The 64,430-nt window shown below is 44.2% G+C and overlaps 4 protein-coding genes across 18 annotated transcripts; 2 read left to right on the plus strand and 2 right to left on the minus strand.

The window, feature by feature from the left end:
* Positions 1-10,895: 10,895 nt before the first annotated feature.
* Positions 10,896-17,999, minus strand: znf217 (zinc finger protein 217). 5 transcript variants are annotated; one of them, XM_028410835.1, is made up of 5 exons: positions 17,896-17,999; positions 13,720-15,028; positions 13,502-13,609; positions 12,089-13,414; positions 10,896-11,799 (listed from the first exon to the last, which is right to left on the minus strand). In XM_028410835.1, exons 1-5 carry the CDS (start codon positions 17,956-17,958, stop codon positions 11,687-11,689), a joined length of 2,919 nt encoding a protein of 972 aa, XP_028266636.1. In that variant the 5' UTR covers positions 17,959-17,999; the 3' UTR covers positions 10,896-11,686. The 5 variants fall into 5 exon arrangements, with proteins under 5 accessions (XP_028266636.1, XP_028266639.1, XP_028266638.1 ...); XM_028410838.1 differs by lacking the exon at positions 17,896-17,999 and adding an exon at positions 17,389-17,470 and having other exon boundaries at positions 11,659-11,799; XM_028410837.1 differs by lacking the exon at positions 17,896-17,999 and adding an exon at positions 17,208-17,309 and having other exon boundaries at positions 11,659-11,799.
* A 5,640-nt stretch (positions 18,000-23,639) lies between these two features.
* On the minus strand, positions 23,640-34,965 carry bcas1 (brain enriched myelin associated protein 1). 11 transcript variants are annotated; one of them, XM_028410328.1, is made up of 16 exons: positions 34,889-34,965; positions 34,744-34,800; positions 34,557-34,650; positions 33,803-34,155; positions 29,887-30,063; positions 29,116-29,169; positions 28,894-28,932; positions 28,553-28,768; positions 26,936-26,995; positions 26,817-26,858; positions 26,642-26,707; positions 26,384-26,422; positions 25,507-25,629; positions 25,338-25,418; positions 24,863-25,099; positions 23,640-24,406 (listed from the first exon to the last, which is right to left on the minus strand). In XM_028410328.1, the coding sequence occupies exons 2-16, from the start codon at positions 34,780-34,782 to the stop codon at positions 24,326-24,328; spliced, it is 1,701 nt and encodes a 566-aa protein (XP_028266129.1). In that variant the 5' UTR covers positions 34,783-34,800; positions 34,889-34,965; the 3' UTR covers positions 23,640-24,325. The 11 variants fall into 11 exon arrangements, with proteins under 11 accessions (XP_028266129.1, XP_028266127.1, XP_028266126.1 ...); XM_028410326.1 differs by having other exon boundaries at positions 25,507-25,626; positions 33,773-34,155; XM_028410325.1 differs by having other exon boundaries at positions 33,773-34,155.
* Positions 34,966-36,342: 1,377 nt separating this feature from the next.
* pfdn4 (prefoldin subunit 4) lies at positions 36,343-38,430 on the plus strand. The gene is made up of 4 exons (XM_028410153.1): positions 36,343-36,418; positions 36,848-36,955; positions 37,352-37,492; positions 38,102-38,430. Exons 1-4 carry the CDS (start codon positions 36,392-36,394, stop codon positions 38,231-38,233), a joined length of 408 nt encoding a protein of 135 aa, XP_028265954.1. The 5' UTR covers positions 36,343-36,391; the 3' UTR covers positions 38,234-38,430.
* Positions 38,431-56,690: 18,260 nt separating this feature from the next.
* On the plus strand, positions 56,691-58,818 carry LOC114438431 (N-acetyltransferase family 8 member 3). Its single transcript, XM_028409772.1, has 2 exons — positions 56,691-56,709; positions 58,076-58,818. The coding sequence occupies exons 1-2, from the start codon at positions 56,691-56,693 to the stop codon at positions 58,816-58,818; spliced, it is 762 nt and encodes a 253-aa protein (XP_028265573.1).
* Positions 58,819-64,430: the final 5,612 nt, after the last annotated feature.

The raw sequence follows: 64,430 nt of genomic DNA on the forward strand, positions 1-64,430 counted from the left end.
TCATTAATAGGTTATATGTGATATGCGATTAGATTAGATTAGATTAGATTAGATTAGATTAGATCATTATTACTAGATTACTAGGTTAGATAAAATTTGATTAAATTTGATAATCCCATATAAACACAGAGCCATCCACGTCTGGTTTAGAGCAGAACAAAGCCCTTCTCTACCTTTGCTCCTTTTTTTATCCTTCCACCAGTACATGTGCCCCTTTTTGTACACCAGGCAGCTCCGTGCCCCCTCTGAGCTCCCACTGGCCCCAGACACAAGCTGCAGCTTTGGCTTATGAATGTTCAAACTGAAGGCACTCTGATTTGCATGGCTGAACATGGCGAGGCAGGGAAACAGGTCAAAGGGACTCCAGACACGAGCTTTTAGAGGGATGAGGCCGTGCCGAGCTGCACGGAGGTGACGCGCTCATTGCACTGATGTGACCTTACACACAGTGGAGAGCTGCAGGGTTCTGCTGGGATCACACCTAACAGATATCCCACTGTAAACATCACGGGGCCTGTGCTGCGAAGGCGTGCGATTATTCATCAAAGTTATTTATTAACGTTCATTAACACTGAGTCATTTTCAAAGACAAACCTTCAGCCGGCAGTAATAGCCGTGTCATCAAGCTCTCTTCCATTTTTGCAGTGGAGCGGTTTTATCATTGCACTTATCTCTGTCAGGATGCAAATGTAGCAGACGATTGATTGGAGTGACCACAGAGGAAGACTACGCAATGCACAAAAACTAGTGACAGGACAAGGGGACATTCAGAAGGTGGTGCTCGCTCCGACTCCTCTCCGGCTTTATAGCTGAGCCAATCAATGGCAAACCAGTGTCTATTGTCTGTTCTGTGCTCAGGCCACTGCCCTCCTGCAGCACCCCCCATTACAGAAATGTTTCTTCCCATCAGTGCCTTTACTTATCACTTCCCGGGTGACATTGAACTTCCTATGCCCCGGCCGCCGAGACACATCTCTGAACTCACACAATTACTCTTCATCCCCACTAACAATTTAGTAATGAAGTATTGATTTCCAGATTCCTCTCTTATGGATGATATTAGATTTTGTTTGATAAACTGTGCCTGGGCCCTCTAATCTGCACTGTCCCTTTTCCCACTGTCTGTAAAACAAAGTGCCACTGGAGAGATAATGACCAGGGAACATCGATGAACTCATTTCATCAATTTGTAACACTTGACAATGAAAAAGGGCAGGCATTTTTCAAGCAGCAATGTCAAAGTTTATTGCTCTGGGTACGGTCTTATTGGAAGCCAGACATCTTGAGCAGCATTCGGTTCTAATTTATGGGCCCCAGCGTGCCAGTTACTTTTAAAGGAAATGTTTGGATACTGGGAGGATATTAGTGTTGCACCTGGGTTGTCTGATTCCCGGGGCCACCGGGGATTCATGTGTCATGTTAGAAAACACAAAAACAGCAGAGGAGAGGCTCGGGCTGCAGCTACTCTGCGATGCAAGAAAATGCTGCTCAGGACATAAATCATGCTGAGACGTTACATGCAAGTCACACGTGCATGGATGCAGCTAGGGCCACGTAAATGCCTGAATTCTAATGCTCCTCCTTAAACTGTGTTCTCAGAATATTAAACGCACCATTACTAAGAAAAACAAATAGGTGCAGAGCTACAGGTTTAATCTTTGTTCGGCAGAGCTGTGCGGGTAGAAACACTCAGTGCAGCCTTTATCTGAATGTGTTTGTTTTTAGCCTTTAATGATCGGAAATAAATTATATATGATGTGTTGATGATCCTGGGTTTGGTCTGGTGAGGCTTTATCAAACACTACCTAAACATTATTTTATTATTTTATAGGTACTTTAACCCTCGGCCTTCTGGCCGCTTCTGAATGCTTTTGATTTTGTCTTAATATACCACATTCAAATGTTTCCCATACATGTTTGGTATCTTTATTTTCAGCACAACCTCACCTATATGATCGGATCATTATTTTGTAACTTTAACCTACTCTGTCAACATATTGGGCCCAAAAACAAACACAGCCAATCTAAAAAAAATACTCTGACAATAAAAAAAAATCACAAAAATGCTCAATCAACTGTAAAGTAAACATAGGTCGCAGATATGAACAAAGAAAAGTCAAATTTGGTAAAAAAAAAATATTTACCATATGACATGATATGTATTGTAATTGTTTGTTAAAAATGTGATGTGATCCGATCAGGGACCTTTGTTAGTTAAAGCTGAGCTCATGTGGTTGTAACAAACACGCACAGCACAGTGGTGGCCTTTGTTTCTTTTTTATAGATAGACAACCTGAACTCTTACTAATATAGAAAAAGTCCAAACCAAGATATTAGCACGTCTAAACCATGGCAAATATAAGATCAGCAGGTTAGCATTGCCATTGTGAGAATGCTAAGGTTAGCCTCATGGGCGTTAGCTGCAGCTGCGGCTTTTTGAAACACTCCACTGGTCATCGATGTCGATAAATATGTTAGAGTCTAAGTCTCACCTGTGTTTATTTAGATGTTTCCTGGTAGGTTTATGTCCTAAACATCAGCAGGTCAAACATGTTTTTTTACGTGGAGGTACATGGTGCCTGTCTGTGTGCTCAGCAGCTCCTGGCATTGTTTTCTTTACTCTGCTCCCGTGCAGACAATCTATCTGGTGCAAAGTCAAACCACTTATTTCCTCTCATTCATCCTGTTAGAATGAGAGACCCGAGGAAGAACAGCCAATTTAGACTGAAAATCCCAGTTCAGCTCAGGGTAATCTGATTTCTCTGCTCCCCAGAAATCTACATGTATAGTGCTTATCAACTGGATTACTGGCAGGTAGGAAGAATAACCCAATTTGAGGTTACTTGTTTCTCTGTGTGTAGTATTCAGTGTCACATCGCATTAGAGGACGAGGGCTATTGCTTTGCGGAGTGCATGCGTAACTTCCTCGCTCCTCCTTCCTCCAGATCTGACTCCTCATTCATTCACATGCTTGGTTTTTTATGTAAATGTACTTCAATCAGATAATGGCTTTAAGAGACAGATTAGAAAAAAGGTTTTGTTTTGGGAAGCAGAATGTTTTCTCGTCCTGTCGCAGGATTGTTTGTGAGTTTATTGGAGTGGTGAAAAGATCAAGAGGGCACAGACTGTACGTATGATCCCAGCATGCACAATAAGAGACCTTTCATCCTCCCAAAAATGCTGATTGATAAGTTTTTGGCCCAAGGTAGAGCGGGAGGAATTACAGAGCTCTGAATTTATCTCTGTGAGGTTTAAGTCTGTGACTCTGTAAGGTCATTGAAGATTCAGCACGTCTACCAGCATAGTAACTTTTGCACGTGTCAAGAGACAGACTGCCATTTCTGAGCAGATTGTAACTATGGGTGAGACCAGAGACCAGTCTAAACACTGGAAGCATCAGTGGGGTCTGCATTAAGGTGATAGCATCTGACTCAAATCAACATCAGCAGGAGGAGGAACACTGCAGACACAGTCCACCATTATCTACTCCCCTGATTTGTTCCTTCTGGTCACCATTGTTGTTGTTGCACCTTCTGCAGGTGCCTGAATCATGTTTGGTTATTGGGGACTCTCCATTGATCGTAGGCCTGAGTGTGACTGGTTGTTTGTCTTTTCGTGTCCCTGCGATAGACTGGTACCCTTTGTAGGGGGTACCCCACCTCGTGCCCAATGACAGCTGGGTAAGACTCTAGCCCCCTGTGTCCCTGTAGAACAGGACACTAAGCACTTTCTGGACCAGAGCCTCAGCCTCTGCCCATTGGACCACGTTGAAGCTAAAATATGTCCCTTACTGGCGCTGCCATGTTGGCAGCTAGAGCTAGAGTCTGCTCTTAAAGCCGCATCACACCTCCACCTCCTGTGTTGATCACATCCTCCCCAGGTTTTTGTAGCTTTCTGCTTCCTGTCTGACTCAAACACAGATCATCATGACAAGAACCAGCTATGTTTAGCTTTGTTTGAAGAGTACTTTTAGTTTGTAGCTTGGTCTGTGTCCCATCCACTTAACATGACTGCATCCAGCCACCAGGGGGCAATAGAAAGATGTTTTGGCCTCACTGTTGGGGGTGTTATGGCGTCCATTTTATACACCTTATATTCTGGACATCTTCAGAAAGGATCACTCCATGATTAAATGTAGGAAGAGACCATGCTTCTACTATAGGCCACAAACTTATCAATCACCCCTCGTATTATGGGTTGTGGTAACGGATGACCACTGTCCATGATCCCTCGTCACCACAGAGGTCAGTCTCCCTCCAAGGTGATTATTGATAAACGATGACACGCCGATGTAGACACAGGAGACATTATTCTCTGGGGCCAATCAGCGCTCGGTTCTGCAGACCCTCCTTAATGTATAAATACAGTGGTGGGACACTATTCCCCCACCTATCGAGTGACTATAAAAGAAACGGAGTGGAAACCATCAGGGATGCAGGGAGCCATGTCAGTTTCCTTTAGACACAGTCATCCTAATATCTTTTAAAGGAAACAATCATCTTTCCTGATGAGCCAAAATGTCCTACAGCAGCCAAGGTCAAGTACACCGAGGACACACACACACACACACGCTCAGAGACACACGGCAAATGCATCATGTGTTCAACTGTGCATTGTGTCCTGTAGTGTTTTACAGAGAACTCTCCGATCTGAAGGGGCTGAATGGTTTTAAAGGACAAAAAACATGTTGATGTAGCCTAAAAAGGCAAATATGATTTTAATTATCTGACTCTGGAGAAGTACATAGGAACATTTAAACATCTATATAAATAAAACCATGTGAGAAAATCTGACCAGTCAGCTTGATCACATTATTGTTGAGACATCAGCTGAGCAAACAAATGTTAGAAATATCTGACATAGTGTAAATCAGTGTTGTATAGAGCAGAATCAGAGTACTTCAACACAACTAAAGTGATTTATTAACTTTATAAACATGTATAAATATTTTTTATTAATGTACATGTGGTTTTTAAACCAGCATGAAGCGTCCATAAATGGTTTATTGACAGATATTTACAGTACATAACAACACATCATACAATGCATGTTCCATTGTGGTAAACAGTGTTTAAATGAGAAGTAACTATTGTTATTGCACGACTTAAAGGTTAGGTGTGTGTGTTTGGAGTGGAGGTACTGATCGAGTGCACTCTTGTTTTTTTTTTGTTTTTTTTGTTTTAATTTGCTTTTTAATAAAATTTAAATTTAAAATGTTAATTTTATTTTTATTATTTATTTACCGGTATGTGTTTGTTTTAACTCCATTTTATTTGATAATACTATTATTTTATTTTTTTTTATTTTATTTTATTAAATGAAACCTCTTTCACATACAGAATAATTCTTTTGGTGAGATTTTAATATTTTCCATACATGATGGTGACTATATATTGTCCTATGTGACATCCTGTATATTTCTCGGACTGTATCTTGTTGATGAAACCCGGGGACTCAGAGAGAAAACAAAAAAAAAACAGTTGCTTAGGGGTGCCATGTCCCACCAATCACTCTCCCCTTCTAAAGGGGCTCCAATGGCACCTGAGGGGGAATCTCATGGCTGTCATCCCAGAAAGCCTGCCGCACTGATGCCTGCTTACCATCTGCTCCCCATATGAGCAAAAACAGGCAATTGTCTCAGAGCAGGCACCTCAATCACACTGTCATTGAACTAATATACTTTAACATGTTTTCAGGCAGCTTTGGACGACATCTTGGTAGAATCTGCAATGCTGGAAGCCCCTATTTGGCTTGTGGAGATCAGTAAATGATGTGTGCATGTGTGTGTGTGTGTGTGTGTAGGGCGAGTGTGTGAGTTGAAATGTATATCATAGCCCTGCTCTGTCTCAGCATGGACTTGGCATCTGACAGTGAAAAAGGCAGAACAGTGGGACCCTGTCAGTGTTACACTTCCTGTAAATAACCCCTCCATGCCTTTGGTTTTATCATTCCCTGCAAATGATTCCCGGCCCCTCTAGAGTGGAGGAGAAATAGCATTATTTTATGGCATAGAAAAAGAGAGAGATAAAAAAAAGAGGAGCCGGGGAGAGAAAAAGGGAGATGGGGCTAAAAAAGGTCCTTCAGGGAACATGGTGTAAATGAAGTTCCAGGAATGACACAGGCGAGCAATGAGGCGTGGATGGAAAATATACGCTGCACATCATCGGATAGAGATGCCAGTGGAAATGGCTTCATTGAAGTGTCAGCCCTCATCCATCAATCAATCATCCGCAAGAAACAATAACGCTGTGGCGATGGGGCAGCTTTTATGGGGCTTACTCATGGGTATCGGAAACAGCACTTAAGTGTAGTTCTGACACTGAGAGAAAAACAGAGGAGAGGAGCTCGGCTTATTCCACATGCAGGTAGAGCAGATAAGGGGGGGGTGGACTAAGTATACAGCAGCCCCCGTGGCAGTGATTGTGGGGCTTGGACAGTTTTTATCTCCACAGCAGTGTTGGGTCTCTTCCTGTACGTCCACCTTATCTCGTTTAGACTTAACAATACATCTACTGTACGCATTTTGAGATTAAAAAGGCCCAGTGCTGCAGAAACGTGCATCATAGTACAATAATTTCACAATAAAGGCTTAGAAAACGCCCACGGTTTGACAAATGTGCACATCTGTCTGACATAATCTAGCCACGAGGCTGACATACAAAGATATAAAGGGTGCTTAAAGTCTGTGAATGTGGGCAGACTTTGAATCCATGTTCAGTGTCGGACTGACGTCGTTACATTTAGACCCTAAAACTGCAGAATTGTGCCAACTGCAAAAAGCTTATCAACACATTTTACATGTTCTGTATGTTTGTGAGCACAGGGGGGCGCCAGACATGTAAACAGCAAGCGGCAACCTTCAGGGCTCAAAGTTGAAGCCCATGTGGAAGTGTCAAAACTTGTAATTCACGCCGCAACCACTGGGGGCTGGCCCCAAAAGCGAGTAATTTCCCATAGACTCCCATGTTAAAATGGCCGACTTCACAGCAGAAAAAAACATGTTTACGGCCTGGTACAAAAAAACACTCTGGTCTCAGATGATAGGTTCTCTTCTAGTGTCAATTGTAGGGGGGGTGAATTTTTTTACAACTCACTCGTTTCAATGGTATTCTGACTTAAAATTATGCATAATTATGGGCGTTGCCGCTTGAGTGACAGACAGTTGACGTATCACAGCGTGAGTTTCCTGCTTCCACGATCGCCCGCCCCCCTAAACCCCGCTCGTGCTCCCCCTTTTTGTCCATATTTGGAGTTTTGGCGGACGTGGCGCTGCCAACATGGTGGCGGTCATCAACGTCCTGGATCCTCCCACCGAGCCTCAGAACGGCTCTTCAGAAACAAACGGGTGACGTCACGGAAGCTCTGTCCATAGTTTTTACTGTCAGTGGTAAACAGCCATCATTGCAGGTCTTTTGGTTCCCAGGTGATCACAGAGCTTCATTCATGCTGTCATCACCAAACCTAGCATGCACCCCCGTAGTGACATCAATCGTTCAGTCCACCTTTAATGCAGGTTTTGGGTCATGTCCTGTTGTCGTGTGTGAATAGTGCTGCTTTTAAGACACAGTTAAAAGTCAGAATTTGTACCTTCTAGACTCCCCGCTGCACACATTTTCAGGTGACATAAGGTAGAAGGTGTCACATAGGTCGTTCACACAGAGTGAGCATGTTCTACAGTAATAGTCGATACTGTCATGCTACATAACGCTAAGCGTTTGTCGTGTAAAGTGTACGGCATGGCTGTGTGTGATGTCAGTGTTCTGTTCTGTTTCCAGGGATGCTAAGTGCTACTTGCTAGGTTTAGTATTGTTTCCTGTTCTGTGTTTCACTGATCTGATTGGCTGAGGGTAGATAGTGACTGACAGAGGGGTCATCCAATCAACTGCCATGTTGGTCCAGGGTTATCCGAGATGTTTCCAGCATATCAGGCCTTATCTTGACCAATCCTGTCAATCATCAAATATTTCTGTAAAAAAACAAAGCATGTCGCCATGTTGGCCTCATCATAGTCTGCCCACACGCCCAGTACAGTCAAACAGAGTGGAGCGCTGCGATGTTGGTTTTTTAACATGGAGGTCGTGACTCTCTTCTGGAGCCCCTAGAGGCTGTGGGGGGGACTGCTGCATGCGCTTCATGTCTCAGCCCTTTATAATGCTGGTAAATCATCAGCTGTAAGATCACACATACATTCAATAGCTGAGCAGATTCATCACTGTGTTTACTTCTAAAAAAAAAAGAACGCTGAAAATAGAACAGCGCATTCTTCCAGGCTGGATGTTCAACATAAAAATAAACCAAAACTGCTAAATGGTCCAACAGTCGCTTTTGCTGTACGTGAGCCTTTTGATTTCCCCGACCCGGGTCTCTTGATGGCTTCCCTGCAACATGAAACATGACACGTCATCCATTATTCTGTACATGTGCCTTGCTATCCCAGCCTGCTCCATATGGCCCCTGTTCTCTGTAGACACCCAAATCCCTTTCCTCAGGCCAGGGGCTGTTTTTGTGGGAACCGTTACATCGCTCCTCTTCCTCAGAGGAATGGGGTGACGATGATGAGCAATCACAGCCAGAGCAGACTCCCAGCCTCCGATTTCTGACAGGATATTCAACAACTGACCGTATATCCGCTTTTGTTGGCCCAATTGCTAATTCATGCAAGTTGACAATCTGGAGGCAACAATTATGAGTGATGATGAAAGGACTGAAAATAAGAGGAGAGAGAGGAAGGAGATGTGAAGCTGCACCTTCAGTCACATGTACCGTACAGATGAATGGATGGCAACGCAACCATAAAATGCCATTTGTGTATGGATTTGGGCTCTAAAATGGCTGCTGTGGGGGATGGAGAGATGATAAGGAGCCTTGGAGACCTCAGGTGTATTTGTATGAATCATGGGTATTTTCCTGCACATCACTGAAACTTCCTTTCTGCTGCAAGGAAACAAAAAGAATTTGGAGGTCCTTAGAGCCAGACGAAAGGAAGGATGAAGAACACGTAGGTGATGTGGTTGATGAATGCAGCCTGATGCATGTTTTCAATGTTTCTTTAGGGCCTCAGATTGCACACAAACATCCCAGAACAGGAAGTAAACAGAGAGGGGAAACTCGGTGTGTATCTTTGCCTGTTAAAGTGTCTTCTGACATGATAACCCTCGCAGCATTCTGGACACGGGGACGCAGCGTAACGGGACGGATGTCATAAGCTGTTGTCGACTTGCGTTCTGTGCCATGCGTTTGCACTAAGTTTGCCACAGTGTGAGGGGGAATGTGAGGGTGATGCTAAGTGAAATGCTCATTTTGCGTTTGTGATTACCAAGGCCCATGGGCGATATGCACTAATGTGAGCTAATGCAATAGATTACACAGTGCTGGCCCAGGGGAACAGACAGCAAACAGATGTGGTCTACTCAAAAAAAGAGGAGGGGGAGGAAGAGCAGGAGGAGGGAGAGGGGGGAAAATCAAAGTTTAAAATGTTGAATGTGCTGATTGTCGCTTGTAATTTGTTGTTTACAGAATGCACAGCCAGGATGTGTCCTGTCAGGCTTCTCCTTCAGCAGCGTGTCGGAGGATTTTATTTTTAAAGGTAAAAATAAAATCCTCATCCGAGCCAAACGTTTAATAGTGTAACAGTAGTACAGTGTATAGTATAGTGTATAATAGTGCAAGCATGTTGTGTAAATTGTTTTGTCTGTGTACTTTTTCTATACAAGTATGCTCATACGGCCCTGTGTGTATGGCAGTGTGTAGTTGTGTAATAATTCCATTCTGACCACAGTACCAGAGCTACGGAGGGACAAACAGATTCTGCTCAGCCTGTAATCTTGACTTTGTAAATACTGCTCTCTAGTGGTCAGTCTGAGTCATTGGCACACACTATACATAATATTATTCATATAGTCATGTCATATGTTTCTGCTTCCCTGTCCAGCTGTTTAAGCATTTTGAAGCGCGTGATGAAGAGTGATGAGGTCAAGACAGACCTGTTCTTCCACACTAAACTCATTCATATTTGTTTTTTATTAGTTATCATCTAACTCATTTCATTATTTGCCCTAAAGCTGCAACAATTAGTGAGTAGGTAGGTTTGGAACTTGGTTTGGTTTGTCTATAAAAATCAAGAATAAACTGATTGATTATTCATGGACAATCAATCAATCATCAGCTGCAGATCAAGTAGACTTAAAACAGACAAGCTGCACATGTACAGAACACTGAAGTAGCCCTGTCCTGTGGTTTGTGCTTTATTGCATTGCAAGAAAAGAAAGTAAACATATATGTATTTATTATTTTTGACTGCTTTATTTTCACTCGTCACTTCATTCGTCTTTAGTTAAATTCACGTTTACACAGCCAGCAGCAATATTTAGCATTACAAGAATGAGTTAGCTTGGACATTTGTTCAGTTTTTAATGAACATTTTGAGTCAGATTGTTTGAAGATGTGCAGCTTGTGATGAATGGGTCCAATATTTAGTTCGTTTTCAGGTGTCCTCGTCCATATACTTTTGGTCACTTTGTGTAAGTACGTTAAAAAACCTCAAACACATTTGGTCTGTTTTCTTCTTGTAGTTAATGGTGACACTAGTCCATGTTTGTGTTGCATGTAAGAGACATGAAGAGACCAACACTGCTGATTTGTTCTCACTTTATTATTGAAATGTGTCGTGCAACTCTCAAATCAATATTTGTACATTTTACCTAAGTGTACACATCAACGTGAACAAAAAAAACTGAAATAACTTAACTCGGCCTTTTCAAAGTGGCAAAAAAAACACTGAATTACACATTAGCAGGTAAACACTTGTTGTTCACAGTTAATTTAACCCTCTGTAGCTGCTTCTGTGTTTCTCTCCAAACATGCAGTCGTGATTTAAAAAAAAAAAAGGCCACCGGATGACCAGCACTGAGCGCTGCCACTCTGAAACCCAATAACACACTTTCAAGACTGCGTAGAAGAACGCACACTCCTGAAAAGTGACTAGATGTGCAGTGATGGATGAACGCGGCTGCGACATAAAAACTGAATCCGTCCTGTGTTTCAAACTGGCCGTGTAAAGAAGTAGTTACACCAACAGGCCCACAGCCACAGGCTCAGCTGCTTCACAAAAAAATAAGTGTGCCGTGCACAACATGAGGTAGAACACACACAAAAGGACTGTTACTGTGGCCTGTATGTAAACGGCTGGGGCTGAAGCTGTCGACAGAAAAACATCCTCCAGCGCTTTGGGGGAAAGGAAAAAGAAAGGAGCCGTGTGTGATCCCTGCCTGGACAGAGTGGCAGCGAGTCACATCGCTTCTTAGGTTTCTAGCTTTTTTATGTACTGAGAGATAAACAGATACATTTATGCATCTTACTGTTATAGTCGAGCTTTAGTGTGGCTGAAACTGAGCAGTGCACCAGTGGAGAGAGATGATGGAAAATAAACATGTAGAGTGAAGTCCTGAGCAGCCCTGAACACAAACCTCCTGCTAACATTAAATTAGGGAAGTACAAACCATCTCTCTCATTAAATCTGTACATTAAACTATTTTAAGGAAACAAGATAGCAGCACAGTTTAAATCTAGAAAATTAGGGTTTTTTTAGTTAAATGTATTTTAACCATTCTGGTGGAAAGAGAGACCCTCTGTTTGTTCTTCTAAACTTTGACCTTGTTGCTTTGTTTGTTTGTTTTGTTTTTCAGCTTTAGGAACTTTTGTCACTGGTCCCGTAGCGTTGACCGGGGAACGGGCCTGAGGCGTCTCTCCTCTGCAGGTTGGGAAGGCTGGGTAAGTGTTGGTACAGCACAGTCCGGCCGCCTGAGGAAACATCCGCCACATTAACTCTGCACACTATTTCAAATTAAATTAACAAAAACAAAACACCTCAAACACTCTGTGGACTCCACACATTAAGAAACTTAGACCGTCAGACACGCCATCTTGGCTGTATAGCAGAGGGATCACTAACCAATAATTAAACATGTGAGTAATATGATTGTTGCAGCAGCTTGTGTTAGCTCCCTAAATCAGCCACTTTAAATGTTTCTATAACTAACACCACCACGCAGATGCACCGTGTAGCTGAAGCAGCCATCTTGCTACATACCTGCTCTTGGGGTGGCCAGCCCTCCCGGGCTGCCGTTTGCAGGTGTGCTGTGATAGAGAGAGGCCAAGTCGTTGGGTGTGTAGGAGCGCAGCAGGTTCATCATCCCCCACTCAGAGTCTAAACCTCCTCCGATGGATGTAGGTGTCGTCTTCGCAGGAAACAAGGCCTCAGAGGCCGTGGACGGACCTGACCCCGGTGTTGTTGTTGTTTTCACGCTCCTCCCTGGGATAAGCAGCCTGCTGGATGTACTCCCTGGTGGTCCTCCTCTGAAGCCGGGCCTCTCAGCAGTCTCAGCCTCCCTGTGCGTAGCTACGGGGAATTTTAATCTCTTGCTGGAAGGTTCGCCGAAATCAATCTGAGGGAGGCTCCCGAATCGGGTCGACAGGCACAGTCTGGCTGCATCTGTGTGCCAAATGGCACCGCCTCTTGCCGTGTAACTCCTCTCGCTGATACCGGCTCTGTCAGGAGGGGTGGTTCTGTCCACCACAAACTTGCTGCCCGTGGTGGTTTTCTTCATCACCTCTGTGTACCTGGAGCTTTCCTGACTGGGATGTGAATCAGGTGTTTGTCTGAAACGCAGGTTCTCTTGGACAGCGTCAGGAGACTGCTTCAGACTTTGAGGGGGGTTAACAGGCGTCTTGTCTTGTGCGGGTGGTTGAGGGGGTGGGGACTTGGTTCGACGAGGGTGGCGCCTGTCAGTCATCTGGAGCGGGGGGACATCTTTCCCTTGGAGCGCGGGGGGGCAGCCTGTGTAACGTTTGTGTTTGACGTTGCCTCCAGAGCTGCTCTTTCTGCTGCTGTCTGACTTGTCTTTATGAGTCAGCTTTTTGTGCATGGTCAGCACCTCTGGGTACATGGTTTTATACGCACAAAATGAACAGGCAATTGGAATTAATGCGTTCCTGGGTTCTGCACTGGCAGGGATGGAGACGGACACTTTTAAGGACAGATTTAATGGGGCCTCAGAGTTCTCGTCCTTCACCTCCTCCCTCTCCTTCTTCAGGTCAACAGGTTCGGGGCACTTTATGAGCACATCATCCGTTGCAGAGCGAGCAGATGTGGCAATTAACTTCTCAAGTTTGATGCCTGCACTATCAAATGTGTCCTCTGGGGATCCACTGGCTGCAGGAACCCAGAGTTTGGAGCCATTTGGAGCTGGATCCTCGTCATCCATTACATGTTTCGTGTCATCAGGAGATGGCGCTGATGGTCTGCTCTGGATCTCGATGTAGGGTTTGTCCTTGTGACGCCGGTCCAGGTGGTATTTCAGCGAGGTCTTCTGGGCAGCAGCATAGTCACAATAAGCACACTTGAATGGTTTCTCACCTGGAAAAAGAAATGTGGAAATTTACACCATGAGTCATGCTGATGGTAATCCTGCACAGACTGAGATTATGTGTCATCTGAGTGTACCTGTGTGAGTCCTCAGATGAACCGTGAGGTAATAGCTTGATCTGAATGATTTGCCACAGAAACTGCACTGTTTGGACCTGACTTTTGATCGATAGAAACCATCGTCACCTTTGAAAATAGACACAAACACACAAATAAATACAGCAGAATCACAGCAGGCACATGTAACTACACCTCCCACCACCAGAGGGAGCACTCGAGTGCTTTGTAAGATTTACCTGAAGCCAAGGTTTCCTCAAAGGCCTCCTCTGAGCCTTCCTCTGCCTGCTCCACGGAGCCCGTCCTGGACAGCTTCCCATCAACAGATGAAGTTGGACTCTCTTCGCCCCCTCTGTCCCGCTTGTGGACCCTGGAATGGAGCACTAACTGGTGGTAAGTCCTGAAGGTCCTCTGACACTCCTCACATGTGGTTGGCCTTTCCTTGTCCTTATCTTTCTGCATTAGAGACCTTCGCTGCGGGGCAGGACTCTCTGCAGCAGCCTTAGTCGTAACTTTGTCTCCTTGGCCTTCAGACCAAATCGCATTCAGCTCCTCCTTATCGGAGCTGCAGTCTTCGTTGTCTGTGCTGGCTTCCTGGCCGACATCTTTAGCAGTATTCGGGCCGACTGCTATCTTGCCCTTTGTAGCCAGTTGCCAGGCCTGATATGTGTTGTAGGGATCTAGCTGTGGGATCCATTTTGATGATCTCACATGTTGCAAACTGTTTCCTGTGGAGCAAGGTGTGAGGTTTAGACAGTGAAGAAATGCTTCCTGTTTGGCAAGGGATTCAGAGACATCCACCTTCTCCTTGTCTCTGTCCACCTCTCGGTTATGTGCTTTACTGTGTTCAGCCAAACTGTCGTGGTCTGGGAAGAAAAAGCCACACACCATGCACATTTTGTAGGCCGTGACTACAGGCTCGGAGGCAGCTTCCTGGACAACGTCGTTGATTGTGGCCGGGGCCTCCAGGTCCTGCTGGGCCTTGCTCTTTGCTCCTGGTTTAACATGCATCTTCATGTGGTTCTTGAGAAACCATGGCTCTCTAAAGCGCCTTCCACAAACATTGCAGCAGTACGTGAAGTAGTCCTTGTGTTTCCTCAAGTGGGTCTCCAGGTCGCTGGCGTCCTGCGCTATGTGTCCGCACACGATACAGCTGTGGACCTCCTCTTTTTCAACAGGGAGGCTGTTGGGTTTGGGTCGGGGTCTCTCTCCTGGAATCCTGAATTCTGCCTCAACCCGAAGCACGGTCGGTTCGAAGAAAGTGGTGGGGTGCTGCGTTAGCACATGGGGGCCCAGCTCATCCTGATGGGTGAAAGTCTGGTCACAGAACATACAAGATAAGGGTGCACTTCCTCCAGATTGCAACACGACTTTGTCGGAGTAGGTAGTGTGCGGCGTCATGCTGGAGCCGGGCCCTGGGATGCTCGCACTGTTACTAATGAGGATATCTTGGGCCAGTCCGTCAGGGCTGTCCACAAATGGCAGCAATGAGTGAGTTGGCATTTTTCCTCCGATTTTGTACACACTGCTGTCCAGATTACTTGGAACCTGGAGACACAAGAAGAGCATCTTTAGACTCTACTCAAAACAAATCCAGATTTCAGATTTCAGAAAGTTTGAACACACCGCAGTGAGAATTGTCTTCACTTATTCTGAAACAGGAAATGTATCTTTTTTAGCAATCAACTACACAGACGACTCATTTCCTCTGTGTGTTAGCCGCTGTTTAAACTCACACATGCTAGTTTCTTTTTTATGTGTACACTATAAAGAACTTTAAATCAGTCATCACCGCTGTTTGGCATTCTCATTATTTTTAGCGCTTGTAAAACAATAAAACAACCTGCTCATATCACACAATTTGCTTCAATAACAAACCAACTGACTCCAGAGTAGAGTGACTGGATCGACAGGTTGACAAAGAGCACACACAGAAATACAGCCTTGGAATAAGAGGAAGCTGGAATACTTTTTAGTCCTTGATTAGACCTTTTCCTTCTTCATTCTTATTTATATATATATAAATGCCCATCCACACAAGCGACCTCTGTACATACCAAAACAGCCATGATAAAACCTTTAACCTTGGATTATGTAGCACTGACTGAGGTCATCTGTAAAAGCCTCAATAGTGAAAAGAGAACATTAAAGTGTAAACAGCTGGAAGCAGGGTTAGAACTATTTTGACCACCACAGCGATATATAACTGAACAAAAGGCCACAGAAAGCTACAGTGTTTCCAGAAATACCTGTGTGTGTAAATGTGTGTGTGTGTGTGAAGCCTTCATTTTAAGTGACTTATGGAAATTCCACTTGTTTAATCAGAAAACCAGAATCTTTGGCCCAAAGAAAACCCCCAGAAGTCCTGCTTCCTTCTATTCAAAGAGCCAGGACAGCAGCCCTCTGCACCATGATCTGAGGATCTATTATCTACATTAAGTCATCAATAATTGTTACAACTGTGGGGAAATCCCAACTCTAGGTTTCCCATAAACTGTCTTCAACAGTCCTACTAGCACTAATGATTTTGCCTGTTAAAAAAACACATTTACATCTATCTATTGTAGTTTTATTGTCTGTAGACATATATGGACCTTTGAATATAAATATATATAACATATTATATTCTTCCTGTGGTTAGGGTTTGATTTACTCGAATATAACCCACATACCTGTGAGTAAATGTCATAAATGACAGTAAAATGTTCACACATGTCAAACAACAGCCTTACTGCCGGACAGTAGCCAAACAGACTGCAGCTGCGGACTGAACCGGTCCCTTTATGTAGGTCTCTGAGAGCCAACAGGAGGGTTAGACGACTTATCTTTTTACTTTCTAAGCACACAGGATCATTACATGGTGTAGAGCCACGACAGCAGTTCATATACATTAGGTCATCTGTATGAAAGCTAGAATAGTGAACTGGGCCGTGGCAGTTAAATCACCAGAAATAACTGAAAGATAATATCTGAAATATGAACTGCCTCATTACATCACATGACAGCCCTGTTCAACAGCTCTAACCAAAAGTCTACTTTCATTTAAAAAATAAAAATACGTGTGTTTGATGGGTTAAACGTTCAAAAACCAAAGCTGAGGCCACATAACTTCCTCCACACTTCATGGCAAACAGCTACCGATTCACAGGAGAACACTGAAATACCAGAAACTGCAGGATGAAGTCAGCAGCTTATCGATACACACACATGGAAGCGGAGTCGATAATTGGCCTAAATCACAGTTATAATAAAGCTAATAAAGCCGGAGTAGCACAGCGCCCAGTGACGGTGTGATTACTGACTGATTGGAAGCGTTTAATCCAGGTGAGCTCAGGGACCCGAGGATCCGCTTCGTGAGGCAGCGAACAACTTCAGACCCTCAACTGTTATTGAACAATGGCCCTGATCAGCGGCTATTACAGCTCAGTACGCGCATCATAACTCCAGCACGCGGAGCGACCCGCGTCTAATCGATCAGCTCACCGTGATGCTTTTTATTTTTAACCCTTTTATATACATGTTTAAAACAAAGAGCAGGAGTTACCCGGAGCCCGATCACCGACCAGCGCGTCCCTCATCCTGCGTCCGCCGCCAGAACAGATCACTGCACAACATGAGTGTTTCAACAACAAAGTAACGCAAACAAGAACGAAACGTTAGCGAAACTTTGTGTGTGTGTGTGTGTGTGCGCGCGCCTGTGTGTGTGTTATCTTCTCTAGAAACTCACCCAACAACAACAATACAACTGAGAGTTTCCGGGATTATTAGTGATAGTTCAAGAGAAGCTGGAGCTGCGAGTGTGAGCTGCTGCTTCACTTCACACACACACACTCACACACACACACACACACACACACACACACACACACACACACACACACACACACACACATTATTGCACAGCTCACCTATTCAATTGTTTGGATCATATTTGTTGGACTTCGCGAGCCCTCACTGTGCAGCTGTTGAGTTCTGAGGCGCGCGCGCGCTCTCTCTCTCTCTCTCTCTCTCCTTAGGGGGGGGGGGAAGATGAAGCGCGTGCACGCCGGTTCACCCCCCCTCCAAAAAAAGGGAGTAGTCACGTGGTCACGAATAACAGAAAAGGATTACTGCGCACAATCCTTCAATTAAAGCCTGTTTGTCTTTTATTTATATCATTTTAATTGATTTTTTATATTGAACTTTTCTTTAATCACAGGTGAGACTCATCACTGCCACGCGGGCTCCAGTTTTGATCAGTTACACCTCCATTTGTACATGAATGTAGCTACAGTCAGCTCTATTATTATTTATAAGTGTTTTCTTGCTGTGTTGCGTTCACTGACCGGGTTTAAACAGCGTTCCCGAAGCTGCTTGAATAGAAACAGTTATTAACAGAGCGCTGACATGTCAGCACAGAGCTGCATTGAACTCACCTTCCTCTTCTTCTTCTTCTTCTTCTTCTTCCTCTTCTTCTTCCACGGTCTCTCGTTCTGCATCAGCTGCCATGTGGAGATGGGGGAGGGGAGCCTCGAAGTTTTCACAGTTACATGAGGAAGCAGGTTGGTTGAGTCATGACAAATTTCAGATTCTTCCCATTTCATGGTATTTAACAGACAGAACGTGCTCTGGTGTTAGTTTAATGTTCATCCTGCTGACAGCATGTGCACAAAGGAGACATGGGAGGAATCCATGACCTCATTATATAAACAAGCTTATAATGTATCTTTAATGTGCTTTCATGTAAATGTAGGTTTTGGTAGTTTTTTAAAAAGAGTGAAAGCTAATCCAAACAGACCAGTTTAATGTTAACAAAGTTTTTCCACATAAAGATGTTTTTATGTATTTAATAATAAAGCGAGGTGGAAACTATAGATATAAATAAAAAAGGGAGTCTATATAATGTAAACAACACACCCTATGTGCTGCTATCTAGGCATTTAATCATAAAGAGAGGGGACATTAGATGTATATAATGGCACATTGTGGTAACTGTATACTGAGATTACTTCTTGTTAAATGAAGCCCATCACTCATAGTTACTACACAGCCCCTCCTCCACCTCCCTGAAGAGACTACACATCATCCAATCAATGAGGATATTCAGCAGACTGCAGTGTATGCTCACTATTCACACACACACATACACACACACACACACACACACACACACACCCTCCCCCAAATGGTAGCAAGGTCTGGAAGAAGAAGGAAAAAAACTTTATCAGTAACCACTCCCAGTTAGGAACCAGTGAACAAAGACTGAAGGCCTGAAACTTCTTTGTGCTGTATTCCACCGTGATGTTCACATCTAGACGTGTCACCTATTGATGCAACTCTATGATTCACTTTATGGTATTTTTCTGACCTCACCCTGAAATCCTGTTACACAAACACATCTAGTATGTTAATCAAAGGCGCCACATGTGACACATCCAGGCCTCCCGCTCACTTCCTATTGTTCTGTGGCCACAAAGGCTCTGTGAAGGGCTATCAATCTGGAGCAGCACGGTGATCCTTCAAGATAATGAGAGACGTTATTGCCCCCGTCATTGGAAAAGGTGGAAATCCATTTATTACATCCATTTAATTAGCCGCTCATCCACTGCAGTGGTATCAGGGGCAACAAGTGGGCAAACGTTGTTTAAATGATGGAATTACCTCTGAGCTGTTTCAGATGTTATGCTTAAAAATGTGTTAAAAATATATATGCAACAAAAAAAACATAGAGCATCTTTTCATTCTTAATCCCAGTCACTGATAATATATAATCTGCTTTCTCACCCTGAGCTCAGCAACATCTGATTCCCTCTGCATCCTCTCCTGCAGTCTGTGACCCCTTTAAAGTGCAAGTCCTCACACACTGACGTCAAATATCGACAATATTATAGCCAAAATGATTAATATTCAGCACAGAATGTGCATTTTAATAAATGAAGACACCCCTATTCTCTGCTCAACCATGTGGTACATCATACAAAAAGACAGCACATTAGGATAATAATACGTCACTTAGATAAGAACAAGTCAATTAACATCTGCAGTTCACACTGCAGCCTCTAGGGGCTGGCTCCAAAAGTGAGTCAATCCCCATAGACTTGGGGTCGAGTAGGAACGGCTGTTTTATTTTGAAAGTCGTGTGGTTTTATGTTGACCGTCCTAACTTCCATCTGGTTTCAGGTGTCTTGTCTTCCCCTCCTCCCGCTGATTACCTGCCCCGCCCTAATGTCTTCCACCTGTGTCCTCCCTTCCTTTGTGTATTTAGTGTCTGTGTCTCCCCGCACTCGTCACCAGGTCGTCTTGTGTCCCTTAGTGTCCGGCGTTCCAGGAATTATATGATTCTGGGTATATCAACCTGGATGACAGTGCTTGCGTATTGCCTGAGCCCATGTGCTCCCTCTGCCTGGTTCTTGGACTGTTTTGTGTGAGACAGACCCGGCTTGATACAGTTCCAATTATATTTACATATTTACATATAATTATGAGTGTGACCATTTTGGCGCACCGTGACGCTGCCAACATGTCTGCTCGGGTCATATTTATCCATTTACTTTACCTGCTTTATCCTGTGGAGGATCACTGGGGGCTGGAGCCCACAGTGTCAGTGGTAGTCAGTAGGGTGACAGGCAGGTTTCACGGATGAACAGGTCACCAGCCTCTCACAGCACTAACACAGAGACAAACACCCATTCACGCTCACACCCACGGCCGATTTGGAGCCAAACTAACATGCGTCTGGAGCTGTTTCCTGCGGTTTAATTGTAAAACATTATTCTCTATTTACCTATTTAAAGGTCGGGTAGGAGGTTTTAAAACTCAGTGAGAGTCAGCCAGATTTCAAAGTAAACACACGCCCCTTTCTCTCGGAGCTCACCCTGAAGCCACGCCTCCAATCACATGGACGCCATCACCTGAAGACGAGCTGCGGTCTGTGACTTCGTCCATCATGCACGTACCTCTCTGGTGCACAGAGCAGGAAGAGAGTGACAACCAGCCAATACTCCTACAGGGTCCACCCGGAGGATTGATGATGTTTTTATGTTTTATAGCTTCAGATGATTCATATTCTTCGTTTTAATGAGAAACTGCCGAACTAATGGTTGCTATCGGATTGTAAAGAGAAGTTACACTGATTTAACAAAACGTGCATCAGAGTGAAACCTCCTACCCGACCTTTAAATAGGAAAATATAGACTGTAAGGCATTATTAACTGTTTCTGTTGTAAAAACCTGGAACAAACATCATGACAGTCCTCACCTTCATCTCCTGTCGAGCACAAAGCACACAGTGCACAGATATAAATATCATTTCTTTGAAACTGGTGAATTATGAGTACCACGCCTAAATTTAGACAGACTAGTTCTGCACAAAGCGGGATACACAAAACCAGTTTACCACTGTGTGCTCACTGTGTGAAGGGTTATCCACATGTGTGGCAGCAGAGTGAAGTCTTTTGAAGAATCCCCCGAACTTTGAATTTAACAAAGTTTCATTATCTGTAGAGTATTGTGAACATCAGTCCTTTAATTTCCCTCCCCTGCAGCAGATTGCCCTGAAAAAAAAGCCACTCGACATGCATCTGCATTAGAATACCTGCCTCTCACACAGTGTGCCTGCAGGCGTTTGCTCCTGACTCACCACTCGTCCTCCCACCTTTCAAAGATCACTACCACGTACTATTAATCTGCTATCAGATCAGATTGTGTGTCGCTTTCTGACTTCTCTGGAAGCACTTGGCCCCCATGTTTCCCCACAGAGCCGCCCTGTTACCAGCGAGCGCTGCTGTGATGCACATTAGTGCTGACAGCAGGCCTCCTGTCAGGCCGACCCACTGTTCCCTGCTTTCACCCCCTCTGAGCTCAGTGCGTCCACACAGTCACACGCATTGTCCTGGGATGAACTGCGGAAACATGGTGGCCGAGCCTCCTGCACTGTGTACAGTCATGACTTTATTGAACACGTATGTAAGAACTGCGTCTATTCCAGTGTTTGTGCAGACTTCAGGCAGACGTTGAGTTTTTTGTTTGCTTTTTGAATTGTGTAGAAAAGCTGTCCGTGTGCATGTAGGGGCATGCAGCTGTTATCGCCGTCATGCCAAGACGCCTAAATGTGAGAAAGGCTGAGTACGTTTCCACACAAAGACAAATAAAACAGGATTTAGGGGGATCTTTGTATTTTAAGATCTTTAAAAAACTCTGCCGTCTTCTTCCATCAGCTTTGAGTGGTGACAAAAAACAAGCGAACCTACTGAAACAATCCTCGTGGGGTTAACAGGAGAGACGTCTGAAAGGGTTCACGCAGCACCTCCGCACGTTTCCTCCTTACCAATTACTTTGATGCACAGTTTAAAATGATCACACCTATTACAGACAGTAACACAGGAAGAGTGTGCGCCTCATTGATAACAAAGGAGCAGTGTGAGTTATGCCTTCAGGGGCTGCAGCTCATCACTTAATGGTGGGTGAGGAGTGGGGCCTCAGACATTCCTATTTAATACACATCCTTCCAGAGCGAGCGCACGGCGCCATCAATCACAGAAATGACTTCATAAACGTGACAGACGATGTGACAGCTCCTCTCACCTGAAACCAGTCCTGTTTTATGTTTTTATTTAAATCCATTGTTATTTTGTCACAACACTTTTTACAAATTATGATGGGGAGGTGGCCTCAGTGCCCCACGAAGATCTTTGTTCGTCCCTCTAGGGACACCATATTTTCCAATGTAGGGGAGGAGAGCTCAAGTCAGGCTCACTCCCTACTCCCTGTTCCCATATGGGGAGTTCAGTGTAGGGCTCCACATAGTGGACTCACTGTTTCAGACTCTACCTCTGTCATTTTCTGTCGCTGTTAATGACGTCATTGCTGTCGCAAATTACACGAGCCGACCTCTGCCAGCTGAACATCTACATTGTTAGCAATTAAAATTTGTGCCGTTATAGCTCACTAAACATTTTATGGCAAAACATTAATGCTACAGTCTTTAAACCATCATTATATAAGACAGAGATTATATAAGATGGTCTGCGCAATGCATGATGGGACATATCGCTAAAGGTAGTGACCGTAGGATGGACGCTACTTTTCAAGCTGCATTGTGGGATACACTGACGGCCCTTAGAACCCGGACAGCACTACAAAATGGCGGAGGCTCTACATAGTGATCAGGGAGTGATTTCGAACACAGCCGTTGTCTCCTTAAACTGGCTGCAATTCACCTAGAGGGCGCTGTGAGATAAGGCCTCAATAATCAGGAGTTAATGGAGCTAAACAGCTAAAATCTCTTTACAAAAAAAGAATTTATGTACGGTAGTTTTTAGCTTATACAGTATTGAATATTATATATCAGAACGTTTGATTGATCCTAAGGTTATTAAGATTAAGATTAAGATTGACTTTATTAAACCCTGTGGGGAGTCTTACCATAACATGCTAGCATTCTGCTAATGAATGCTAAGCAGTAAATTTAGATGATGACTCCAGGCGGCAGGCGGAGTCTTCCTTCAATCTTACAACCACCCCCTGTGGACTTTTTGTGGTAGGACACCATTAGAAAACCTCAAAGAAATCTGTGTGTCTGAATTTATATCATTTATAAACTAGCCTTCTGCTGATTGGTCAGTTTGGATTATGACAGGTGATCCTAGCAGCTTAATGGTTATATCTTTATATATAAGGGCTTTGCTGCTGCTTGATGCATCCTTACTCTTTTTCTATTCCAGTTAAATTCAGGCAATAAAGCCACTTGGTTAGGGTTCAAACTTTCTGTCAAGTTAAATTGTCCTGTGCGTGTGTGTGTGTGTGTGTGTGTGTGTGTGTGTGATTGGTACCCAATCTTAACTACACATTTGAAATGCAGTGTACAGACACAGCCACAGGTAGGCGCCAGATACCCTGTTTTCACATCAAATATATAGCATCTATTTGTGAGGATGGGCTGAATATTCAGATTCATTTCACTCTGTAAAACTGGTGTTATATCAGTCCTTAAAGGTATTTCTTAATATAAATACTGCACATAAACATAACGAATATTTGTGTGACTCACATGCCACACCTTACTTAGCAGCTCTTTGTGTGTCATAATGATTGATGTCTTGTTTTTGACTCAGATTTTCTTGGTTTGTTGCAGCACTCATTGTTACACACAATCACAGAAAAACAGAGCCGACAACAGGTGAACGTCTTTATTGCCTTTTAGGTAGCTGAAGTTACACATACACGCATACACATAGGCACGCAAAAGCATTAATTGCACATATGCTAAAAACAGGACCGACTGACAGCATGAGACCAACTTCAGTTAAATGACACAGTGAACCACACGGACACATGTGCACAGCGACGCCTCGGACGTGTGTGTTAACATGAATATTTACAATCAGTTCCCCTCAGAACAGTAAGATTGTGATTTCCCATACAGTCTGTGTTTCTATATTACATAGAGTTAGGTCTGTCAGTGCTTTCTGCTCTATAAACATGCTCCTGTCAGCTGTTGATTAAGTACAATGTTCATTTTAGCTCCTGCGTTGCCACAACTGCACAAAACCTCTGCTATGAACTGAAAAACAGCCAGTGACACTTTAAATCCAAAAAGCAAAGCTGCTTATATAGTGCATACGTGTTAGTTAGCAAAAACAGAGAGAAGTCCCCAGAAAAGTCTAATTTCACTGTGCTTGGACAAAAATATACAACAGGCCATCGAAGAAGGCTTCAGACCTGTCTCTCAGTTCCTTCCTCCATCCAGCGAGCTTTTCTTTTAAACGTCTAAACACAACAACTGTAGTTAAAGTGATGAGAGACATAAAGATTGAGTAAGAGGAAGACGGAGGACAGAGGGGCTTGTCTGTACAGAGAGGGTCGCTTTCATTTGGCTTTCTCAGCTGCAGCAGCTGCGATCGCCGGCTCTGTCTGGACACCGGCGTCTGTGGAGTGGCGCTTCTGACCCTGCAATTCAAAAAAAAAAAAAAAAAAAGAGGAGGAGGAGGGTGAGTCTGTCAGAGTCTGGCCATGGTTATGTGTTACTACAAGTACAAATAAACAAAACACAGTCACACTGGATGCTGTCCTCTGTTGGCTGTATGGCTGCTGCCATCTAGTGGAGGCAATGTGACAAATGCAGCCTCTACAGGCCTCTACTGACAGAAGGCCTCTGGCTAACATCAGCAACTTTCTGTCTTAACTTAAACTTAATGGTGGTGATGTCATAGTCATGTGACCATGCTGCGGCTGGTTATCTGGTTGTGTTTAGACCACAAACATCATGAAAAGTGTCCATCAGTGAGACGTCCCTGCAGAGTAACGTGTCTGAGAATCATACGTTTGTTTATTTTATAAACATTATTTAAAAATCCATTAAAATGCTTCTATATTAAACATTGCTGCTTCACGTCAGTGTCATACCAGATTTTTGAAGAACAGCTGGATGGAGTTCCTCTTCTCCAGCCGTTTGGGCAGGTTGGCTGCGTCGTCTGCAGCTTGGGAAGCCGCCGCCGCTGGTTTGCTGTCTGCCGCCACCTCTGTGGATTTGGCTGCAGCTTTGGTCTCCTCTTTGGCTTTCACCGCTGGAGCGGCCTCTGCTGCTGCTGCGGCGGCTGCTGCTGCGGGTGGAGCCGGGGTCGCCTTCTTGGCCTCAGCAGCCTTGAATGGAAAACTCTGATTATTCCAGTTCTAGGTGATGATTCCAGATCATGCACACAGATGGCTTACTGCATGTGCAGATAGAGGCGTTGGAGGTGCTGCTGTTAGGATACAGGTTGTGAGGGATGTCACACATGCTCTGATGTGTTGTTATAGTTTTCTAATATCTCACAGATGTGACTGGTGGAAGCACCCTGGTTATAATGTCTATTCACAGGAGGAATGTTGCTGTATTTACCAGTCCAGTAGTTTTCCTGAGGAGCCGAACTCCACTTGTGGAGGCTGCTTGGACTTTTGTGGTCATGTGATCTAACAATACCTCAAATTCACATGAATCTGTTACTCTCTCGAATCTGATACAGTCATATCATCACAGTTCACACCCAGAGGGTCTTAAGGGGTCTTACTTTGGGCTTGAAGATGGAAAGGAAGGAGGATTTCGTGGCTGGCTTCTTCTCTTCCTGAACAGGTGGCGGTGGTTCTGGTTTTGCAGCAGCCTCCAGTGTGCCAGACTTTGAGGGATCCACCTTCTTTCATCAAAACAGCACACACACACACACACACACACACACACACCATGAGATATTTACAAATCAAAGGCATGAACGTCATGAGGCCGACAGTGAGAGCAGAAGGTGAAAGGAGGTGAGGTGAAAGCATCAGAAGAGGTGAAAGAAGTCCCTGTAAGGAGGCCACACCGCCATGCACAGAAGAAAACAGGAAGTTTATGAATTTTTCTGCTTTAAGTAAATGTACAGACATCTTGGGAAATATGTACATTTATTTTTACAAGATTTGAAGATTGACACCAGCCACATCTTTCCATCGCTTTGCTAAGTTAGCTTAGCTTGCAGGGACTTAGCTGTTAGCCTATAGCTCAACCGAAGCTGTCTGAAGTGTGGAGTTTTGGACAGGCCAAGGATAGCCGTGCCTCCCTCATTATGCAAAGTTAGCCATTTCCTTGCTGTGGCTAAAATTAGTAATAATGATTAAAAAAAACCTTGATCAGAAACAAATCAGATGCCCATTAAAATCAATGGACTAAGGATCCACAGCTAGTCTGCTAAAGGGGCGGGGCAGAGGAGGAGACCATGTGACACAGATACAGGAAGCAGGAAGTGACTGCTAAGTGATGGCGGTGTGCAGGGAAAGACAGAAACCGACTCAACAACTGTGAAGAGAAAATCTGACTGTAATGATGGACGTGAGTCAATCACTGTTTTTGTCTAATTTATGGGAACAAAAAGAAAATATTTCCCAAAATGTTGGCCTCCTCTGATTTACCTCACTTTCTGTCTCTGGCTGTGGTGCTTTTTCCACGGTCTGCAGGAAAGGAAAAGCTTTTTATTTCACTATTACTGTGTATCAGAAATCTGTGGTAATGGAAAAAAATCAGATCATAACGTTCACGCAAATGTCAAATTTAACACATGCTAACAGGTTATTGAGCTAATTGTGTTTGTACATATGTAGAAACATTATTTCAGAGGCGCCTGCAGAGTGAGGAGAGTTAATATTCCCGAGCACCTCCTGCTCATTTACCTGTGCGTCTACAACTGTGTGCGCCTCCTCCGCTGCCGCCTCCTGAGCTTCAACCTTATTTTCAATCTGAGCACATGAATGAGAACATGTCAGGAGTAAATGGTGATAATCTGAATTCCCCTCCCTGTAAAAAGATGAACCCTCATCACCGAGAGCCAGCCGTCCTTTCATTTACCTGCACCTCTACAACAGGAGCCGGCTCCTCCGCTGGTGTCTCCTGCAGAGTAAAACTGCTGTGTTATTTCATTCATGCTCTGTGGCACATTCATGTTCCCTGCAGGTTCTCCGGTTTACCTGCACTTCTACAGGCTGTACCACTACTTCTACAGCTGGCGGTGGCACCTCCTTGATTGTCTGCGGGACAGTGAATTCTTATGTTTAGTTAAAGCCATGAAGGGAAACATCGTCTAACACTGTTAATCATAAAAAGGCTTAAAATGTTAGCAAGGCGCGGCACTGTCCCGACTGAGATGGTTAATAATATGGTTTAAATGCTTCAGACAGGTCAGAGGAGAGGATCTCTACATGGTGGTGTCTGTGCGAAAACCAAACCCAGGCGGTGCTGTGATGGATTAGACATTGAACCTTCCCCATTATAGGAGGCTGCCTCATTTGTGGCATTTACATGTTGTTGCTATGGAAACCACTGGTATTCTTCCAGTTTGTGTGAGTGTGTAACACGCTAGCACCATGCTAACTCTGCTAGCCAGCTTATTGTTTGTAACATTAATACACAGTGCTAATCCAGTACAGTCCATCACTGCTCTGCACCAGCTCAGGTCGGGATTTGAAGTCACCACAGGGTGTGTTGAGCTCTTTGGTGGACCTTCGGTGAGATGATGGCAGGCCGCATCAGGCCTGAGGGGGTGCACTCATTTTACACACGTATGACACCACCTACTGTTGTGGGTGTGTTATTGGCATGTAAAGTCTAGACCCTGAATATGAGACGACCTGATTGTATTTAGAAGAAAAATCATTGTCTCTTTTATTCAGTACTGGAAGCTCACTGAGAGACCAACCTATCAGCACCTGAAGTGGTTGTTAAGGATCCATGTGATGTAGGTTTTATCATCAGAAGGTCAAACAGTGTCTCTGCTCAGACTGGTTTGCACCAAATGAGCATGTTACATTAAAAAAAAGTCAGATCTATGTGGTTGAGCATGGCTGAGAACTGCAGTTCCTCATGTGGCCACTTAAGGCAGGCCCCAGAAGTAAGTCAGTCCTCAAAGACCTCCATGTTAATTCAGACTCAGAACTCTGGTTGAGTCTGTGTCCATCTCTATTTACGGTGTACACTGCAGCGACATATTGGACAGACATGGCGGCACATCGTCACATTTTTGTGGCCAGGATGTGTTTGTGCTGCAAGAAAGGAAACCTCAACCAAAGGTGTCTGCTTAAAGCACAGTGACTGTCGCTGCTACGTTAAGAGTTATTAGATCACAACAATGATGGTGCACGGCTTAAAGCGTAGATTACGTAGGTGTCCTAAATCTGACACTGCAGGCAAACTGAATGGACAGATAGTACAGTTTGTATGAGGATTTCCTCTAAGCTAAAGCTAAGCTAATTGCCTCATGTTATGGTTTATGCACCAACATGTGAGTGGCATCGATCTTCTCATCTGACTCTCAGCGAAGTGAAGCCACTCACAAAAAAAGATTTTTTATGAAACTATGAAGTGCACATTACGAGTTTCTGCCTCCTCTCGTTCAGTTAGTAAGTGCTTGAGGCCGCGGTTTGAGAGTGCGATCATGTACTGTACCACTGCTGCGGCCGTGGCTCCACCCGCTGAAGCACCTTTCCCTCTGGATGTCTTGACTCCTAGCAGTAACTCCAATTCACATACAGCATATTTCACACTACGTCCGAGCTACAGTTTAACTTATCCACAGTTCATTTATTTACCTTTGGGCGGAAGAGTTTGCTCAGAGCATCTTTGGCTGACTTTCCTTTGGAGGACTCGGCTTCCTTTGCAGCAGCTTTGGGTTCCTCTTTCGGTGCCGGCTTCACGGGCTTGGCAGCTGCTTCTGCTTTGGTTTCCAGTTTGGGAGGCTCTGGAGGAGGCGGCGGTGGGACGGACATTCCTTTAGGAGCTGCAGGAGGTTCGAAGGCTGGTGCAGCCTATTGAAAGAAAGACAGCGGACGTTAATATAATGTTAAACAAACTTTATGGGTCAGGATTTAATCATTTTTATGCAAAAGCTGGCAAATCAACTGCTATGCAAATAAAACATTAAGGGGCTCACAGGGCTCGTGGCTGCTGCAGGCTGGGCCTCCTTCAGGGGCTATGTTGCAACACAAAAATGAAGCAATTAAGTGAAGCAAAGAAAAAGCTCATGTATACGTCCTGGAAGTCATTTAGAACAGAAACGCTTCCACTAATTAACTCCCGACACTGTTGAATAACAGTGATAGAAGCCGACGTGTAGTGTTAATGAGCAGCGTTAACGTCAGGGGGGTTTGTTCACCTGATCTTTCGTGGCATCGGGAGTTTCCTTTTTGGATGTTTTTGTGGTAGTCACCTGTGCAAGAAAGAGGAATTCAAACAGTTATTTTTTTAAAAACCAAGAAGACAACATGGACTGTGTAGCATCGTTGTGCATTCAGGGTCAGACTGTGCCCATGACAGGAACAGAAAAATAATGATTTCAATGAAACAGAAGCCTTTTTATGAATGCAGACATTGGGCTTTATGCTAAGCTAACTGAGGCGTACTGAGGCCCCCTGACAGAGCACATACAGTACATGCACTGTCATTGTGACGGCCATTGTGCTCCGGAGATGGCGTAGGCCTGCCCTCGCTCTATCTTCACAAATCTCCGACTTCCAAGTGCACAGGCCTCCCTTGTGAGCTCACGCTATGGGATGAACAATAGGCCGCCACATTCCCGCATGTTCAAAGACTTGATTAGCATGAGGCTAGGCCAATGGTAACTCTTTAAAACGGCATCAGGCCAAAAGACAGCATGATGAAGAGGAAACACAATGGCTGCTTGTTGTAGGTTTTCCATCTGGAACTGTCATCCGGGCAGATTCTGCTATGGATAGCTTTTCACACAAACGCACGTCCAGTTAGAATCTGAGTCAAAACAGCTGATTTTCTGTTATTTAAGCAGCTGTTTATCTTCAGAAACAAGACCAGATCTGTTTATTAAATCACTTTGTCTAATTTCCCCACTGGTGGATCAACAAAGAGACAAGTGAATAAAAATATAAAGACCCCTCTGAGCTTCTCTTACCAGGGTTTTGAAGAAGTTCATAACTGGATTCTCTTCGCTCCTGTCTTCCGCAGGCTGACAGTCTCCACTCTCAGTTTCAGGAACTTTGTCTTCCTCTGTCCTGGAGGACTCTGGAGTCGCGCTTTCTGGCTCCGCTAACGATTCTTCAGATTCCTGATTCTTTGGGTTAGCTGTCTCCTATATACACCATCACAGAGAATTTGCCTTTGAGAATTATGTTAGAGGAGCGGCGCAGCAGCAAGTGTCTTAAAGCGCAGCATTGAGATGGGAGCACAATTCCAACCATGCCTCTGCCTACTCGGGGCATTGTCAACAATCAGCCTTTTATTAATGTGTGTGTCCCACCCCTCACTCATTGATATTCAACAATGTGTGAGAGTTATGCCTGAGAAATGTCAGAAAAGCCTAAAAAAGCCAAAAAACTGAGAAAAAGTTTTTTTTTCTTTTGGATTTGAATCCATCAATATGCCTGAAAGATGCTGGGACATCATCTTTGACAATCTCTATCTTCAGATATCTCTGTAAATAGACAAGTCTAGACTGTGGTCTAGACTGGATACAAAGAGATGTTTTTGTCCGATTTGCAGTCTCTGAGATTCTAAGATTGTACTCCACTGCTCAATAGTTTATGAAGCTTTGAGGATTGTCTGTATTTCTGCATAAATCTGACCTGAAAGTAGAAAAAGAGAAGCAGATCAGACGAATGAGATGTCATTTATTTATTCCGGAAAAGGATCCATGATGTGTGTGAGTAATGTAAATATGTGAAGCTCTGCTTTCAGTGTCTGCTGTGAGCTCCTTGTGCAGCAATAACAGCAGCTGTAGGTTTCCAGTAACTGCCGAGCAGTCGTCCACAGCAGCTTGGAGGAGTTTGAGTCCATTCCTCAGCACAGAGCAGCTTCTCAGCTGCTTGTTTCAGATCCTTCCACAAAATTTAAGTTGGATTGAGGTCCGGACTTTGACTTCCAAACATGAACTTCGTTCTTCTTGAACCGTTCTTTTGTGTGTTTGTGGTCGTCGTCTTGCTGCACTTTCTCCTGAGATTCCTTTAAAATTTACTGGAAGTCATTGTTCCATCAGTTAAGACAGCAAAACAGGTCCAAGGCATACTACCACCGCCATGCTTCACAGATGCAATAGCACACTATGGTCGGTCAGTGTTCTCCTGATGATGAGTCCATGACCAATGTGAGAGAGGCCTTTAGCTGCTTGGAGGGTTCTCTGTGACTTCGCAGACTAAACAGCTCCAGTTTTTGGAGTGAACCTTGTTCCATAGACCGCTCCTGGTGAGGGTAACAGCGGAGGAAGCATCGTGTCTGGATTCTTCGAACACATTTTCCATCAAACAAGTCAAATTACAAACACACTTTTTGAGACAGTTGTTTCACAGAGCACCATCCACACCATTAACTCGGTTTTTATTTACTATTTACACAGCTTTTGTGGGAATTGTGTTTGCACAAGTGTGTCATAATTCATTTTATGTAATTTTGCATCTTTGATCGTTATTATTATTTGTCACTAACACAACACAGTGCAAATGATTTATTAACTAAATAATAAGACAAAGAAAAAAGGCAAGCATTTTTTTTACATTTTATTGGAAAATGTCAGTATATTACAAAGTCAGCTTCTTTTGATGATATATATAAAAACACTGTGCATTATTATAAAAGATCATTTTGCGCTGCAGCTTATTATCATGAATATCAAACACATGAGGCAGATTAAAACACATAAAGAGTTCTGTTACTGCTGTGTCCCCCTTGGATCCACGTGGATGGAGACGGTGATACTGTGGCCCAGGGACGATACCGCCACTTCAGCCAGCATGCAGCTGGATTCCTTAACAGCTGAGAGACAGGCTGACTGCAGCCTGATGAGCAGAGCCTCCATGTTTGACCTTTTAGGTGAGTCCATGTGTGAATCACTCCCTGCTTCCTCTTCTGCTGCCTCCTCTTCCTCCTCCTCTGCTTCTGAAGGATCTTCAGCTTCTTCTCTGATGATGTCTTCCACGATGGCCTCGAGGACGGCCTGTGCAGGCTCCTCTGCGGCAGATAAAACTTCACTTTGACGATCTGCTTCCTGCTTGATCGCTTTATTTTCACTCAGCTGGGGTGTTTGGGTTTTCAGTTGCTGCTCAGAGTCCTCCACAGCCTGTTTAGAGACGATAGCAGAATCGAAGGATTCCAAGACTTGAGCGTCTTCAGCTGCAGAAAGGTTCTCCTGTGGTGGCACTTCCTCAACGACTTCCTGCTTCTCTGAAAGAGCTTCAACAGCAGATTCCAGAGTGTTCTCCATCTCAGTGGTTCCTGGGAGGGAAAGTCTGGCTTCCTGTTTTCCAGAGAGAGGCACAAAAACTGTTGCAACAATGAGCTCTTCTTCCAGAGGCGTTTCGGTATCTGCTGCCTCCTCCAGAGGAGCAGCAGATAAGGCTTCAAACTCTTGACAAAGGGCCTCCAGTGCCGCCTCTGGTATTTCCTCAGCATGGACTTCTGCGGTGGTGTGTCTAATTTCTTGTATCATATCTCTAACCTGTGCATTCACCTGTAGCTGAACAGACTCAGGATGGGCTTCGTCTTCAGGTAGTTCCTCGATGGTGCTAAGTTCAAACGGAGTCTCCACAACAATGGTTTCGACCTCTGAGCTGAATTTTTCTTGCTCGTTTATTCCAGCAGAAACATCAGCAGCTACCTCCTCCTGGGCAGAATCCGCATTAAACAGAGTTCTAGTCTCTTGTTTGTAGCTTTGCGGTGTTGGATTTGGCTCCTTGTGAACTATCGCAGAGACCGTTTCGGTCTTTCTGTCTTCAGTTATTACTTCATCTGAGGGGATCACAGCAGCAAAGTCTGCCTCAATGCAGTCTGCCACCACTTTGGGGAGACTGAACGTGAACTCCTCCTGTGGTTCCTCCTGTGGTTCCTCCTGTGGTTCCTCAGTCTCAGAGTTGTCTGTGGCCTCCACCCGCTCTGCTCTGAACACTGTGTTCTCGTACATGCTGTCCTCCATGATGAGCGCCTCTTCGATGATGATCCCAGCTTCACTGTCTCCAGTTTGTGTTGAAACATCTGCCTCCAGTTTTTTGTCAGTTTGTGTCGATGTTTCAGGTTTGTGACGTGGATCTGGGACTTCTTGCTCAGGGATGATGGCGGCAGCAGCTTTGTCTCCAACTGAATCCTTTATTATGAGAGCGGATATTAATGTTTAGATAAAAAAAAAACACCGTGTTGGTTTCTGGGACACTTATGATGAGACACTGAGACATAAAAACAGCATTTCTACATGTCTGTGTAGCAAAGACTGGAGATATATGTAATAATGGCTTCATTTTTTCTATGTTGAGTGCCTGACATGCAAATTAACAAGTTAAAAAAGACCAGTGGAACCAAAAACTGCACTTCTTTGTGTGGCCACTGGAGGCATTTAAAAGCCAAGAAGTTTGGATGAAGGTGCAGAAGAGCTCTGCACCTTTTTTTGCTCCATGGTTTATTTTTCTGGTGCCTCAGTCACTAAATTATTCATCTATTTGTTGTGTTTGTGTGTGTTTGGTTTTTATTCATAGCTAAATGTGAACGATCATATTAGGAAAATTGTTGCATGAATTAATTTGTCAACATTAGAATGATCAGGCGTTTGTAGGCAGGCAGGTTGATGGAAGAAATCAGAGCAGCGATTAAAAGTTGAACATTTTTTTCAACAAATCCCGTGATAAGAGCTGAAACCAACACAACATCAGCAAACAGTGCTGGACTAACAAACGGCTGCTGCTTTAACTTTAAGCCGTTTAAAATCAGATGAACCAGGATGTATTATTATGTGTATATTCTTGGTTGGTTCAGCTCTCCTGATGGGTTTTGTGGACCGTGAACTTGTGTTGTGCACTCACCTGTGGTGGGTCAGAGGGAGGAAGACTTACATCTGCCTGATCTTCACTTCTCTCTTCTTCTTTCTCTTTCTCTTCCACGTTCTTCACGTCAGCTTTAGCTTCTGCTTTCTTTTTGAACACTTTGCCAAAGAGATGTGTTTTTTCTTCTTTGCTCTTCTTGGCCTCCGCCTTCTTGATGGGGATGCTGGGGCTGTTGGCGGTGGTGCTGATGGGACTGCTGGTGTTGGAGGTGTTGGAGGTGATGGCGGCGGTGTCCTTAGGGACTTCAGAACTAACAGTAGCGGTCAGACAGTCTGATTTGATGACCACAAAATCAGTGGATTCAGTCATAATGACCAAAGAATGAGGCTCGCCGTTTTGTTGGACGGTGGTTTCAGTTTTCACTGTGACAAAAAGGGACAAACATGTGACGCTTAGCGAGGTAAAGACAAGAAAAACTGATAATACCTAAAATACATTCTGACTTCTGCATCTTATTGAACCTAAATACAACATAATGGTGCTTTTAACTCTTAAACAAACTCCCACGGTATTTTGAGTGACACAAACTGCACCTGCACCGTGACTGGTCAAACAGTCATACATGTCGGAGGCTACGCCTATCATTTACACTGGGAGGCCATCTGGGAGTCACATTGTGTTTACAGAAGGTGACAAGAGTCCAAAGAACTATAATCCATCATGGACATAGATCAGCTGACTGATAGCTTGTCAGATACAGCGAGGCGTCTTCATCTTGTGCCTGTTCATTTATTCTGAAATTAAAAATGCTTGTGTCACTCACCGTCCATCTTCCGCTCATCAAACCCGTTGAGTGTGGTGTGTGCAGAGATGCCGTTCACCTGGCCGTTTCCATGCTTCTCAGGGATCTGCTCATTCTGAGAGGACAGTGAGATGCTCATCATAAAGAAAAGTTTGAAAGATGCTGAGACAGATCAATAAGAAGCAGCTTCAGTGTGCATCAGTGTTACCTTGTTTGGCTCTTTGCTCTTTGAATGCTCGTTCCCCATATTTTTTCCACTTTGATTCTGATTCAAACAAAGACAAATGTTCATTATATTTCACATCTTTTACCTAATTTTTCACAGAAGTCTTCAGAACTCCGTCAAATCTTACCTCTGCGAGTCCAGAAAGTGATGTTCTCCTTAAGAAACACTGTGCTGTGTGTCAGAGAGATGGAGGCGCTGCTCCTGCCTGGCTGTGTACACAGACTATTGTTACAGGCTGTTATATGTGTGCTTCAAAGATGGGCGGGACTTTTTTTAAAGTAATCAATAGGATTTTCTGTTCCACAGTGCCGGCCATCCACACAGCTTTAAAAAAAAGGCTTCTTGTGGTTTCTGTAGGTGAAGCACATGATTAGCTCATGATTGATTGACTTTGTGGGTCCCTGAAAACGCCCCCTGACAAAATCTTAATGAGGTTACGCTCCTTATCAAGAGGGCTGTGATGAAGCTGCAATGTTAAATGTGGCACTGAAGCAACAGGATGTGTGTTAAGGATATTAGCCTGGCACACGTCCACACAACACACACACACAACAAAAATAAGATGACATGTTTGCACCGACGAGCCTGTTATTTTGATTAAAAAAAACAATCCTGCTGTTTTGTTTTGATATTAATGGACTAAAGGCCGCTTGAAGTGCAGAGTATCTGCTCTGTTATCACAGTTAATCAATACACACACACAGAGCTCTGTAATGAAATCATCTCTCATTAAAGGCTTCCACACGGTCATGTTTAGATGCCCTGAAGGGTCCGTCAATGATCTAAAGCACACTCAAAGGCTTTTTTCTTCTATTTGTTCTTAATGCAAATCAACCAAAGCATCAGCTGTGCAGTATTTATTGAATTTATTATGACGAGACTTGGAATCCATCAGCACAATGTCCTGATTGTAGCCTATAGCCTGCACACCGAGGTGGGAGTTGGATTCCCCTGTGCGGATCGCGCTCTTATGACCTCGGCCGAACTCTTCGTGGTGGACCAACGCACAGCGGCCTATACATTTTTATGCTTCATTACAACAACAACAAAACATTCATTCATCTCAGGTCAAAACAATGTGGCTTGCAGCCCAGATGCACACTTGTTTGACAGTACGATGTGACACACTTAAGACTCGTCAAAGTTGGATTAACAGTGCTCTTGTTACGCAGATGTAATCTGTAAATATTTGAACTTGGGTGCAGTACTGTTTGCCATCGAAATATTTACAGAGCAGGCAGTTCCGGTTATTATAATAACTTGTTTGGCATATTTTCCAAGTATGTCTGGATACTTCATGAGATAACTAATGATTATAATAATACACACACAATCAGCTGAATTATTGTTTAGGGTGGAAATGATTCAACTTTGTACATTTATGAGTGCTTAACTGTGAATATAATAATGAAATTAATGATAATAATAATACAGAATAAACTTGTTGTCTTATTTACATTGTTTACTGTACAAAAAAGTGAGGAAAAGTCAGAGGGTTAAAGTTTTTTTAGACAAAACAAAAATAAGTTTTAAACTTAAAAAAAGTACTGTTACAAAACCCCGCCAGGGGGCGATGTGGCAGTAGTTTCCTGATCAGCACCACTTTCTGTGAACACACGAAGAAGCCAAGATGGCAGCCCCCAAGAAAGGAGCTGTAGTAAGTACATTTTTTAGAAGTACTGCTCTGTTTTGGAAATATCTCATGGCTGTTTTATGGAGAGATGAAAATTAAAAAAACAAGTCGATGTGTGTGTGTGCGTGAAAAGAAGCCATAGCTACTCCTGTCCGTGAGATTATTAAGTCGTGGGCACACCCTCGTGCAGCTACCGGTGTTAGCTAGCCAGCTAGTAAAGCTAAGTGGAAGCATTAGCTCGTTTCGCCCTGCGAGTACGAGAACGTGTTAACAGCATGAAAATAGTAGCAAGGTTCATCAAATGGCAGAGAGCGGACAGGCGCCGGACAACTAGCTTGTGGCTAACGTGTAGCCTGTGTTAGCATTCGTTAGCCGCCTCTCTCATTCGTGTTTGATGCTAGTAAACGAGCATGGTTTGAAGTGTCACGTCTAACTGGTTTATGTTGTCTGCAGGCGGTTGAAGACGTGCACGTCACTTTTGAAGATCAGCAGAAGATCAATAAATTCGCTCGGAACACGAATCGGATGACGGAGCTGAAAAATGAGATAGAGGCAAAGAAGGTGAGCAGTAAGCGGGTTGTAACGGTACTGTCACACAGCCAGGCGCCCGGTGTGTGTCAGATCAACGGGAGGTGTCACCTGCGACCTGCAGTAAGCTTTATACACAAGGTGTGTCCCCATTGATATAATGGGATGGGGCTGCAGTGTGTTGTCTTTAGTGCCTAATAAACATGAGTGTGTTTTGGCCAGCCGTGCAGTGTGAGGATGATAAAATGTCATAAATGTGTTGGATGTGGCTCTCCTGCTCTCCTGCTGTCACACTCGGTCCCTCGCAATACACTTTGATGAGGATTAAAATGATCACTGTCGAACAGCACTGAGTGACTCCACAGCTGCTTTTTGATCCGTTAACATCCCTCGTTGATACTCTGATTGTCTCCTAATGGCTCCTCACAGAAAACACTGCAGGACCTGCAGGACGCCAGCGATGACCTCATGATGTTAGATGACGACTCTCTGTTGATTCCTTATCAAATTGGTGATGTGTTCCTGAGTCACACCCAGGAGGAAACGCAGGAGATGCTGGAGGCTGCAAAGGTGAGTGTATTGTTTTCACACTCACACACATTTGACACTTCTCAGGGGACACCTTTTGTTATGTTATCAAGTCTTTAATTAAAAAAACATGGGGGAAGATCTAAAAGCTGCAGAATGCTTACATTAAACCCACCTTCGTTTTTTGGTGGGTGGAATGCATCAGTTCTTCTGTTTATAGACGTTGCTCAGAAGTTATATGAATCTTTTTATGAAACTTCCAGGAAACATGTAGATGAGTGTTTCCTAAACAAGTAGTTGCTCCATAGCTGCTGAAGCACACAGGGCAGATTACAGATGTTCAGATTAGACCTCGCCTCCTCTCTGCTGCTTATATGATGCCTCTGTGTTTCTATCAGATTATTTTACACAGAGCTCAGGCCTGAGCTGATTGCATCACGTGTGTTCTACACACACTGGAAGACAAATGTGTAGAAAACAGCCGACTCGTCGTATCTGCTGATTGTGATTTAGTGCACCTTCAGATCCACGTATTATCATTTTAGGTTATTTGTTTCTGCAGTAAACATCTTCTGTTACTGATTATGTTATTGGAACTGCTGCATTAAGATGACAGTGGCCGTCGTGTAACTGATGTGTTCCTGTCTCCAGGGATCACTGGAGCGGGAGGTCAAAGGTCTGGAGGACAAAGTGTCGGCGATACAGCAGGTGCTGGGTGATCTGAAGGTCCAGCTCTACGCCAAGTTTGGTAACAACATTAACCTGGAGCCGGATGAAAGCTGAGCAGTGAAATGGACTTTGACAGCTGCTCCGACACAGACTTTCTTCTCCTGTTCCACGTCTGCCAAACTAAACATGAATGGTTCACTGTAGGTTCGTAGCTTCTCTTTCCTCACAGATATGTTGTCTGCATTTTAGTTTTGGGAAACAAAGACAGCCGATAAGGTAAATAAATGCACATGATCTCTGGTATATTTAAAGTGGTCCCGTCATGATTTTTTTTACTCTGATCAACCGTGTAACAGTTCATATTTAAGTTTTAATTAAAGTGTCACCATCACAAAGGCAGCACAGAGTGAGGACTGTCTGTACATGTTGTAAGTCACATGATGCATCTGCATCAGTAGGTAACGACTCTGCAGTCATGTGGTACATTGATCACAAAGTCTGATCACCTCACTGCCCATCTGCCTCCAGCATTCCTCCTCCCTCTTCCTCCAGAGCCTGCCTCTTCCACCATTCGACGGACGGCTTGCTTCTTGCTTTGCTCGTCCAGGCCTAGAGCAGAAAGTAAATGCCATGCTGGGAAGCCCCTGCACTCGTATCTCTACAGGGGACCACCACCCCTGCCAGCCCTCGTCTCCACAGTCTTGGGCTGGAGATTGATACCTTGAGGCCTTCCTCTCATGGGCCTCCTCACACATGCGGTCTGAAGGATGCTAAGGCCTTCAGCAGAGGGTGTCCATTCTTACAGCTGGGTGAAGGAGTGAAGTCCTTCTCCATGCTGTTTCAAACAATGCCGACTTTCAGTCATTAGAAATAATTATCTGATGAGAGAAAAACATTCATGCAGCATAATCGCTGATTAAACAGTGAATTAACGAGTGCTGTGTAACACACTGATTAAAAGTTCCGTGTGTAAAAGTAACACTTTGTGCAGACCCTACAAAATAAAAGCCTTAGTATCCTACAGAAAAAAGTCATAATGCAAATCACTTCCATCTGAGACTGTTCAATATGCCTAGAAAACAAATATACATTGTGGCTGTTCAGAAAGTTCACTAAGTTTTTTTTATTTTTTAATAGGATTTTAATCTCAAAGCAATTTAACAACCCAGGCATCAAATTAAACGGCTGCTGGAGCAGCTAAAAGATTTTATTTGTGGTGTCCTCACTTCACTTTTAATTCTTCATATATACAGCACTGCTGGACAATTCCACAAATATCAACAATGCACAAACCTCATTAAATCGTGCCCTCCAGTGTGGCCTGCACCAGCTCAGAAAATGTATGTTCAAGAAAACTGTTACAGCAAAACACCGGGGGAGGATCAAGATCTCAATTAACACGTTTCTCCTCCCTGTAGGCTTTTCCCTGCTGCACGTTCATAGCTATGATTAAGAGGAGCTCCACACACACACAGTGTTTGTTAAAGATCCGGCTCGAAGGAGCACACATGGAAATGACTGCATTATTTCCCCTGTTGACTTGATTAACTCCTCTCTTTATCTGTTTATTTCAGCCAGCCCTCTGTTTCTTTGATGACACACTCTGTTGATTTTTATGACCTTTGCAGCCGCTTTGACAGGTTCTAAATGGCCATAATTTCATGCTGAAGAGCCCTGAAGAAAAACATTGTCAAAGGTAGCAGCTGTATTTTTCCAAATTTGTATTTATGAGTGTTTTTTCTACCATAAAGCAGAAGTGATAATCCCAGGATAATCTGATTTTTGTCTGAGCTCACAGAGCAGGAACAGGCCAGTGGGTGTCTCTGTCTCCTCAGTAAATTCACAGGGAAATCAAAGAGCTTTATGAGACTTCATTGGATGCGACTGCACATTACAAATATTGGAGAAATATGTCAAACATGTTCACGCTGTGGCTCCTGCAGGGGAGTTATGAATGAGACGCAGGGAGAACATATTCCAGAGGAGTGGACAGGCTGTGATTTCCGGTTGAGGTTAAAAAATGTCACAGACACCAGAACAATTAACGACAATCAAAAAGTCATCAGTGTAGCTTTCAGCCGTTAGCCTGGCACCCCATCATTTCTCTGTTCCGGGCAGAGGTGTGTGTGTGTGTGTTGGCCTAAATGTCAGGAGAGTCAGCCCAGACGGAGTGAAAAATGCTCTGCAGCCGCAGCCATTCTTCATCTCTTACAGTTGCTGTGTGTCAGCCGGCTTTCATTCGTTACAGAGAACAGAGGAGGCGCTCCCCTCAGCAGCACCGTGCAGCCTGCTACCTGTCAGATATCATGCAGCTCAATGTGCATTTTTACTAAATTAAAAACCCTGCAGTGAATTCTTTCTTTCTTTTTCAGTGTTAGACCTTCTCCTGCCTCCGTGGCAGATCGTTCTTGTTCAGCTTGATGTACATCCTCCAGATTAGCTGTTTTCACTTGGACATGCAGATTAGAGTTAGTAGTCAAAGGTCAGGACATGTTGTCCCAACTTAAGAGGCCAAGGGTCAAAGGTTACAGTCAGGGGTGTTTTCTTCTTGCTCAGGAACACCGTGTGTCCCATGTGATGTGGTCTGCAGAGGGCTGTTCTTCTGGGAGGTCACACCAAAGGTTGTTAAATGAAAACGGTCAAGTTTGCGGAGGACTTACTCTTTATTGAGATGCACTGCTCCTGGTGTCCTTGTTGCCTAGCAACCGGAAGCTGATATTTACACTCAAAAGTTTGCTCTTTGGCTGTTTAGAGTTCAATGAACTCTGGGACATGCTGGGCTGCACAGGATCCACCTGATCCGGATCCAGTCTCAGCACACTGTGGTGACAGTCTGACTGTGGGGGTTCATGTTTGAACAGGGACTTGCTGTGTTTACTGATGGTTTTCTGGTGTTGATGAGCAGACACAGATGATATTATGAACCAGAAATACATTATTTTTATGTGACTCACATGTCCTTTTTAGAACGGACATATTGTTTTTCCAGATGTTTTCAGTGTCTTGTTGCTGCCTAACTCCTTTTGAAGATATTTAAAATGATGATTAAGGCTTAAATTATTAGTTATTTTCAGAATCTGTGCTGCAGTCAGCCCTGTGCTGGTCTGACTCTGAGTGATGGGATGTGAGAGTCCTTCCCACTGACAGCTGCAGCTCAGCTCTCACTTTGAGAGACTGTCAAGAAGAAGAAGAAGAAAAGAGCCTGAGAAACTCAGAGCAAGACAACGTGTGAGCGACGGTGAGCCGCACAGCCCGGGATGCAACTAATGTCAGAGATCATTAAGGAAGCAGCGGCCATGATAAGGTCTGCGTTTTAGGATGAATTAATTAGCAGGCAGCGGATTGGTCTCCGTCACTTCTTGCAGACACTGGGATATCTGCTGCCATTCATTACATCTTCTGTCAAGTTGATCAGTTCGATTCTACTGCAGCATGAATCATCTGTATGAAGGCGACTCTGTGTGTGATCAGTGAAGGAATCAGGACAAATGAGCGTCCCAGAACGTCCAACCGTTTATTTAAAGACTTGTTTATCTCTCATTTGCTGAATTAGGAATGAAAGTGTGCATCACTGTTTTTGTCTGGAATCCCTGAAAAGTGCACATGTAAGTTTCCATCAGTTATCTTCTGTAATCTGAAGCGCCTGGTATGCAGAGAGTATTACTTCAGAAATGCATTTCCATATCCTCCTCGGAACAATACAGCAAATAACTTACCATATGAAAGACAGAAGAATGGCTCCAAACATTTCAATGAATATCATTACCAAGGAATGTGTGTGTGTGTGTGAGACCTTGGAGACGGTGACACGTCCAAGCTGTTCCCAGACACTTTGAAATGCACAAAAAGCTGCTGTTTACATGTGATTGGTAATTTTCAAGGATTTGTATGTTAAGGAAACGGTGAACATGCTGGAAACAAACGGTAAATCAAACCTTTGCATGATTGAGTGAAGGTCAGGCCGAGACATCACTCCAGTGTTTAACACTTTCAGCAGAATAAAGCAGATGGATGAGTGCACGTTGCAGGTTATTATCTGCTGGAATACACGGATATTACTCCTCACATAGAAATGATGAAATAAACTTTCCTGTGCCTCAATGGATGAGCTCATACATTGGATATAATTATATATATATTCAATGTATGACCATGAGCTCATCCAATATGGTTCAGAGTTTATGAGGCAGCAACCTGTGATGGGCTGTGTGAAGATAAATATTATATTAAGGCTTGAAATTTAAGGCATATAAGGTTGTGTACGTGCAAGCTACCTGCTGATGGCTCCTGGTCATGGTCACATGGTCAGGTTAATGCCATGAATGGGACATATGATGTATTGCAGACATACGTCATTAAGTGACGTTTGCTTAAACGGAACATATGAGCGAATTGCCCGATGTCAGGTTGACACAGCTGCAAACAGTCTGACTAAGAACCAGCAGGCAGGCTGGGGATGGTGGAGGCACACACAATGAGTTAGGGGTCTAAGGTTTGAGTCCCCCTGACACCACAAGCTGTTTTGTTTTTCACCCATGGTTAAGTTTTATTTGGGAAATAATGACCTCCTGTTATGTTTTCTTGATGAGGACTGGCCGGCTAAAATCATACATCAGGCACTATGGCACGTAAGTACACATGGGCAGTTATTAATGAAAGAAAAGTAATAACAAACATCTACAGCTGACATCCATCACATCCAAGAAACAATATGGACCGCCTCAGGGACAGTCAGTCAGTGCGGTGGGGTCCTGCAGTTCAACATCCAAACTCATATCATCAACATTACAGCGCCTCTGTGCAGCCTCAGTGAGCCGCTCGCATGTCTGCAGAGGTCCTGCTAATAAGACTCATTTAATTCCACTGTTAGGTTTAAGTGCACAAACCACACGGGGAGACTCAGTCCTGGTGGTCCGGTCCTTCTCCGGTTATTCTCTATGACCCGTGGACGGCTCCAGGCTCAGCACCCCGTCTCTCTAATGGCCACACTGAAGAGGAATGACTGCTTCACTTTCACTCCTGCAGGGATTTGAACCAAAGATCCTTCACTCATATTAGTGTTGCAGCGACTCGGCTCTTCTGTCACCTAATTGGTTTCAATTTATGGGGCCGCAACGGCACAAAAGAAGCCTCATAGTCGTCTTTTAGGGTGACACTTTTAGCTTTTGTACACACAAAGCTTAATTAATGGGAGGGGGATAGAAGAAGGAGGAAATCAAGGATGAATTATAACTCATCCAATTAAATCTAATTGGTCAACAGCAGCTCAAATTTAGGCAAAACAAAAATCTGTGAGGCTGAGTGACTCGGCTCGTTCTGCTCGTCTGTGTTTCTATTATCAATCCTCGTTCATGTGGTGGATGATTTCCATCATAAAACCTGACACTGTTGTTCTGTCTGTTGTTCACTTTGATCCTGCCGCTGAAACCTCGTCTACGAGCACCTCTGCAGGCGCCACGCCGCATTTTTCTTTTTTTACTTTCAACATTTCAGCTCAGCTCCAACTGGCACATGTAGCTCCGGCGAGTGCCAGTAAGCTGATGTCATCCTGCCAATAAAGTGTCTGCTGAATACTTTCAATTAGGCCACTCGACCAGCTCCGAGGAGAACGCCATCACAAAGGGACACGCAATGCTGCAGCTCAATTAATTGGATAGAGCTTCATGGCTGAAATCATTGTGTCATTTCAGCGCACAAATGTTCAGCATACACACTTATACAAAGAGTTTTATGGATATGAAGCAAGATTACATTGTAATACTGAGTTCCCGAAACAACAGAGGGAAACTTTGCAGGTTTGGATCCAGCTTTGTCCTCCTGCCTCCATGTAGTGGCCACTTTTATAAGCAGCAGACAGTGCAGAGGAAAGAGGCATTAAAAAAAAGAAAGGGGTGAGGAAGGTGGTGCAGAGCTGCCTGGTCCCGGGCTGAGACAGCTGATGTAGCCGCTGTCTGCAGCGGTTTTTTACGGATGACAAACATTTTACAGGAGAGGCCACCAGTTTAAAGCGAAGGTCCATCCATCCATCCGTCTAAACATCTATCCATCCATCCAAACCTGCCATCCATCCATCCATCCATCCAAACCCGCCATCCATCTGTCCATCCAAACATCCATCCATCCATCCATCCGTCTAAACATCTATCCATCCATCCAAACCCGCCATCCATCCATCCATCCATCCATCCATCCATCCATCCATCCATCCATCCATCCATCCAAACATCCGTCACTGCCATGTTGGACACAGACACCATCTTGGACCCAGACTGCGCAGCAGAGGTCAAAAGGTGAATCTGCATCTTTGCTGTTTTGCCCTCTTCCATGTCGAGCACTCCTCCCTGAACTCTCTGCATAGCTCAGCTGCTTCATTCGCTGCTGCAGTTTTAGTTGAAGAGAACTTTCAGTTTTTCGTTGGGTCCGTGTTCCATCCACTAACATGGAGGAGGCTCTCTATATATGACCTATACTGCAGCCAGCCACCAGGGGAGCTGTCATTTTACAGTCAGTTTTACTCTGCATGTTATATTAATTAGCAGAGCTTGTTGTGCTGCGACGTGCACACTCCACCATGTTTCTTCTTTGGAGGGAGACCTATGGAAAATAGTGTTTATTCACTGTGGTGCAGTGTTATTAATAGAAACGTAGAACTTCCAGGTGTCTGCATGTGAGTGAGAGTGAATGTGCAGAATGTGAAGTTTACAGTGATGCTGCACTCATTTATCAACAGGACTGTACCCAGAGGTGAGGCAGAGACAGTGCAGACTGGATAAAGGAGGGAGCAGCATAACTGAAGCACTGTGTTAATCCCAGCTGAACCTCTTCACCTCACCGTCAGAGGTGTTACAGTCTTTGTGGATCAGACTGATGTATGAGACGCATGCAGCTTCAATCATCCTTATTTACACCATGCCTCCAGATCTGACAGCTTTCTTCATTATAAACTGAGTGCTGACTGATATGAGATCAACAGTGAGGGGAAAGTTAAAGAAAACTCATGCAGATGGTTGAGTTTAGCACTTTCTGAATTCTCAGGCTGGGAGCCGATGGGCTCATGAGCACCACCCTCATTTCAGTTCTCCATGAACTGAGAGAAATGCCCTCAAACGTGGGTTTGCACAGGGACAGCCGGCCGCTCTCAGCCCTGTCAGAGCACAGTAGACAGAGGAGTCTCATCAGCACTAAGAGCTGTCATCACATCTACACAGAGCCACTTCTCCTGCCTGAGCCACCGGGTCAGAACTCATCACTCCGAGCAGGTTTTACAAAGTTCTGGATTAAATTACGTGTCTTCTTTAAACGCAGCTGATCGGAGCATTGATCTCGGATTGGCTGATTGACGTCGCAGCAAGCTCCGCAGTGATTGGCTGCTGGCACACACCTGTGCAGGCACGAGCTAATCACGTCACTCAGGTGCGCGGCGCGGATTTTACAAGCAGACCCGGTCACGGACTCGGTTTCTGAGGATTACTTGGATATTATGTGGGATTAACAGTCGCTGCTGTGGATGGATTTTGGATCAGGAGTCAGGACTGAAGCGGTTCGGCCGCTCAGCCCTCCGTGCGGCCCGCTGCAGGTAGGCCCAGCTGCTGCTGCTTGTCTTGACTCGTCCTGCTCGGTGCTTGTTGCTTCACAGCTGTTGTGATGTAAACAGGATTTATGGCCGTTTCTGGACTCTGCTCACTGTTTGCTGATGTTTGCTGCTGAGTCTCTGCACATGTTTTTATAATGATGGATCTGCACTGCGCGCATTATAAGGCCGTGATCCAGTCAGGCTGCTGCTGTCTGGAGGGGGGGACACTGGACATGTTGAATTCGTTTTTGGTTCATTTTGTCCTCTGTAGCTGCTCATACTTGATATGTAGCTGAGGGTTTTTGACTCATTTTTAGTGAGGGGTTTCCTCCTTCTTATTTTCATAGTTTTTTAGAGAGGGGAGGAGGTCAAATATATGGAAACATGAGGCTCTGCTCATCCCAGCAGCTTCAGCTCCACACTGCACTGACTCTGGTCACACAGCCAGGTGAAGCAGAGCTGCAGATTCTGTGGCACTGTGTAAGAGCTGCTTCCTGGTGTTTGCAGAGGAGGCTGCACTTGATGATGGAGGATCACTGAGGTCTGAGGATCACTGAGGTCTGAGGATCACTGAGGTCTGAGGATCACTGAGGTCTGAGGATCACTGAGGTCTGAGGATCACTGAGGTCTGAGGATCACTGAGGTCTGAGGATCACTGAGGTCTGAGGTCTGAGGATCACTGAGGTCGGAGGATCACTGAGGTCTGAGGATCACTGAGGTCTGAGGATCACTGAGGTCTGAGGATCACTGAGGATCACTGAGGTCTGAGGATCACTGAGGATCACTGAGGTCTGAGGATCACTGAGGTCTGAGGATCACTGAGGATCACTGAGGTCTGAGGATCACTGAGGATCACTGAGGTCTGAGGATCACTGAGGTCTGAGGATCACTGAGGATCACTGAGGTCTGAGGATCACTGAGGTCTGAGGATCACTGAGGATCACTGAGGTCTGAGGATCACTGAGGTCGGAGGATCACTGAGGTCTGAGGATCACTGAGGTCTGAGGATCACTGAGGTCTGAGGATCACTGAGGTCTGAGGATCACTGAGGTCTGAGGCCTCGTGTGCTGCCTGCTCATTCTTATTAAGCAGCAGGGCTTCATTTAGTTTTGGAAGGGTTTAGCTCTCTCAGCAAGAGCCCTGGTTGCTGCTTGCATAATGATAAACTCAACAATAAACTCATTTCTACTCATTTCTATATCAGAGTGACGTGTTTCATCTGCAGATCATTCAGAGAGAAACACACTGTTACTACTTCACTTTATGTGATCGGATTACCTGCAGATCCAAGAAAACTCAGACTGGATGTGGCAGTGAGTGTTTCTGTGTTATTGTGTTGCAGTGAGTGTTTCTGTGTTATTGTGTTGCAGTGAGTGTTATTGTGTTATTGTGTTGCAGTGAGTGTTTCTGTGTTTCTGTGTTATTGTGTTGCAGTGAGTGTTTCTGTGTTATTGTGTTGCAGTGAGTGTTTCTGTGTTGCAGTGAGTGTTTCTGTGTTTCTGTGTTTCTGTGTTTCTGTGTTTCTGTGTTTCTGTGTTTCTGTGTTGGGAACTTGCTGCTGTCGCAGGTCTGGATGGAAACATGTCCTCTGTGCTGCTGCTGCTCGGGTGGGGAGTGGCTGCTCACCTCGTTTGTTTCCAGAGAGCTCGTCTCTTCCAGGGAAACTGTAAGTGTGATCGTTTCTTTGAAGACAGGCAGCCTAGTTTTTTTCTGTCTAATTTGTAGACAAGCTGCATTTGAAGGGTGCCGTGAACTTCTGCTGCTTCCTGCCAGCAACGTAGGAAAAAGATTAGAGAGCCGTTTTTATCACATTATATTGTTTCTGTTAGAGTGCAGCAGGGATGATGGACAGAAATATGTGGACGCCCAGTTCGTACGTGTTTGCTGGCCTCCATGTTTCTGGTTCCCTGTTCAGCCCATTAAGTATTTACAAAGTCTGTTCAGGTCAGAGGAGGTAACGTCTGCGAAGGTCATTTCTTTCAGCTGTTTGTGCCAAAAAACCACAAAACTTTCATCTAACTCCTCGTTATCTGCTCTGAAGCTGCAACAGTTATTCACTGAATGGAGGTTTGGAACGGTTAGTCTGGAAACAGCAACACTGCTGCCCCAGATAGATAGATGGATGGATGGATAGATGGATACTTTATTGATCTCCAAGGTGAAAGTCATGAAAGTTTTAAATCACAAAAATAAAATGACTAAAAAAAATCACAGGGTCCCTAAACCCAAGCATTGACTTCAAGAGGACGGAACAGAAAGTGCTAAAGTGCTAACACATGTGCAGGCTGTAGGATTCATTGTCGCTGCTCTCTGTTTTGAGAACACTTCATTTCACCACGATGATGAAGTGTCACGCTGCTTTGTTTAGTTTTGTTTACTTTTCTAAAATACCAGCCAAAACAATGCGGATTAATAATATTCTCCAAACTACATAAATTGCTTTTGTTCCTTTCAGTCCCAGAGTTCAATTTGCACTCTCAAACAGTGCTTTCACCTTATCAGGGAGTCATGCTTTTATGCGTCGTGCATCTGCATTTGTAATGTGTTACATCAGATAAAAATGATTTGATGCATAGAAACATTTTACACTCGAACACTCTCTACATCTAATCATTCTTTTTGTGGAAACAGTTTGTCAGAGTCCATTAAAAAAAGCATCCTCTCAGTCAAACATGGAGGAGGCTGTTTACTTCCAAATGAACACAGAGCACTAACAGGTAATGGACAAATAAATGACAGAGTGCCACTAACACATTCTGCTGCTCTGCAGGGATGTAAAGCGGGGCATTCCATCAGATTGTCGGCATTAACATCACAAATTAAAAGACAGCATTTCACTTAATGGGCAGGAGGAACACATGAATGCTAATCACATTGTTATGGATTAATGGAGGAACTTTCACAAACACAATCTTAAGACGGATTTTATGGTTTTAAAGCAGTTGGTCCATCTTTGTGGATGTAAGTGATTAACATGGGCATTGATGGGATTCCTTTTAAAACTCTGGCTGCCGCCATCTTGGTACCACATGAGCAGGCCTCTGCAGTTTCTCCAGTATTTATATACACATAGATCCATAGAGCCTTAGTGCCTGTCAATCAAAGCAGGGCTGCAGCGACTAGTCGACTAGTTGACGGCAAAATTTGTCAACAACTAATGTAGTAGTCGACGGGTCGTTAGTGACGTCATCGCATGGTAGCAGGTGAAACGTTGCATCACGGAATGGTTCTGTGGCTCGTGGCGGAGCGGGATGGTTGGCGCTTTGGGTGCAAGAGGTCCCAGGCTCGAGGCGGATGAATCGACGACAGATTAGCGGTCCAAAGTCGTCGACTATTAGTCGAGCAGTCATTAAGGTGGGCGCTGACTGGTCGACTATTGAAACAGTCATTAGTTGCAGCTCAAATCACAGAAGTCACGCACACAATACATTAAATTTAAGTCTTAATAAAGTTAAAATCAGAGAAACTGAGCTTATCGATAGAGACTGGTCTACTGAAGCAGGGCTTTTATGGCAAATGCTGTTTTTTGGCCAATATGTTGGACTGACTGACTGTATGAAAAATAAAACAGTTTAATAACTGCAAAGTTCACACAAACATCTGAACTTATGGTCTGCCTGAGTCTGAAGGTCATGGCTGCACTAAGAGGTGATGGAGGTGGAGGTGGAGGTGGAGGTGATGACCTTTCAGCTGCTTCCATTGCATTCGGCCTTTCTCGATGTTGTTGTTGTTGTTGTTGTTGTTGGCTCAGATTAGGTTTCTGTTCAGCCGTCATGCTACATTTATTTTGAAAAGGTGTTTGAATCTATTACACATAGTCAGATGTATGATGTATGATAGATAATACCGCAGGCCTCAAAACCACATGAGCACCTTCTCAAAACCAGAAGCATGTTTTAGTTTATTCCAAAAAGATTAATTTGTCTTCACAAAGTTATATAATAAAAGTTTTCTTTTTTTTAGTCAGACCAGTTCTGTGTGTTAGTACCTTGACATGTTTCAACCACTTCCTGTAGTCTTCGTCAGAGGTCACGAGTTGTTACTGCTGATTTCTGCAGGTTGTGGTGCTGAGGAAGCTGGCCTACAGATGGCGCTGCTCCCAACCTGGAGTAGTAGGAGAGGCCGAAAAAAGTCTGACTGTCTGACTAAACAAAGAAAATTTTTATTGCATGTTTTTGTTTATTTTTATTGACTCACATTTGGAGCCAGCCCCCCACAGGCCATGGAAGGAACTGCAGGATGAATGGACATTAGAGCGTGGTCTATTTTGATGAATGTGTCTTGTATTCGTGAGGATTTTTTGGGGTCTCTGCACTGGTGTTGTCTGCAGTGTATTCTTTATAAATCTTGTTTAGCCTCCATATTGTTCTAGCCATCATCAGTGAGGGGTGTCGGTGCCGGCAGGAGGACAGGGGGAGAAACTGATCTGCTTCCAGGAGTCGAGGCTTTCATGCATGGTTTAGTTTGTGCACCATATTTCAGTCTGATGGGAGTGAATGTCACCACGGACAGAATCCAGGTGTTAGTGCTGGTGTGTTGTTAGATATTAGAAACATTTTGTCACACTTAGACACTAAATGATGGGATTTAAGGCAAACCAAAAGTAATAACTGCTTCCCCTAATATCCGTGTGATCCATGTACACACACGGGTGTTTAGGTGTAGTCTGTTGTTAAATCCTGAAACAAATCTGCTCTGATTAAACAGAAATGTGAGCAGGATTCCACTCTGCCCTCACCGCTGTTTGTTTAATGTTGTTTTTGCAGGTAGTCCAGACGTTTGTGTCACAGTGACATGAATGTAATGTCTCCCTGTTCTAATTTGTGTTCTCCTCCGTGCCTCCTCCTCCTCCTCTTTTTCATCAGGATTTCCTTAAGATGCTTCTTGTCTGAGACAAATCAGTTGTTGTAGCCTCACCCACAGCCATGCAGGGCCCTGTATTCTTTTTCAGCCGTGTCCCCAAGTCAGTAATTAACCTTAAACTATAATGAAAAACAAGACACCGCGTATTCACAGCTTTATCTGCCTGTGAAATCCCTCTATAATCCCCCCCCAACATCTCCCGGCATATTTGGTGGCGAGGTGGAGGTGAGCAGCTTTTTAAGTGTGATAGATGGAGTTTGGTTTCAGGCTGCTGCTGCTGCAGCTTCTGTCTCTGACCCAGCCGTCCCCCGAGAGGCTGGGATGAGCCGCAGCCACGGTGTAGTTCTGCTGAAAAGCCTTTTGTTGTTGTTCCATCTGCATTCAGAAGAAGAAGAAGAAGAGGAGGAGGAGGAGCAAGAAAACTAACTTTACTTTTTGGGGGGTTAAATCTTCTGCCTGTGTAAAGGCTGCATGTTTAGATGAAGTTAATAAGTTAAGAGCAGCTCCAGCTGTGGTTTATGTAAAGCTGGAAGTCTGAGAATCCTGATGAAGTTACAGAAAAGCTTCTCAAATTTCTTTCACTGCAGTTCATTAGGGCGCCACCTAGAGGCCATTTGATTTAAACTCTGTGTTTACTCAGCAGCTCAGGACGCTGAGCTTTACCTTTGAAAGCTTCGTAGCCGGATCCAGACCAGTCAGTGTTCTATGAGGAAGTTCTGGTCCGGTTACAGGTCTCCTCAGCAGCCTGTTGATTCCTCGTTTCCTCTTCTTGCAATTTATTGATCAAATTATGCAACATATGCTCCTGATAGACTACGATAGGCAATATCAGGCTCATGAATGAAAGCCTTGGCCCCATTTGGCAGCAGCCTTCGTACGTCAGTCGCTGTGATTTAAAAGGTTTCCTGACGCTGCAGCCTGCACGTTCACTTAATGCCAAAGGGTCTCTAACAATGCAACACAACCAGCTGCTCACAGTGAACGTGGAAATGATAAGAAAGAACTTTTTCTTTTCGAGCTCAAAGAGTTTGTTTTGATGATAAAAGGCTCGACCCACCCGCCGGCCTAAAGTCTGAATCTGAATGCCACACGTCGGAGTATGAATACTGAATCACTGATTAACACCCGAGGCCTGGATCAGACAATTATCAAGATCAGGGCTTAGATGTACCACAATGTCCCAGACCACAGCCTGCACAGCCAGGTTCAGTACAAACGGGGGTCCAATGTCCCCAAACAAGGATTCTATAAGAATCTCTGCATGCTACTCTGTGACCAAAAGTAAAGGGACACTTTGTGCAGCTTCAGTTTGTCTCTTTTCAGTTGAAAATGTGGAAATCTTGATGCAGCAGTCTACGGGATGGCTGTTTGCATTATTGATTGATTATTATCATCAGTGTATTCTGACATTTTTGGACAAATCAGTAGAAAATATCCTGAAATCGTTCCTGTTTCCAGACTAATAATAGATAAGATAAGATAAGATAAGATAAAACTTTATTAATCCCGAAGGAAATTTTTGTGCCAGAGGTATCAAGTTGCATTAAATGCAGTTAAGTACAGAGTATAAGTGTCACTATAATCCAAAAATCAGAGTACAGTACGCAGTATGAGCACAATATATGATACATGGATACAATATGGAGATGTAAGGTGCTAAGTAAACATAAATATAGACAAGTGGAGGGAATGACAGTGATGCCTGACATGATTATCTAGCGCTTCTCCCTACAGAAAGGGGAGGAGTTATACAGTCTGATGGCCACTGGCAGGAAGGACCTCCTGTGGCGTTCTGTGCTGCTCCTCGTAGTCTCAGTCTACCACTGAATGTGCTCCTGTAGGACAGCAGTGTGTCGTGCAGGGGGTGAGACGTGTTGTTAGGAATACTGAGGAGTTTCCTCAGTATCCTCCTCTCCGTCACCTCCACCACAGACTCCAGCTCCACTCCCAGCACCGAGCCAGCCTTCCTAATGAGCTTGTTGAGTCTGTTGGTGTCGGCCGTCTTCATCCTGCTGCCCCAGCACACTACAGCGTAGAAGATGACGCTGGAGACCACCGAGTGGTAAAACATCTGCAGCATGGTCTGGCAGACGTTAAAGGACCTGAGTCTCCTCAGTAGATACAGGCGACTCTGTCCCTTCCTGTATATTGCCTCTGCGTTTGTGGACCAGTCCAGTTTGTGGTCAATGTGGACACCCAGGTATTTGTAGCTGTCCACAATGTCCACGTTGGTACCCTTGATGCTGGCCGGGTTTGGGAGTGTCTGGTGCTTCCTGAAGTCCACCACCAGCTCTCTTGTCTTTGTGACATTCAGCTGCAGGTGGTTCTGTCCGCACCACTCCACGAAGCTGTCCACCACACTCATATACTCCGCCTCCCGACCTCTGCTGGTACAGCCCACAATGGCAGAGTCATCCGAGAACTTCTGCAGGTGGCAGGACTGTGAGCAATAAAATAAAAGAAATAATAATTCATTGACTGACGGTCGCAGCTTCAGGGCTTGGAATGTGGATTTAAATAATAACTCTGTGTGTTTGTCCGCACAAATCTTCCCAGTTTGTTGTGAAAGAACTCCCCCATCCTGACCCCATCACCTATAATCTGACTTTATAAATGCTTTGACGGGTGGACACAGGTGACGGATGACTGTCCACATACTTTTGACCATATAGTTTTCAGCACTACCCCCCCCCCAGCAAGCAGTTAAGGCAGCAGTGGCAGGGAAAACGTCCTGTTAGCAGAAAGAAGCCTGAGAAAGAAGGCTGAGAGTTAGTCGAGCCTGTTTGCTGCTTGCTTCAGCTTTAGCCCAAGCACAAACCTCCAGGACGGAGACATGAGGCCCCAGCACAGGTGTTAAAAAGTTAATCTCAGAGACTCCCATGTTAGAATGTCCAACTGTACGCAGCAAAGAACATGTTTACAGCCAAAAAACATTCTGTAACTTTGCACCATTGCAGAGACCAAAACGTGCAGATTCATGTTCTGCATGAGCTTCATGATTCATGTCATATGTGTGGGGTTATTATCTTTTAGATGTGTGTGAGCTTTGTCGTGAAGCTTTGTCCAGCACTGATCATCCTGCGACACGTGCCTGCTGTCTGAATGCAGAGCACTGTGGACTGTGTTTCTGTCAGGATAAAATCACCGGTGCTTCTCTCTGTGAGATGAGACATTCACGTCTGTCTGCCGGTGAAGTGTCTTCGCGGTTGCTGTGAAGGATGCATGACTTGCATTGTGATGAAGGGAGATTATCATAAAGCCAGATTTGTGAGGAGACATCCTTCCAGCCCTCTCGGGCCTGTTGTGATTGCCGACTTTCATTATGTTTTCTTATCTCTCATAATCTAAAAGCAGTGTTACAAGACAAGCAGAGCAGGGTGTGCTCCCTGCTTCCTCTGTGTAATTACTCTGCAGCTCTTTGTGATTGAAAAACAAAACATGAATGAGAGATTCACTTCCAGGCACCGTGAACGATGTTTGTGCAGAAACCTGAAGACCGAGAGTGGCACATAAATGTTTTTCTCTTAATGATCAGTTACCATTAATGGTAATGTGGATTAACACACACAAAAAGTTTTTAGATTATGTTACCTTTATAGAAATACACCAAACGATCAAAGAACTGTTAATGACATGCTTTTTGTCATGAGATCGTTTCCCATTGACTGCCCTGTTAAAATGTTTACAGCCTGGCTCAAAGCCTGGTCGTAGTTGATAAGTTGCACTTGTTTTAATTATAAAAGGACTTAAAACTATGCATGAAGTGTTGGAGGAGACTGATTTGAGCGACAAGCGTGTGCTCTTCCTGCGTCCTGCCTCTGTGACTGCCGCCCAGCGCTGCTCCACTCGAGCTCCTCTTTGGTTTTATTTGGAGTTTCAGAAACAAAAGCTTTGCCCATAGTTTTTTCATACTGTATTATTTCAGATGTTTTATTTACACTGTGCCAAAAATCCTTCAGACGTGCTATATACAGAGGTTTACGGTTCCTGATGACGCTGCCTGAAGCTATGCCCGTTTCTATGATTTCTTACTATACAGAAAATTTAGTGCCATTTTTGCATGTTCAATATTTGGTCAGAGAAATGTCACTGTTTGACAGTATTAGAATCTTGGCTACAATCATGCAAAAAATATGAGATCTGCATGACAGGAAATAACCCTACCAACCAGCAGGTGGCAGTAGTCTGTATTTGTGGTTCAAAAAAGGGAAACAGGAAGTGCTACAGTCGGAGTATGAACAAAGTAGCTTTACACCAGTTTTGCTTCAGTTTCTTCATCATTCAGTGAGTTTTGTATGTTCTCTCTTGCACTAGTTTGCAAAGCTCAACAGCCAATCAGGTTAAACCATCTGACTGTACTGATGATATCACGTGGTCAGGTGTCAGTGCCAGCAGAAGCAGGAGGCGCCATTAAAAACTAGATCCCAGAGTCTCACTGATGGGCCAACATGGCCGCCTGCTGGCTCAGTGTGTCAAATCAAGGCCGTTTACATCCTTTACTCAAAGTCAGCTAGATGCTAGCTTCATGCTCTGAGCACAAAAACATGTAAGTGTCCGAATCCTGTCTGCACTGTACATTCTATACAAGAACCAAAGCATCGGCGTGATGATGAAAGCTGGTAAACAGGAGTCTGCTGGGAGCGGTTTAGCTCAGCGTGTGTGGCGAGGCGTGTATGCTGCAGTGATGGCCGGCCGGGGAAGTCTCAATAATGTAACGCTTTAATCCCTTAATGTCGTCTTTCTTTGACAAGCACAGGCTCTTTCCTGTTCAAACTCTGTGCGAGTACATGTCCGTGAATAAGAATGCACGCGTCTCAGGGGTCCATTAGAATCAGAGCGTGTAGTTTGTCGACAGCAGTTAGTTTCCAGGGCAACTTTTTTTGTTGTTGTTTCAAAACAATGTGCAATCAGCTCTGAAGCACTCTTACCTGCTTTTATCAAGTCAGATTTATATCACCTGCAATTATGGAGTATTATGTACTGAAGCAAGCCATGACTCAGGCACCATGTCAAGTGTGACTTGATTAATGCAACCGCTTAATTCAAGTAATGGTTCTAACCAAGCAGCAACAACAACCTGAGAAATGAAGCTCTTAGTGTCAAACTGCAGTTCCTCCCCACGGCCTCTGGGGGGTAAAAGTGAGTCAAACCTCTGTGTTATAATATATAACTCTGAAATCAGAATCATCAACACAGGAAGTTATTTTACCACTAAATATAATATTACGGTTCATTTCCATCAGAGCGCCTCTCACTGTAAACACATGCTCACCAGATGTGATTACAGCGCCGCTGGGGTCGGGTTCACGTGCAGGGTTCATCCTTCAGGAAGTAAAATGGTGTTAGAAGCTTCCTGACATGCTCGACCTTCCAGCACTCATAAATTCATGAGGCAGCTCTATTGATTTAAACGGGTGTAAAGGCATGTCTCTGCAGAACAAATTGAATCATGTCAGAGGGCCATCGGGTTATCACAGCAGACACCGTCAATGACAACACCACAGGACACGCTCAGGGCCAGGGGATGTTCATTTTTACTCTCAGCTAATATCACAGGGAAGGAAAGGGAATGAAACAGCCGGAAAAAGAGGTTAATAAGAACATTTTATTCTTGGAAATATCTGCGGAGTGCTGGAACAGACCCTGCGTTCACATTCTGCTCAGCTGTCTGACTTAATATATTCTGGGTCTGTGCTCATCCTCCCTGAGAAATCCAATGATAGACTTCTTTACTCTGTTGACTGAGGTAATTAAGTAAAGAAAAAAATCCTGTGTGTTTCATTATCAAAGTAACGCTGTGATTCATTTCAATTAAAGCTGCCTCAGATCTCAATCTTAACTAAAATTTCTTCAATATTTGATACAATCAGCAGTAGTTATGCTTCAAAGTCACTGAAGGTCAACGCTCTGTGTGTGTGTGTGTGTGTGTGTGTGTGTGTGTGTGTGTGTGTGTGTGTGTGTGTGTGTGTGTGTGTGTGTGTGTGTGTGTGTGTGGTCCTAGGTGAGCATGCTCAGACTAGTTTCAATCCCTTTTGTGAACGGCTGATTATCAGAATCTGTTGCTTAAGTCCAGGCAGAGCAGCAGCAGCGTTAAGTCTTTCAGAGTGAGCGAGTGACGAGGGGGAAAGAGTCGGCATGGCCCAGAAAAGTAACAGTAAGTTCTGTTTGTTCTTCTCCTTACAGTTAGAGAGGCTGCAGATGAATGGCAGCGCTAACATTTTTGTGACGTTTTGACCTTTTGTTTGTTTGTTGCCTCAGGATTAGACACCTGAGTGTGTTGAATTCCAGTTTTTCAGCGACAATATAATCATCGTGTTCAACTCAGGTCACTAAAAGTCAGGTTTTATTAATATGTTGAAGGATCTAAACTAACCATGAAAATCAATTTATTTTTTTGCTGGGTTTATTTTTATTGTGCAACGAATTTCTTCAAATTTGGCAAAAGTGTTCAATAAAGAACAAATGTGGTGCTCAAAGGTCACAGTGGCTTCTTGCATGTTCAACAGCTGTGCCCCGATCAAGCTCCAACCTTCAGGTTTAAGAAATGAATAAACTAGTGTTAAAAACTGCAGTTCACAAAATGGCCTCTAGGGGTCTGGCTCCAAAAGTGAGTCAATCCCCATAGACCTCTACGTTCAAATGTCCAACTGTACAGCAGAAATAAACATTTTTTAAATCAAACTGCACAGGGGAGCATTTTAATATAACTGGCTTGAGTTAATTATATTAAGGCTTAATTATACTGCACATAATTAGGGTGTGATCACTTTTCACACGGCCTGCTCCCACACTGACCCAACATAGATATAAATGGGTGGGTGGCATTGCAGAAGGTTGGTCCATATAGACAGTCAAGGGTCTACGTTCAATCTATCATCTGCAAAGGTCTGACTTCCTGTCACAGAATGCCATGTGTGTTGCTTAGCAACAGGCAGTTTATAATAAAAATGTTTATAATAAATACTTCTTGGCCGTCAGAGTTGTGCTTGTGCAACCTTGAAAGGAAAAATCTTTGTCGCGAAAGGTTTGCTTGGGCCCTTGTTGCACCCTTTGCATCTGTCGGCCATATTTGAAGGAGATTCTGAAGTGAGGTGGCTTTTTGTTATGCTGCTGTGATGCAGCAGGCTTCTGAATGAGGACAAACCAAGCAAAAGTTCTGCACAAATGTAGCACTTTGACTCCATCATGGACACTTATAGGCCATGTTGGAGTTGATAATGACCGATTACAAATGAGGTCAAACCTCAATAGACACATTCGTTGCTATGAATAAAAATGCTATTTAAGAAGCGATTTAATAATAGTCCACTGTGGCGTCATAATAAGCTGCCGGTTACATGAAGCTTTTTACTACATAATGTGAGTCTCAGCGTTTGTAAACCTGGAGCCTGTCATTCAGTGTTCAGCAGGTTACGTGAGCACATTGAGCCCATTGTGAAATGCAGCTGGAATTCCTGATTGCAACAACAGGCAGATTAGCCTCACTGAGCTCTCCCCCCTCCCCTCTCTGTTTCTTTCAGCTCAATTCTCCATCCGGGACTACAGACCCTCGGATCAACACGTGGTCACGTCAATCTTTAGCGATGGCGTCCTTGAACATGTTTACCCGGCCTTTTTCAGGGCCATGAGCCATCCGGACCACGTTGGTATCGCGCTGAGCATTTGCATGGCCGGCTACGTGCTCGGAGGCAGCTCCTACTTCCAGGCTTTGCTCTTTGGCAGCGCCTGGGCCGGCCTCATTTATTACTGCTGCCACGATATCTATGAGGGCTACATGCTGAAGAGGCTAAGCACAGACATGGCTGACATTCAAACTACCTACCTGGAAAACCCAGATAACGGCTTCTGGGTGGCAGAGGTGGACGTCAACGGCCAGTCCAAGGTGGTGGGGATGGTGGCGGTGCTGGGGAAGAGAGGAGAGGAGGACATGGAGAGGTTTGAAGACTGGAATGGAGGGGTGGTGGACGAAGGCTTGGAGTACGCCGGGGACGGGAGTTACGGTGAGATGTCTCCGGTGGTCGTGGAGTTTTCGTGGCGACGGAAAAGCCTGGGCTCGCAGCTGACGAGGAAGGCTCTGGATTTCTGCAAAGAGCGCGGCTTGTCCCGGCTCGTCCTGGATGTCAGCTCGCCCCAGATGGCGGCTGTCTCCATGTGCCAGAAATTCAGCTTTGTTCAAACCTCGTCACACCGCAACACGCACGCTAATCGCTGGTTCTCAAAGCTAGCCAGAATAAACGTGATGCGAATGGAGAAGCTCATTTAAACATGAACATTAGACCTCAGCACCGCCAGAATGCTCCGGTTAATTTATGCTGTTTGCCTCGTTAATGCTGCTCTGTTCATGTCTGGTTTCTCATGTCTCCACCTTGCTGTCATGGTAGTCTGAAAAACAAAAAACATTAAATTTCATGTTTTTCTTCCACAGCATTTTGCTGCTTTAATAGTCTTCTTGTACCTCCTCTTGACTTGATGTATTATGTATACACCTGCACACACAGAGAGAACAATGAGACAATTAGTCCCTGGTTGGTTATTTGCACAAGTAAGAAAATGAATTCTCTGCAAGATGTTTAAATTAAATGGATAATTGCACATTAAACATATTCAATTATCTATTGTTCTGCCGTCCACTAAAAGAAGATAAAAAAAATAAGTGTGAGAAACGTCGTCATTTGGAAGCCGTAGAACTTTCTTTTAAGCCTCTTTCCAGGGAGAAGCTGAATCCCTCCGCCTCAGAGGAATTAATGCCAGCTGACTTCTAAGACCTCACAACTCTTTGCTTAAAATACCAATGAAAAATGCAGTAGTATCAGGACATTGGGAGGTTTAAAATTCTTTGGAGCTAAAAGAGCTGTGTGCGTGTGTGTGTGCGTGTGTTGCATACAAAGAGGATAAAGACCTGAGTATACTGCTGTGCATTCAGGTCAACATACACAAGGCAAATGTGTGAGATTATCAACAACAAACAAGGAAAAGCTCAGGTGTTTTCTCTAATGGTACTCCTATGACGTGTGTGAGTAAAGGCCTGCTGAGCTGAGGTTCAGTCACACAATGTGTGATTATATTTATGAAAGATTGTAGTTTTCTATCAACTCTACAGCCTGTTACCACACATCTACACTCTATGGACAAAAGTATGTGGACACCTGACCACTATGTGTCAGCACAGCCATGTTCTTCCACCAGACGGGAAGATCAGTTATATTAATATCCTCAAGATACGCTCTAAAAGCTGAATGGAATTTTCAGGGTATTTTCTACTGGTTTGTCCTTAAAATGTTAGAATATATTCATTAATCATATAATATAATAGATCATCAGTCTGGGTTGGGGGAGTAGCTTCCCCAAAAGGAGGAGTTCAAGAATCACAGGGTCTTGTTGAGAGTGGGGGGTGGACAGATGGATGGGTGTGACTTCTGCAGCAGTATAAGCTCTGCTCAGGGCAGTTTGGGTGGAGAAAGAGCTGAGCCAAAAGGAGAGGCTGTTCCTACCCTCACCTATCACGAGCTGAGGGTATAGGGACCTAAAGAATAGGAGGAGGTAGAGTTGCTGTTCCGGGTTCAGGCATCTGGTTAGGATGGCCCCCTGAACACCTCCCTGGTGGGGTGTTCCGAACATGCTGAACCAGGAGAAGGCCTCAGATGAGCTGAGGGTGTTTGGAGAAAATGGATGTATGCAAGAAATCAGACAACAATGCAAAAACTGCTGCAGATCTAGCAGACGGCAGCACTAAGGTTTCCCACATTTGCAACTAAAAGACTAAAGACCAGCAGCTGAGCATGTGTTCATTCACTTTTGGTCACATAGTGTATGTTCCATCAGGCATCAGCTTAACAATGCAGATTCAGAAATCCTCCCCTAAAGGTGATCGTCTGCAGCCCCTGTTTATCTGCACGCCGTGTCCACAGATGGTTGACCTATAAGGGAAAACATCCCTAATGTGTGCAGTGACGGTTGTGTCCAAAAATGAGCTTCAACAGGGATGGATGCAGCAGCTTGGCACTGACACACAGACGCACACACACATCATCACCAGAGGCCTTCAGGCATCAATCATTCCTGCTGAGGCTGTCAGGGAGAGAAGGTGCAGGTGCTGAACTAGCCAAAGGAAGATGAGGCGTAATGCTGGCCAGCCCGTTGTCATCCTCTCACAATTACCAGTACAATTGGCCTGGAGGTGATGACAGCTTGATTGTAATTCCTCTCTCATACACATGCTGCTCAAACGAGTCAGCGGCAGGTTTGGAGGAGACGATGTTTGCTCTGCAAATAGTAGAATCACAGATGTGCACTGATGAAGTCGTGCTTTACAGAAAACAGGAGGGAGATGCAGATTTTGGCAGTCTGATCCAGTTTTTAGTCTGTTTGTAAACCGCCGGCATCGTGAGAGTTTGGTGCGTTCAGTTGTGTTTAGTTGGTTTGACAAGTCTGTGATCCCTCATCAGGAGCAGCTGTTAAGTGCGTGACTCATCATCATACAAAAATCTGCTGGAGTCAGACTGTTAGTGTGTCCTTCTCCTGGTCTCTTCATAATCTGTGGTAGTGTGTCCCCAGTCTTAGAAACCCAGATCTTGATGTTGATGGTGGAAGAAACTTTGAGCAGGCTCATAAGGGGGACCCACTGGCTGATGGTCAGCTGGGTAAGACAGGACAGAAGGGAAGGAGGGGAGGAAGAGAAAGAATAAAGAGCTGACATCATACATTAGAGGGTAAACATGGCAGGTTGCAAGTTACTGTTGTTGTTATGCAAGCTGGTGTTGCATTTATCTGTTATATTGTTAAGGTGCTATTCTAAATCTGCACAGGTTAGACAATACACACTGGAGTGATGAATGAGTGAATGAATGAATGCAGTCAATGCCACCTGCAGCTGGGAGTAGGCATTAAAGGTAGGGGAGGAGGTTTTAAAACTCAGTGAGAGTCAGCCAGATTTCAAAGTAAACACACACCCCTTTCTCTCGGAGCTCACCCTGAAGCCACGCCTCCAATCACATGGACGCATCACCTGAAGACGAGCTGCGGTCTGTGACTTCGGCCATCATGCACGTACCTCTCTGTGCACAGAGCAGGAAGAGAGTGACAACCAGCCAATCCTCCTACAGGGTCCACCCGGAGGATTGATGATGTTTTTATGTTTTATAGCTTCAGATGATTCATATTCTTCGTTTTAATGAGAAACTGCCGAACTAATCGGCTGCTATCGGACTGTAAAGAGAAGTTACACTGATTAAACAAAAAGAGCATCAGACTGAGATCTCCTACCCGACCTTTAAGGTTAGGAGTTGCATTTAGGTTCTTTAAATAAGAAACTGTTTCTCTCTGTTGGCGCCATCTTTAGCTGTTATTATGTCTTCCTGATGATGGCGGACTGATCACACGATGGGTTAATGTCAGGGTTAGGGTTAATCTTAGACCATTTCTGCCGTCTTTTTAAGAACTTTTGAAATAATGCCAAACAAAGATGTTTTTTTGTCACCATAGGAGGCATAAGACTCGAAAACAATGGATCTGTGTTAATGATGATGATTCATTCCAAGTGTGAATTTTATTTATTAGTGATGCTAACAGGTGTTTGATTGTTAATCAAAAAGGTGATGTGACTCCAACTTGTTTCAGATGCTGTTAGCAACACTGTGAAGGTTCAAGCAGGGAAGGAGCATGAGGGAGAAAAGGATTCATTAGCATACGTAAAGAGACCTGAGGTTTGCCTTCCTGTTTTGTTTGGTAACAAAACTTTTGTCCAGTCCACAGGTTTCCAATGTGAGATAACATGAGATCAATGAAACGGGGCCGAGTCTCATCAAAGGATCAGCTCAGAAATCCAATTGGAAAACATTGTTGTCCACAACAGGGTGTGAGTGTGTGTGTGTGGATTATGTGGTGCATTCCAACAATATTGTTCGATATTAATCAGCCTCATAACCTGATACAAACTGAAGCTTATCGCAGGAGAAGAAGTGCAAACTCTGTCAACAACAAAGCAAGTAATCAACATTACCAACAGCATCTTTACATTGAATAGACTGAGATTATAGAGATTAATTGCAGGACGATACCGGCTGCCTATGTGCTGCTGTCTCAGAGCCAAAGGTAGATTTATTTGGATCGTTCATCATCGTCATCATCATCATATGTGGCTGGCCACTGCCTCCAATAATTGCTTTTCTTCTTCTCTGCTGCGCTGCAGGAAGTTACTTTTGTCTGCAGGAGACTGAGGACACCCCGTCTGTTCCATTAACCAGAAAAACGCACAAAAACCGCGGTAAACAAATCCTACAGTTCAGAGCAGAATAAGCACTTCCTGTTGCAGAAGAAATGATCATTCATTTGGTTGATTAATATGCTGTTCTGTGCGAGCAGACCACTGTGAACACTGGAACATGTATGAAAGCATAATCAGGGCCTCATTATCATTCAAGGTGTTAAATTATGGGGATACATGCAGGATTAGCAGTGGCTAACGAGGTATAGAGAACCTGGATAAATGCTGAGCTTTGGTGCAGGCGGACTGTGGGAGGGTGGGGGGTTCGTCAAGGAAGTCATTAGGAGCAACAACAGTCCAAGAAAATCGACCACAGCCGTAATTATAGGAGACATATGGAACAATCAGTTTCCTTTAATGCTTCAGACTTGATGCTTCCATACAGAAATTATACTGTGGTCCTCTTAAAACAATTCTGCAATATTTCAGCATAATGAAGAGAGAGACCGGGATCTCAGTCACAGTTAGAGCCCTGCATGCTGAATAGAAATGAACGTACAGATGCAGCATTTAATGGCTACTTTTTAATGAGTTCATAGAAGTTATCGGAGTCTGGGGCGGAATCTTAACTTTCACTCATAATAAAAAGGCAGAAAAATCTTCCCGGTGTTATAAATATTTACTTTTAAACCCCAGGGGGTCTCACAGCTATTTACTTATTGTATTAACCAGATTAAATGCACCTGCTTATTGAATCTCTGAGAAATCTGAAATGACTATGATTAAAAGATGAAGAGCAGGACTCATTCGAGCATATAACATGCTGCAGGCAGTCTGCTTAAAGTGCCGGGATAATGCATCTAGTCACACTTCAGCTGCTCTGACCTGCTCAGACAGCACGGCATGATGAAATCATTGTTTTCTGTGATTTCATCTATAGGGAGAATAGGAGGGGATCAACGATTGAGCCCTGTGGAACACCACGTTACACTGTGACGGAGCAGCTCCGTCAGTGCACAGCTCGCTCATGCTCCGAATACATATCATCTTTCTAGTATTCACTGTGGTATCTGTGGCAATCAACGGTGCACATTTGGTGGCTTTACACATAACTTCATACTTATATACTTACATTGTGCTCCGCTCACGGGACGCGATGTGTTGTCGTGCTGAGGCATCCTGACGGGGAAGCAGGCTGCAAAACGGGCCGGGGTTTCCCTGTGGTTTAAATATATTCAATATAGTATAATAGAGGGTAATGTTCATATGAATGTGGGAATGACAGTGTTTCTGTGAACAGATTCTCTAAGCTTGACGGGTATCAAATACTGTACCTGTGTAAAAGGATGTAACTAATCCAGCCCAGTGGGGGGCAACAGGTTTAACAGAGGGTGCTGTGGCTCCTCTGGGTGAGTCTGAACCTGGTTACAGGGCAGGTAACAGTTCCTACATGTACATGAACATTCTGTGAGTTACTGAAGAACTTAGACTAAAACCTTAAGTGTTTTTATTATGGTTTTCCCTTCAGACTAGCAAAATATAAAGAAAACACCTTATTTCCAACTATGCCTGTGATTTTGAGTACAGAACCCACGACATCCACAAAGGAGGACTGACGGAAAGTTTTGGTCCAACAGAATAGCCTCTAGTGCTCTGATCATCTGCTGAGTTAT

The sequence above is a fragment of the Parambassis ranga genome, chromosome 7, assembly GCF_900634625.1.
Source record: "Parambassis ranga chromosome 7, fParRan2.1, whole genome shotgun sequence".
Lineage (NCBI taxonomy): Eukaryota > Metazoa > Chordata > Actinopteri > Ambassidae > Parambassis > Parambassis ranga.

Bases quoted from the DNA above. Each gene is read 5' to 3' on its own strand.
- bcas1 (XM_028410325.1), bottom strand. From the start codon at position 34,782: ATGGGGAACGAGCATTCAAAGAGCAAAGAGCCAAACAAG. The intron at 26,423-26,641 runs GTAAATGAGCAG...CCTTTCCTGCAG, and splicing joins ACACAGTTGTAGACGCACAG to ACCGTGGAAAAAGCACCACA. The intron at 25,419-25,506 runs GTAAGACCCCTT...TGTGAATTTGAG, and splicing joins TTTCCATCTTCAAGCCCAAA to GTATTGTTAGATCACATGAC.
- znf217 (XM_028410835.1), bottom strand. From the start codon at position 17,958: ATGCAGAACGAGAGACCGTGGAAGAAGAAGAGGAAGAAGAAGAAGAAG. The intron at 13,610-13,719 runs GTAAATCTTACA...CTATTTTCAAAG, and splicing joins TGAGGAAACCTTGGCTTCAG to GTGACGATGGTTTCTATCGA. The intron at 13,415-13,501 runs GTACACTCAGAT...TTCTTTTTCCAG, and splicing joins TCATCTGAGGACTCACACAG to GTGAGAAACCATTCAAGTGT.
- pfdn4 (XM_028410153.1), top strand. From the start codon at position 36,392: ATGGCAGCCCCCAAGAAAGGAGCTGTA. The intron at 36,956-37,351 runs GTGAGCAGTAAG...GGCTCCTCACAG, and splicing joins ATGAGATAGAGGCAAAGAAG to AAAACACTGCAGGACCTGCA. The intron at 37,493-38,101 runs GTGAGTGTATTG...TCCTGTCTCCAG, and splicing joins AGATGCTGGAGGCTGCAAAG to GGATCACTGGAGCGGGAGGT.